Source organism: Cryptomeria japonica, chromosome 6 (genome assembly GCF_030272615.1).
Source record: "Cryptomeria japonica chromosome 6, Sugi_1.0, whole genome shotgun sequence".
NCBI lineage: Eukaryota > Viridiplantae > Streptophyta > Pinopsida > Cupressales > Cupressaceae > Cryptomeria > Cryptomeria japonica.
Genome location: NC_081410.1, coordinates 520,978,957 through 521,051,045, shown reverse-complemented (window position 1 = coordinate 521,051,045; position 72,089 = coordinate 520,978,957). Strand labels below are relative to the sequence as shown.

General features: G+C 35.6%; 1 protein-coding gene and 1 long non-coding RNA gene across 2 annotated transcripts; both read left to right on the top strand.

The window, feature by feature from the left end:
- Nucleotides 1-38,043: 38,043 nt before the first annotated feature.
- On the top strand, nt 38,044-47,305 carry LOC131856118 (uncharacterized). The gene is made up of 3 exons (XR_009358246.1): nt 38,044-38,139; nt 38,233-38,356; nt 47,185-47,305. It is a non-coding gene; the product is annotated as an uncharacterized LOC131856118 (long non-coding RNA).
- Nucleotides 47,306-52,466: 5,161 nt separating this feature from the next.
- On the top strand, nt 52,467-64,706 carry LOC131067955 (T-complex protein 1 subunit epsilon). Its single transcript, XM_058003121.2, has 10 exons — nt 52,467-52,640; nt 52,754-52,954; nt 55,222-55,540; nt 56,403-56,751; nt 60,266-60,398; nt 60,556-60,608; nt 60,787-60,889; nt 63,555-63,721; nt 63,958-64,071; nt 64,248-64,706. Exons 2-10 carry the CDS (start codon nt 52,756-52,758, stop codon nt 64,416-64,418), a joined length of 1,608 nt encoding a protein of 535 aa, XP_057859104.1. The 5' UTR covers nt 52,467-52,640; nt 52,754-52,755; the 3' UTR covers nt 64,419-64,706.
- Nucleotides 64,707-72,089: the final 7,383 nt, after the last annotated feature.

Genomic DNA, 72,089 nt, shown 5'->3' with positions numbered 1-72,089 from the left:
AGTAGCTTTTTTAGAAAAATCTCTCTAGATTGTTTTCTCCATATCAAATTATTGAAAGATTTTAAAAAGAAATTGCATATGACAAAGTAGCTTTTTTAGCAAGATCTCTCTAGATTGTTTTTGATAATAAAGCAACCAAAACAAGGGGGCTGACCCAAAAAATACAGCAAGCCTCAAAAGAGAGCAAAACCAGCACACACACAGTTGCCAAACGACAGTCAGATCTCTCTAGATTGTTCTCTCCATAAGTGTCGTTGAAATCTCATAACTATTTTTGTCTCATTCATTTCAATGCTAGTAGATTGAATAGACATATAATCTTACTTTATTGCATGTAATCTATTATTTTTGTCTTTTTTTTTTAAGAGTGTCATTTGACTATCTATTTCAAATGAAAAACTAAATAGATTTTTTTTTTTTAATTGTGGACTTCATGTATCTGTTCAATTATTCTAACCTATCCATGCAATTATTTATTTCACTCTGAAGCATTATTCTTATAGTGTTGGTTTATTTTCCCTAGGACATCTCAGAGCAGTCAAGAGTTTTTCTTATTTTGAGTACGAAGGTAAGCACGACCAATCCCTGATTATCTTCAAATTTATGTTTTGGTTTTTTTCCACTCTATTACAAGACTAGCAAAGTTTCCTTTTAAAATTAGAAGCCAACATTTTTTGTTAAACTACGTGAAATTTATGGTAATCGCTAGCTATCTTTCAATTAGATAGGCGCTTCAAACTCTCAACCTTCTTTACAGTATGTGCCAAAAACTCTCCTCAATATCAATGTCAAAGTTGAGCAAGCAGCAAGCCTGCATGATTGGTTATTCATGCATTTTAGTCATTAGACCAAGTTTACTCAGTAGTTTCTACTTAGTTAGTGAAAAATACTGGATTAGATACATTAATGGGGGTTCAGTAGTTATTAAACTAAGATAGAGCTAATATATTTCTCTAAATCTTACTATGTACAGATTTCAATTAAAGAATACTTTCTTGGGTGTTTAGGTTTTCTATGTTTGTTATGTTGGCAATATGTATTACAGAAATAATATTTTGGTATGTCCTTAATTCCTGCTCAAGATCTCTTGGATCTAGAGACACCTCATCTTGTAACATCTACCAAACTTCATTTATTTTTGGAGGCTCAATTTTTGGCACTTTAATTCAGTCAGTTTTGAAATATTTTAGGGAAACAAATAGTCATATGATGCAGCCATGATTTGACAGATTTGTCGTCAAAGCATTTATAGATGAACATGTAGTCTATAAACGAAAGAGAATAAACCCTCGTTTGGTAATATTGAAAAAGATGATTTTACTAATCTACAGATCTTTTTGTTATCTAATTTCTAATAAAAAAGTGACTTTGTAAATGCCGCTGCAACAAGATTGCATTCCAATATTGAAGTTGTCATGCTAATGCTTATTGAAAAGGTTTTAAGTTAGTCCATCGTGATTGAAACCAAAAGAGTTCATGCTTATGGTGTTTGAGCTATGTATCTAGGCTTCTAAATCTTGTAGAGACCATTAAAAACAAGGATCCCCCTAACTTATCCATCAATATTCATTGAAAGATTCATTTGTTGAGGTCTTTCAGGAAATCCATATAACAATGGTTGATCAAATTTCTAATAATTGATTCAAAGCATAACGCTATATAAAAATAAATGTCAACAAAAAAAATTGGATGCCGTAAACCACTCGCTAGGCATTCTCTTCTCAAAGGAATATCCTCACTAATGTATGTTGTCATCAGTATAAAACACTTTGACTACATATCAAAGATTTCAATATGTCTGGATTTGGACCTTGGTCTGCGTGTGGTGATCGCTATCCAGTTCCTTGTGAGAAAATCATAGGGTGTGAAGGCATCTACAAATGGTAGAGTAATGTGCTCTTGTTGAATGGATCCATGCAAAAGGTCCAATTTGTAGATTCTCCACCACCCACCTTCTTCCCTCCTGTGAAAATACCCAGTATTATCATACACCCAGTTGGGCCAGCCTCCTTGCTCTGTAACCATCTACCTACATGACCCATCTTTGGCCTTGAAAACATAGAGATCGGTGTGGAGGTCCTGAATATGGTCTCTCTCCCAATCTTTTGCCCCATAGGAAGCTACCATAACCCACTTTCTAGAAGGAGAAATTGTAGGGTTGTAGTCTACTACTCCATGAGGAGTGAGGTGAATTGTTTGTCCTGTTTTAAGGCACATTGCATAAATCGTACACCAACTCTTGGGCAATTTTTTTGGAGGTTCTTGCATAGACACAAAATAGGCCCTTCCATTTCTACTCTATTATGAAATAACTTTCCTATCTAATACACATTTTTATGCTAACTGTGATGTTTATTGATTTTTTTAATTTAACTTTGACGTTGAGCAAGTATATTTGTCATCAAATGAGAAATAGTTGTTTGGTAATTTTTTTAGGTACTAGTTTTTATCCCAAGTTTCTAGTAATAAATTTGCCAAGTATAAGTTATACTCTAATTGTAAATGTTCATATGCGTTATGTATGCTTTCACACATTGCATACATGTCTACCAAGGCATTCGCAACAACAATATTTGACAAAATCTTTCTATCCTTTAATCCTTTCCAGCATTATCATTTTGTGCATATCCTATAATTATTGCATTCCATGAGATGGTATGTTCTTGAGGCATGTTGTCAAATAATTTGTGTGCCTTCTCTATGCTTCCGTATTTTGCATACATGTCTACCAGGGCTTCCTACTTCCTTTGTACTTTGATGGGTGTTGATACCTTCTTCTACAACTCCCATTTTATTGCAGACAGGGAGAATTGTTGGAATAACTGGTGAAGATAATGATGGGGAGATTGTTGGCATATGGAGATGTTGATGAGATGAAGATGACCGGTAAAGTTGATGGAGATTGTTGGCTAGATGATGATGCTATAGTTGTAAGTTGTTTGATGACTTTATTTGTGTTGTCATTGATGGTAACCATGTTTGCTTAGTCATCTAAATCATCTAGGCCTACTGGTATAGCCTAACTGGTAGAGGAATGTGTTAGACAGTAAAACTGCTAAGTTGTTGTAAACTGGGAATCAGGAAAACATAAATGATCAATAGATTGGTACAGACGATTGGTGAAGAGTTAGACGTTGCGGTTTTACAATAATGTTGAAGATAGGAATACGCACCTATGTTCCAAACTGCATCGGTAGATTCGATGTATTGAGTGAGTTATGATTGACTGTTGTGAACTCTGTGAAGAAGAATGTATATCGATAACAAATCTTTAACCGATAATGATTTATGGTTTGGTGGTGGATCTTATCATGATCATAACTCAGTGATGATGTGTCAGAATCTATGTGTAATGATAAGATGGTGTTTGAGTGCGTACAAGGATTAGATTTTGTAGGAAACAACAAAGTGCTTAGTAGAATGTGACAAGGATTTGATTTCTTATCAAATTGATGTGCAGTGATGTGTTGTGATCATTTAATGGTGGAAATTGTCTAGAAATTTGTTGTAATGATCTGTAATGTAAATTCATTGTATTTTGAATGTAGTTAGGGTTATGTAGCTAACCTAACTGAAAAGTGTATTTAGGGCTAGTTGGAGAAGAGATTTTGTGTCAGTAGTTTGAGAAGAAGGTGTTGTCAAACCAGATTGAAGTGTCTGCATGTGTGTAGCAAGTTGAGTTGAAAAGGATCTGTACTAGCAAGCAAGGAAGTGTTGTGATCAGATTATTTGCCCTATTGTTCCCTAACAGTTACAGCAGTTTGAAATCCCTTAACCAGGTAGATCCTAACAGGTCTTACATTGTAAATCCCTTCACCAGGTGGCTCATTAACTTGGGTTTAAAATCCTCTAACAAGGTTACTCCTAACACAGTAGAGCTCCTAATAGGACTAAGGCAAATCCCTTAATCGGGTGACTCCTAAAAGGGTCTACTCTTAACTGGCCATATTGTAAGCTCTTAACCGGGCTAGGCCTTTAACTAAGCGCATTCCAAAAGAGTGCAAATATTTTATGGGTACTAATTCACACCATGGTTTTTCCCATTTGGGTTTCCACGTGAAAAAAATTTGTGTTCATGTGGTGGTTGCATTGTTGATGTGTGCATTTGATATCTTTGCATTGTTTGCATAATGATGAACACTTGAGTGAATGGTTTGGTAAATCTTCTTATGAAGATTATTTGAGTGGTTACCGGTATAGTTTTTTGAAGTATTGCAGAATTGTTTTACTATTGATTCACTCCCCCCCCACTCTCAGTAGTAACTGGATCCTCATAATAACTGATGCACACTAAAAAGGACACAAGAACATAAGACAAGTCATTAGTATTGTTAGTGACAACCAAAATGAATGACAAATGAAACTATAATCCTAAACATGCATACCAAGAGAGATATAAAACAGATAATGAAAAGCACACAAAAACAAAGGAAAGAAACAAAACCCCCAAGATGCCCTCCAACATGCTCATAGTTGCTCCTCCCTTGTCCCTCTCCTCTCCAAGTTCCACATGAGTGTAGCCCTCAACTTTTGCACTATTATGGATGTCTTATGGAGATTCAAGATTGTGAAAATGAAGATAACTAATTATGTGAATGCAAACAAGCTAATATGAGAAAGTATCTTAATTATTCTATGTTAATTTTAGCCAAAATAACAAAGAAAAATGCTTCTAAATGCTCTCTCAAAATTAGTATAAGTTTGATGCTTGATGTGCAAGATTTCTGGATGTTTTTTAAGGAATGGGCTCTATTTATAGGAAAAATGAAGAAATGGATGGTTGAGATTGAGTAATCTCAACAAGGGCCAGGATTAATGGGTTTATGATCCATGCAAGGGCTTTCAACCCAATCCCAGGATGACAAATGTCAAAATGAGATGGCTTGAGAGGAGAGGGAAGAAGCATTAAATACTTGATATGACATGAAGGTTACCTTGGGAGGTAAGGTTAGTCTTGAGTTAGATGAATAAAGCCTTTATCCAATGAATAAAGCCTCTATCCAATGGACAAACTCTTGTGCAAGAGTTAGTGGGCATAACCATGGTCAAGGCAATGAATGCTTGAAGAGACCCATGAGTTAAATGAGGTTTGAGTTAGATGGAAAGCCTCTAACCATGTGGGTGAGTTGAGTTTAACCATTAATGGTTATGTAAGAGCCTTTAATGGTTTGGAAGACTTTAGAGGTTAACCATTTGAAGACATAAAGCCTTTAATGGTTATTGAAGACTTTGGAGGTTTTTGAGAAGTGACTTCCTTTTATTTAAGAATGTGACAATAATTAGGATAGGATTAGGCTAATTAGAAGAAGTTAGAAGAATCTATAAGGGATTTAGGCATGCAAGTGGATTTTGTAGGAGAATGCAAGTGGGAGGAATTTTGGGGTTTTCAATTAAAATAAAATCATTTATTTCAATTAAATGGTGTAATTTGCATTTGGATAGATATTTAAATAAATATTAATTTATTTAAATGTGAATGTGAATTTTGGATTTTATTTAAATAAATCTTAATTTATTTAAATGATAAAAAGGGGGATAAAGCATTAAATGCTTGAAGACTTTGAGGGAAATTATTAAAGGTTTGAGAAGACTCTAGAAAGAAGCTATTAAGTTTGAAGACATCAAGGGAAACCATTAAAGGCTCGAGAAGACTCTAGAAGGAAGCCATTAAGTTTGAAGACTTTAAGGGAAACCATTAAAGGCTTGAGAAGACTCTAGAAGGAAGCCATTAAGTTTGAATACTTTAAGGGAAGCCATTAAAGGTTTCAAGTGGGTGAGGATAAATAGAATTTTAAATAAATAATTTATTTATTTAAAATAGTTGTGCAACTCGCATTTGTAGGAAAATGCAAGTGGGTGGAGGATAAAGGTGATTTAAATAAATGTTAATTTCGCCGAAGGCGATCCTTATATGAAATGAATGGACCGACTTTTGTAATTGATGGTCAATATCGCCTTAGTACCGATGCAAGACGATTGCAGCTGTTTGGACCATCAGATGAGTTTCTCGCTCCACACATTGCAATTTGATAGAATCAAGTGAAGCAGATCAATAAATGTTGATAGATGCATTGCTACACCGACTCCAGTGACTTTAAATCCCGACAACAGAAGCCAAATAAGGCAAATCATAGCCCGCAGCTACCAGAGTTGGTCGTTGTTTGCAAATTGTGATGGTATACAGCCATTTTCTGTCCATACTCATGAAGATACAGGTCACTGGAACTCCAAGTAGCCTGCAAAAATTACAAAGATCTTATCTCTAGCTGTAGAAGAGTCACCGCCCTGTATCTTTATCGAGGATAAAATCTGCTTCAAAATTGGATCGATGAAATCAAATAATAGATTTTTTCAGCATTGGCTATTAATTCGTGGAATAATCATCTAAGACTAGACATCAAATGCACAAATTTTAGCTCAAAGGAGAAGCGAGCAATCATTAAACTTAACCAAATTTTTGGCAACGGGTTTGTTCATTGTCCTTTCTTCCACCATATCCCCAAGTCCTGTTATAAGTTACTACTTATAAATTCTTGTATTTTTCTTCAATTGAATCTTCTAACAAAAATTTCCAAATGCAAGAGATAAGATTCAATGTAGAGAGCATAAAATGGCAGCACCCTGCACAATATTTCTGACGGAAATTTGCTCAACTTTATCCAATTCTAATTTTTAAGCGTCCATTATATAGGGGTCAAATGGCAGAGCGATCAAATGTGTAGATTCATTTAGAGAGCTCTTTAGGGTTTTCTTATTCTCCACAAATATAAACACCCAAATCACATGCACCATAGGCATATGTTACTTGTACTGCTAATAGATAGAATGGGTTGTCAATAACAAATATGGAAATTTGTCAAAAACAAAATTATAACTTGTTAGGAACACAATTATTTTATTATTTGTATTACATGTTATTATATTTATCTAATAAAATATTTGAATTTATTTAAATAAATATAGCAATGTTTGAGAATATATTATCACTCTTTCACAAACCCTTTTTTTTTTTAACTTTTTTTTTTAGACAAATTTTGTTGCTTTCTCATTAAGCATGTCATTTCTTGGTATTTGTATTGTAGTAGAAGGATGGGAAGTTTTTATTTATTTCATTATTTTGTCTATATTATTATAAGTTTATATAATTTTTGACAATGTATATAAAATCTTTTCAAAATTTTGATTGAATTTTACAATTAAAATCTTTATTTCATTATTTTGTCTATATTAAATTATAATTTTATATAAATTTTGACAATGTATATAAAATCTTTTCAAATTTTTGATTGAATTTTAAAATTAAAATCTCTAAATATAATCATACAACCATTAAATTCAGGCCTTACTCTCCATTAGATACTCCTATGTATCCAATTCTTTAATTAATAAAACAAAAAAAATAAAAAAACACGTTGTAAATATTTAAAAAATGAGCACATTTTTTATTCAAAATGCTAAAAAGTTTTAATGAGACATGTACTAATTACTTTGTTTGTAGTTTGGCTTTTGAAGAATATTATTATTTTTAATTAGACATCTAATACTAAGAAATAATTGTCACTAATTGAATCACTTAAAGTATATATTAGATATAGTAAAGAGAAACGAAAGTATATTCAAGAGCACGATAAGCCCAAAGACTCTTATATTGTATTTTCCCAATTTTAGACCCTCAATAACAAATAAACCAAAAGAGAAGATTTCATTGTTGGAGCAAAGATGGTGCAGGCGGTCTCATGCAAAGCTTGTATTATTTTTGCAGAACAATTAAATTAAAGGTGGTCTTTTGTTATACACATACTACAAAGTTTTTGGGGACACCAATCATTGTTATTATAAACAATCATATGCTTGAATATCGCATAGAAAGCAATTTCCATTTTCCATTGTTATTATAATTTTATTATCTTTCTCTAAACTTATATATATATATATATATATATATATATATATATATATATATATATATATATATATATATATATATATATATATATATATATATATATATATATATATATATATATATATATATATATATCTTTCCTTTCTATTTCTATCTCTCTTTGTTTTTATCCCTCTCTCTCCCTCTCACTCCTCTTTAACTCTTTTTATTCATATCTCTCCAGCTCTATCTTTGTCCTCGTTCCTTTCTATATCTTGATATATTACTCTATCTATATCACTATGTCCCTCTCTCTCATTCACTCCATCTCTCATATTCTATATTTTTTCTCTATTTTTCTCTATCTGCCTCTCACTCATAGAAGTAAGGGTTCTCTATCTCTATTTATCCATTTCTTTCTCTACCTCCATCTTCACATCTCTATATCTCTACCTATCTCTCTATATCACCCTCTATCTATATCTCTATCCCTCTCCCTGTATATATATTGAGCTATCTTCCCTTCACCCTCCCATCTATCTCTCTTCATCTCTCGCTTCATTTATACATCATTCTTCATCAATATCTCTTTATCTCTCTCTTTATATCTCCATCTATTTGTCTCTCTCTTCCTCTCTCACTTTATCTTCATATCTAAGTACTCTATTTTTCTCTCTCCTCCTCTATCTCTTAGAGACCAGTCTCCCTCTATCTAGCCATCCATCTATTTCCCTCTCTCTCCCTCTTTCTAGACAACTATATCTATGACCCTCTCTCTCTCTCTCTCTCTCTCTCTCTCTCTCTCTCTCTCTCTCTCTCTCTCTCTCTCTCTCTCTCTCTCTCTCTCTCTCATATCACTCTTCTCCTCCACTCAATCTCTACCTCCATATCTATCTCTATTTTCTTACCCCCTCTCTCTTTCTCACTCTTCTCAACTCTATTTATCCCTTGCAAAAAATCATCATTTACTAAAGGGCCTACTAATTAACCTCATATACTACACATATATGTAAAAAATAAACCCAAGTTTTCCTTAACAAACCTTCCAAACCTCTTCGGCATACCCATTGCACACCAAAAGTGCAATTGCTAGTTTATTTAAATGTGAGAGATGGGATTTTGGGGGATTTAAATAAATATTGAGAAGATTTAATTATACAAATATGATTTATTTATTTAATTAATGGTTTGAATTTGGTTAAGTGAATTAAATCAAATAAATTGAATAATTTATTTAATTAATAGGAGAAGATGGTTAAGATGAATTAATTAAATATTAATTATTTAATTATTGTTTGATGGTTAAATAATCAAATAAATACTAAGTATTCATTTAATTAAGTGGACAAATTTGGGTGTCTACATTTTCCCCTCTTTGAGATGGTGTGGTTTATCGCATCTTTTCGAAGAAAAACAAGTAAGCATAGTACGTGCTCCAGCATGCACCAAGTTGGTGGTTAGGTATGCCCCCTCGAGAGATGGGGCAAAATTTTAAAAATTTGGGCAATCTCTTGAAAATTTTAATAAAATTAGGCATGGATAGAATGGAGGATTTGGGAATGAAGGAGGAGAAGGGTAAACCAGTGAGTACCCTTAGGACATGCAGGAGATACAGTGCAAATGCAGTGTTGTTCTTTTGATTGATGTTGTACAATTGATCAAAATTGGTTGGACAGTCTACTACAATCGGTTTAATTGAGAGATTCACGTCGGGTTCACCAAATGATGCACGCTAAAAAGGACACAAGAACATAAGTTCAAACGTTAGTGTAGTTAGTGACAATAAAAAATGAATGACAAATGAAACTATAATCCTAAACATGCATACCAAGAGAGATATGAAACAGATAATTAAAAGCACACAAAAATGAAGGAAAGAAACAAAACACCCCACGATGCCCTCCAACATGTTCATAGTTGCTCCTCCCTTGTTCCTCTCCTCTCCAAGTTCCACATGAGTGTAGCCCTCAACTTTTTGCACTATTATGGATGTCTTATGGAGATTCAAGATTATGAAAATGATGCACTACTAATTATGCAAATGTAAACAAAGCTAATATGATAAAATACCTTAATTTATTCTTTGTTAATTTTAGCCAAAATAACAAAGAAAAATGCTTCTAAATGCTCTCTCAAAATTAGTATAAGTTTGATGCATACAAGATTTCTGGATGTTTTTTAAGGAATGGGCTCTATTTATAGGAAAAATGGAGAAATGGATGGTTGAGATTGAGTAATCTCAACAAGGGCCAGGATTAATGGGTTTATGATCCATGTGAGGGCTTTCAACCCAATCCCAGGATGACAAATGTCAAAATGAGATGGCTTGAGAGGAGAGGGAAGAAGCATTAAATACTTGATATGACATGAAGGTTACCTTGGGAGGTAAGGTTAGTCTTGAGTTAGATGAATAAAGCCTTTATCCAATGAATAGTGCCTCTATCCAATGGACAAACTCTTGTGCAAGAGTTAGTGGGGATAGCCATGGTCAAAGCAATGAATTCTTGAAGAGACCCATGAGTTAAATGAGGGTTGAGTTAGAGGGAAAACCTCTAACCATGTGGGTGAGTTGAGTTTAACCTTTAATGGTTATGTAAGAGCCATAAATGGTTATGTAAGAACCATTAATGGTTTGGAAGACTTTAGGGGTTAACTTGTTGAAGACATAAAGCCTTTAATGCTTTTCAAAGACTTTGAGGCTTTGAGAAGTAACTTCAAGTTGCTTAGGAATGTGACAATAATTAGGGAGGGTGATTAGGCTAATTAGGAATGGTTTAAAAGAATCTAGAATGGGTTTAGGATGCAAGTGGGTTTGGTGGGTGAGAGAAAATAGGATTTTAATTAAAATAAAATTACTTTATTTTAACCAAATAGCGCAACTTGCATTTGTAGGAGAATGCAAGTGGGATGGGTTTACAAATTTAAATAAGTATTTATTTATTTGAGGAAATGGGTTTTAATTAAATAAATAATTAAATAGATATGTTTTATTCATCTAATTGATTGTTAGAGTGTGGCTTAATGAATTAATTTAAATAAATTGAATAATTTATTTAGTTAATAGAAGAAGAGGTTGAGGATGAATTAATTAAATATCAATTTAACTAACTGATTATTCATGATTAAAATAATCAAATAAATATTAAATATTCATTTAATTAGGTGGATAGATTTATGTGTCTACAATAACAATTGCTATCAGAGCACTAGGTCCTCTTTGTGCAGAAGCTTAACCGCTTGAGGTAAAGATCCAAGATGATGAAGAAGGAGGGTCCTAAGTTCACAAAGGATAACTACAGAATCTGGAGTGACAGAATGAAGATCTACATCAAAGGTATGGGGCCACAGTTCTGGGAGCATGTGGTTAATCAGTACACACCTCCTACCGGTACTCTGACTGTAGATCAACTTAAGGAGTAACAAGAGAATATAAAAGCACTAGAAGCCATTGTAAGTACTCTTTCTAATTCTGAGTATATTGATTTTCATGGTTTAGAAACCGCTTATGAAGTTTGGGAAAAGTTGAAGTTGATTTATGGTGGAGATGAGCATGTGCAAAAAGCTAAAGAAGAAAGTCTAAGAGGCAAGTTTGATGACATGAGGATGATGGAAGGTGAGAACATCACCCAATATGGACAAAGAATAAAAGAAGTAGCTGGAGAAATCAAAAGTGTTGGTGGAACCATAACGGAAGACACAGTGGTAGGAAAAATGCTTAGAACCTTACTGCCTGCTTATGTTATTAGAGTGTCTGCTATCCAAGAATTGAGGTCAGTCAACAAAGATAAAGTTACAGTTGATTCTTTGATAGGCAACCTTACTGCTTTTGAATTGAATATTTTTGACAATAGTGTACCTAAAGTAGAATCTGCCTTCAAAGAATCAATATCTAATGCACCATTAAGAAAAGAAAAGGATGTCTATCATAACCATGAATATGGGTCAAGTCATCATGGCGGTTGTAATGAATAAGTGGATAAGGAACATAACCTGATGGAAATTGAGGCTTTATTGGTAAAGAAACTTCCTAGAGGCACCAATAAGTACAAAGACAAGCTTCCTCTTAAGTGTTTCTCATGTAACAAAATAGGACATGTTGTTGCTAATTGTCCTAACAGTGATTAGAAAGAAAAGTTCAGAAGGTTTAACAGAAAAGGTAAGAAACAATGTTATGTTGAAGTTGATGAAGGTGTTACTGATGAGGAATCAGAGGATGAAGACAATGAGGAAATTGTTTTTGTAGCAGTTAAGGAAGATCTCTCTGACAAGAAAGCTTTAGTGTCCCATATTGACAACAGTAATGAGTGGGTCATTGATAGTGGTTGCTCACATCACATGACCGGTAACAAGTACAAGTTCATCTCACTTGAGGAATTTGATGGTGGAGTAGTGAGATTTGGCAACAATACACCATGCTTGGTAAAAGGTAAAGGTTCAATTAATTTAAATGGAAAAAGTAATGTTAAGGATGTGTATTGGGTTGGAGGATTGAAGCATAACTTGTTGAGTGTTGGTCAGCTAAATGATAAAGGTTATCATCTTGAGTTCAAGAATGGAGTGTGCAGGATTTTGGGAAGCAAAGGAGAACTGATTGCTACCAATAAACAAACAAAAGGTAACTTATTTCATCTGAACACTAATGTTAATAGTTGTTTGGTTGCAAAAGTTGAGGATAGTTGGTTATGGCATAAAATATTTTGTCATGTAAATTTTGATAATTTGGTTAAGGTCAGCAAGTCAAATATGGTTAGAGGTGTCCCACAACTAGTCAAACTAGACAATGTGATTTGTAAAGAGTGTCAGTCGGGTAAGATGACTACTTCCTCTTTCAAAAGCAAATCATTTTCTTCTGAAGAAATTTTAGATTTGGTGCACACTGATTTATGTGATCATGTGAGGACTAGGAGTTTTCACAGTGATAAATATTTCATGATATTTACTGATGATCATTCAAGAATGACGTGGGTTACATTTTTGAAGGAGAAGTCTGATGCTTTGAAAAAGTTTAAGGCATTCAAAGCCTTAGTGGAGAAAGAAACCGGTAAGAACCTAAAGTGCCAAATATATGACCGGGGTTAAAAATTCACATCAGCTAAATTTTTGAAATACTGTGATGAGAATGGAATCAAGAGACAACTATCTGCACCAAGGACACCACAACAGAATGGGATTGCAGAAAGGAGGAACCAGACCATAGTTGAAGTAGCTAGAACAATGTTGATACAAGGAGATGTACCTGAAATATTTTGGAGAGAAGCAGACATCGCTACAATATACACAATGAACTGGGTATTGGTCAAGAAAGGTAGTGACAAAACTCTTTATGAATTATGGTATGGACGTACTCCTAATGTTAGTTACTTCAAAGTCTTTGGAAGCAGGTGTTACATAAAGAGAGATGAGTGTATCAAGAAGTTTGATCCTAAGAGTGATGAAGGAACTTTCCTTAGTTATTCAAATAAGAGCAAAGCATTCTTGTGCTTTAACAAAAGAACCAAGAAGATTGTGGAAAGTGTTAATGTGAAAGTTGATGAGTATTTTGATAAATCTGATGATACCAGCAAATCTGATGCAGTAGAAGAACAAAAGATAGTGATTATTGAACCGAAAGTTCAAAATGATGTTGAGCAGAACAGTGTGGAGGATACTGCTCAACCTGAAGATGAAGATGAAGAAGAATAATAAGAAGAAATGTTTATGCCGGAACTGGTTATACCTAGATATGTAAAGTTGAATCACTCTACAAATCAAATAATTGGAGACAAGAATGTTGGAGTACAAACAAGAAGAAATATCAGAGAAGGTGCTTGTCTAATTTCCACAGTTGAACTTAAGACAATGAGGAAAGCTCTTAAGGATGATGATTGGATAAAGGCTATAAATGAGGAGCTTGATCAAATAGAGAAGAACAACACTTGGTCACTTGTCCCTAGACCAACTCATAAAAATGTGATTGGTACTAAGTGGGTGTTTAGGAACAAATTAAATGAAGATGGTGAAGTGGATAGGAACAAGGCTAGACTAGTTTGCAAAGGAAATGCACAAGAATAAGGTGAATACTATGGAGAAACCTTTGCACCGGTTGCTAGACTTGAAGGAGTAAGAATGCTACTTGCATTTGCAGCATTCAAAGGATTCAAGGTTTACCAAATGGATGTTAAGTTTACATTTTTGAATGGAATTCTAGAAGAAGAGGTTTACATTGAACAACCGGATGGGTTTGCATTGACTGAAGACAAGGACATGGTGTGCAAACTTTATAAAGCTTCATATGGTTTAAAGTAAGCTCCAAGAGCTTGGTGTGAGAGACTCCATTCACACCTAATAAAGATTGAATTTCAAAGAACCAGTGAGGACAACAACATTTACTTGAAGACAAAAGGAGACAAGTTATTGGTTGCAGAAGTGTTTGTAGATGATATCATATTTGGAGGAGATGATGACATGAGTTTAACTTTTGAAAAATAAATGAAAAGGGAATTTGAAATATCTTTATAGGTGTTGAGGAAAAATCAACTCTACAGCTCCCAAGGATCACTTACATGCAAACCTGTCACGGAAGGAGAGAAGCAAAAACAAAGTTATGGAGGCCATAATTCAATGATACAAAAAAGAGGAGTCATATTGATTGTGCAAGAATAATGCAATACAATTACAAATTACAAAGAGAGAATCCTTATAAAATGTTGCAGGAGCATCCCCGGTTCATTGCAATCTTGCATCAACCAAAAAGATTTTACTTTTTGTTTTGTTTTTTGTTTGTAGTTTCAGTTTTCCTTTCTGTGTGTCCTAGTTTTGGCTCATTGGATCCTGTGGAGTTGGATTCTACTTGAAGACTTGATCATCTTTCTTTCTTCTAGATTGCATCCCATTTGGATCATTTTATCGGCAAGACATCACTACCAGTTTCCATGACAGTTTCCTATTACCGATTGATAGTCCTTTGTTATTGGTTGCCTGGACCTATTATGGTGATCTACCGGAACCCCTTCTGAAGCTTGCAAAGCCTTGGGCATTGATTCTGATGTTCCTTGGTGTGTGGCCAACCTTTTCCCATGATCTACATTTCATCCTTTGGATTTTCTGGAGGAATCTCTTGGCAGAGGCAAACCTTGTTATTTTACATGTTAGGTCTTGTTCTTCAGGTTTTGATCCCTTTTGGGCCGACTGGATCCTTTGGATCGATATATATTTGCAATAATGCATTAGAATGGAATCAATTAGAGAATCAAGTAGCTAGATTGCATGTAGAAGATAGATCATAAGATTCAAGGTCCCAGTTGTGACCTATTCTACCAGGCCTGTGAGTCGGTATGCTGTAACCTGGTTGTTACCGATTGGATGTAATCAAAATTCTTGCAATAAAACAACATGTTCTACATTACCTCCATCATATATTTGTATTTCCGTTGTGTTTACTCTTGTTGACTAGTCAAATTGATCTCTTTGAGGTCCATCCTCATGGGTGACTGCTTCAAGTGGTATCAAAGCCAAGTTTTGTTCTAGAGGTTGTGTGTCCTGAATTTTTTTTGTAGGGTGCCAGATTGCAGATCTGACTTGCAGCTACAGAGGACTAGTGTGATGATGGAGCGAAGAGGAGCTAGGAATGGTGGATCATGTGGGAATGCATACCATGTTGTGATGGAGATGTTGTGACGAATAGCAACCCGATTAGAAGCCATGGAGACACCCCAGAGAAGAGGCCGACATATTGAACATGTAAGCGAAGATGAAGGAGAAGAAGCCCCGACAAAACAAGCAAACCTACCGGCAGTTGATCCAGATGAGGAAAGGTTTTTGAGGGTTTTGAGTAGGGTGAATACTAAACCTCATTTTACCCCACCGAAATATGATGGGAAGTTAGATTTGAATCAATTGATGGATTAGATCTCAAAGATGGAGAAGTATTTCGATTTTGAAAACACTGCAGAAGAGAGGAAGGTGAAATATATTTGTACCCAGTTGAAAGGTCATGCATCTCTTTGGTGGGAGCATTTTCAAGTTGATAGACAAAGAAGAGGTAAAGAGAAGATTAAGACATGGGATCAGATGATTGCTGAGTTGAAATCAAAGTTTGTACCGGTGAATTATCAAGTGAATTTGTTCTAGAAGATTCGGAATTTGAGACAAAAGGAATCTAGTGTGAAGGAGTACACTGAAGCATTTTACAAGTTGAATATCAGATCCGGACATGTTGATGATGAAGTTGAACAAGTTGCAAGATATTTTAATGGATTGTGGATGTATATACAAGATGAATTGAGTTTGATCAAATTGGAGAGTGTTGAAGAGGCTTACCAGTATGCCCTAAAGGCAGGAGAGAAGTTAAACAAAAGACATGAGCAGAGGAAGAGAGGCAAAGGTGGAAGGTTTACCAGAGGAAGATTTCAAGGAGGAAGAGGATATACTAGAGGAAGAGGAACCAATACAAATCAAAACAAGGACAAGGAAGTGAGCAAAGAAGGTAATTCATATCGAAAGGATGATAGAAATTTCTACCAGATGGTTACCAGAATGAGAATTTTGGAAGATAAGACAAGAGGATATTTAGAGGAACTTGCTATAAGTGTGGAGGAGAAGGACATCATGCATTTGAGTGTAAGAAGACAGAAACTACCGGAAGAGCAACAGTGGTGGAAGAAAACCCCACCAGATCAGACAATAAACTAGAAGATGGAGAACTGTTGATGATGAGGAGAGCTTTGTGTCATACCGGAGGAGATGAAGAGCCCTTGTAGAGGAAGAATCTGTTCAAGACTAGATGTAAGGTATTCAGTAAGTGTTGTAAAGTTGTTATTGATAGTGGTAGTTCAGATAATCTTATTTCAGAAGAGATGGTGAATAAGTTGAAATTGGAGAGATTGAAACACCCTAAGCCTTATCAGATAGCATGGATTCAGGATGAATATAAGTTGTTAGTAAGTGAACAATGTTTGGTGAAATTGAAAATTGGGAATTATCATGATGAATTCTTGTGTGATATTATGCTTATGGATATTTGTCATCTTTTGTTGGGTAGACCTTGACAATTTGATATACATGCAGTACATGATGGGAGGAAGAATACATACACCATTGTGGCAAATGGGATGAAGCAAACCTTGTTTCCTTTGGAGGAACCTTTGAAGAATGAAGTCTGTATGAATGCTAGAATCTGTTTAGTAAATGGAAGGAAATTCATGGATGGACTAAGTGTAGCATCCTAAAATTGCGACACTTGCAATTTCGACTGCATTTCGGTCTTCACGATGGCGACGCAACACGCAACCTGAATGGAGACCCTGAAACTTGCTCACGACACTGAAAACTGCATTTTTCAAGCACCCTGGCCTGAACCTCCTTGCACCCTGCTGTCCCGGGAGGTGGGACCAGAGCGCCCAGCGCCCTGGTCCCCCAGGACCAAGGCGCCCAGCGCCCTGGTCCCTGGGCCTATTTTGGGCCCGGTCTCCTAAGGGGTCTCGGGTCTTTTTGTTTGCAATTTGGAAATTAACTTTCCTGGTCGGCCTAAGGTCGGGAAAATCAGTCTTTTAACCCTAATTGACAAGTATATAAACTACATTTTCCTCTCTCATTTGGATATAGAGACACACATGAGGGAAAAGGTGTGGAAACTATACTCAAGCATTCAAGCATTCAAGCATTCTTTCAAGCAATTGATCATTCTAGGTCTCCATTCAAGGCTAAGTGTTGCATTCAAGTCAAGGATTCAACCATTGAAGAGGAGATCACATACTACATGCTACAACATACAACATACAACATCTATACCTTCGCACATAAGGATACAAACATCCTTAGAACAAGGTATTAGTACTTGTTTTACAGTTATTTACATTTACAGCACTTGCTCATTTCTTGGTTAATTCCAAAACTGGGGTTTGACCTAAAGGCAAACCCCTAATCCCTAACCCCCCAATTGTCTTCGCTTTTCTGTGTGTAGGATGCAGGTACGCAGCTGAAATTGAAGATCTGGAATCCTTGTGTAGAGACGAACAGATCCCCCTTCGTTTCGCGGATTTTTCGGAGGACCGTGGCGCTCGGGCGCCATCGTCTCGACAACTTTTGCTCAAATTTGCAGGACAGCGCCGTATCGACATTTTACTGCTAATTCCAGGTCCGTAGATTCATACTATATCCCTAACTCAGTTTATAAACGAATCTTTATCACTTTCTATGCATTCCTAGCTTAATTCTTCTATGCACATTCTTTACAAAAGAGGGTAGCCTTGCTTTCTTAACCCTTGAAACACATTTAGCATCCAATCTTGCATTGTGTGGGATTGGATCTTGTGGGTTTCAACCCCTCTTTTGAATGTAAAGTCTCTCCCCTAAGTGAAAACCATCAACCCTAGTGAATCTCCCTTCTCTCTCCTCGGAGTTGGAAGAGGGGAGGGCAACTAGGGTTCGATCGTGATTTTCCGCTTTACATTTTTGGTGAACTCAACGTGAACATCCTTTCTGATTATTCATGATTAGAGCTAAAATTTGATTCCTTGATTACATTTCCATGTTTGATCTTTTGCAAAATTTTAGAGGTGATTGCATAAAAACCCTAAAATTTCTTTTTGAAAATTAAGCTTGCGAAATGTTTAATTATTAATGCTTGTTTCAGATCTACCCTTCTATTACAAATTATCAATTCATATCTATGCTTTAATTTTGAAAATTAAGTGGTTAAGTGTCAAAACCCTAATTTTTGAAACCCTCTTGATTCAACCTTTGTCCGACAATTTCACTGATCAAAACATCTCCAAATCAGCTGTAACTTTGGATTCCGGCATAAAATCACAATATCTTTCATCCCTGAAAATTTGGAAAAAAGTTGCGAGGACCATGTGCACTCCGAGCGCCATCGTCCCTGACATTTTTTTCGAAATTTCGGGAGCGAGATCTTACTGTATTTTCCTGCTAAAATCCAGAATTTTGGCTGATTTTATCAATTTTAACACCTTCAAAATTACAGTCAAAGTTGGTCTTGCGATTGCTTGGATTGAGGCTTCTAATCATTCAAAAATCATTGAAACTGAAATTTTGTGTCAAAATTGTGTTCTTACTGTCCTAAATCTGAAAAGTGTGTTTGCATTCATTCGAAATTTCAGTGCTTTATTCAAATTCTTGCAATTTGTGACTTTTGAAATTAAATGCTTAATTACAACAACTTTAATTTCCGCTTTCAAAATTGAATTTTGCGTGAAATTGAGTCAATTCTTAAATTTCAAAACCTGCATTGCTTTTGACATTCCCTCTAAAATCATAAAATTCAAAATTTCAGTTTCCCTCTCTTTTTCAAAATTCAAATTTTGCATTTTTCGACAATCTTGGTAGGGTTCAATTTCGAGATTGCAACTTTAATTTGGCCTATCTATAGATCGTAAAATCACTCAATTTTTTCAGATTAGCTCTAAAATCATCATACCTTTCATCCCTGCAAATTTTGAAAAAAGTTGCAAGGACCGTGTTGCACTCCGAGCGCCACGGTCCCGGACATTTTTTCCGAAATTTCGGGAGACTGTCGTGATTGCATTTAACAGCTTAAATCCAGAAGATTGGCTGATTTTACTGAAAATTGCTACCTCTAAATTCAAAATCTTCTCTCTCTTTCTAGTGCATGAGTTTTACAACAATAAGCCCTACTTCCACTATTCCCGTTAGACGAAGCTGTAGAATTAAGTCTTTCCGAGGTTTAACTACTGAGGAGATGGAACCTAATTTGAGTAGCCTTTTTAACGAGGACATGGGTAATTCCTCTAATCCTCCTAATGATGAAGAATCTCTCCATGAGGTTTCTGTAGAACAACTTTCGAAATTGGATAACCAATTTGACGATTTTCACCAATGGATGTCTCATGAGTATCCCGATAGTCAAGCTCTTCCTTTAATTGAGGGTCTAAAACGTATGCTTCAAAGTGATAAGAATGGAATTGATATTTTGCGTGGTATTGCACACATTGTGGGTTCGAAAGTGATGCCTATGAAGAGTTGTGCCGAAACCTTAGGTTATACACAACCTCCTACTCAAGTCAATCATTCTATTCCTTTGATGACTTCTATTGCTAGTATACCTACTTTTACATCAAACATAATGACTACTTCAATGCAAGACATTCCTCCTATGATCACTAGTCATGGGGGCAATCCCTCTTCTTCAATTAACCCTCTTCCTTCATTTAATCCGACTTCTTCATTCATTCCTTCAATGAGTGTCCCTATTACATCTCCACAAATGAACATGACGCAAGGGGGCAATTCATTTAACCATTCCATTCCTCCTTGTAGTGTTCCTCCTGTCCAATCATCTCCTATGACTGACTATCATAGGGTCCCACCACCTTACTCTCTACCTTCTTTCAATAACATAACACCTCCATCTCAATCTAACACATCTAATATGAACTCTTCGACTGAAGTGACCATTAACAATCTTGCACAAACTGTCTCTTCTTTACAGCAACAAATTGCCTCTATGAATCAATCTAAGTTTAGTGTGCCCACATTTGATGTTGCGAGCCCACTTTCTCTTGACATTGTTCGAGCTATCCCTCCTAAACATGTTGAAATCCCGCATTTGGAGCTTTATAATGGTAAGGGTGATCCTCTAACACATGTTAAGACCTTTCAAACAATATGTACTGATTTTGCTTATGACCAAAGGTTGCTTGCAAAACTGTTCACTAGAACATTAAGAGACAAAGCCCTACAATGGTATTGCTCGTTGCCTTCTTATTCTATTACTTCTTTCGAACAACTTGCAAATGCTTTCATTCAACAATTTCAAAACAATATAAGTCCTAAAGTTACTTTGATTGATTTAATGCATTGTAAACAAGGTGTTAAAGAAAAAGTGACTGATTTTATTGGTAGATATAAGCATTTGTATGCTCAAATTTCTTTTCCAGTACCTGACAATGATATTCAAAGAATCTTTATTTCTAATTTACAAAAAGATATCCGAGACAAACTTCTGTTTTCTGAGTTTACTTCTTTCCAACAGTTGTGTGCAACTCTTCACAATTATCAACTGACTGTGAGTCAAATGGAACAATCACATCCTATGGCTCCGAGTGATAAGGGTGATAACAGTCAACAACCATTTGGGAAGTTTAAACCGAACAGAGATTCCATCAAATTCAATGAAAACATCATCAACAACAATGTGAATGCAGCATCAGGTGTGCCTCCTATTTCTAAATTTTTCAAGAAAGAAAGAAAGTATACTCCTTTGAATGAATCATTGCATAGTATTATGAATAAGTTATTGGAACAAAATGTGCTTACTCTTCCTCCTATAAGGCAAATTGATCCTGCAAAGATTACTTCACCTTATTTTGATAACAAAGCTTTTTGTCAATTTCATCGTCAGCCTGGGCATGATACTGAAAAATGTTTTTCTTTAAAGGGTAAAATTCAAGATTTGATTGATAATAATACTATCTCTGTTTCCGGAGTGAATGATAAAGGCAACACATCTGTAGCTCCTCCTAACCAAAATCTTCAGATTTTTACTGATCCATTACCTTCTCATACCTCTAATGCGATTGAGGCTAATGATTCCTCTCTCTCATCTGTTGGTCTTGTGTCTATGGCTCCGAATGTGATTAACTTTGTAGAGCAGCAAGAAATCCCTAAAGAACCTTCCATCACATTTGATTCTAGTGAAACCATTAGGGCACTTGATGGTCCTTTATACATAGTTGCAAAAGTCAAGAATACACCTTGCCGTGGAGTGCTTATTGATCCTTCGTGCATGGTTAATGTTATTACTGAAGAATTTCTTTTTACTTTGCAATTGAATCAAGTGATTTATGACAAAACAGATGTGATTGTGAAACTATTTGATGCATTTTCTTCTCCTGCAATTGGTTCTATTACATTACCTATTGAGGTCCATAACAAATCCCTTGATGTGAACTTTGCTATTATTCCATCTTCCGAACAATTTCGTGTGAAGCTTGGCTATCCTTGGCTATCTTCCATGAAAGCTATTGCTTCTCCTATTCACAAGTGTTTGAAATTTCCCCATAATGGTGAAGTTGTTACTGTCAATCATAGTCTCTTTAAACCAGCTGAAAGAACTTCTAGTGTTCCTATTGATTACTTTTGGCCTAAACAATTCCAATCTCTTCCTCCGCGAAGTGATCATCTTTTCAAATCTTATCAAAAGTGGAAAACAGATATGATCCTATCTCTAAGTGAACCTAGAACACCTAAACTTGATATTCCTATCATTCTTGAGAAGGAAGTTCTTCCTCTGAAAGATAAAACTAATGTCTTTCCTCAAGAAGGTTCCCAACCCATCCCCATGGATGTGACTATGTCTATGCCTAATAAACCTTCTAAGAGTAGACCTATACCTCCTCGTCATGATGGACTTGGTCTTCTCCCTAAACCAAATATTCCTCCTTTGTATGGAGCAGTCCCTCCTCCTTCCTTTTATAGAGAGAAGAGACCTTCTTCTTCTCCTATTATTCAGCCTAAGAGACCACAACCTAAACACCCAAGTGATAATGATGAGAACATTCCTCCTCCTCAATCTTCGCAACTTCCTACTAAGACTAGACGAAATCGTTCTGCACGTGAACGCCGACGAAAGCGTCATCTTAGAGCTCAAGCAGCTGCTTCTCAAACTTTGCAATCTCCAAAAACACCTTCAACAAGCATTATTCCATTTTCTCCTCAGCCGGACATTGAGCCTAAATTTCCAAAACATAAGATGCATGATGGTCTTGATCTTGTGCAAATTAAAGACCCTATTTTTATAAATCTTGATGATGCTATAGATGAAAATGTTATTCATGATGAAAATGTTACTTCTCTTGCTTCTGATAGTGAATATGAACTTGTTGATATTGATAACCATTTATCTAACGAATTTTCTAAAGCACTTATCCTAGCTCCTAGACAAGAACAATGTGGCTCGGAACATGAACATAGCCCTTGTTTGGATCTTGTGATAGCTCCATCTGCTGTGTTGGATGTTCCTCCTCTAGCGTGTTCCCTACCTTCCCGAAACATTGATCAGCAAGATCGGGGGGTAGATGACGTGCTAGACTAGTTACATTAGCATAGCAGATTCTCTCCCCCTCTCTTTTGTTACTTCTTCTATATGTTATTCTCATTCTTCTATTTGTTGTCCTTAGTGTTGTCTACTTGAGGACGATGCAAAGCATTGAGATCTCTTTTGGTCTCTCTCATGTTGACTCAAAAGACACATGTGTTCCCTTCTTCTAGGTGACCTTCCTTGATTGGGGAATGAAGAACAATTATGCATACATACATATGATATACATGAATTATCATACAGCATACTGACCCCGAGGAAAGCGAAGTCACCTTGTGCTTTGTGTTTTGTGTCTATTATCCTTGGGCTTACCTCACACTTGGGGGCTAAATCCTTGCGATAACGTGCTCCTTTCTCATTTCTTATGTGTATCACTACGTTAAAACAATCACCCCTGTTGAGGCGTGTGCGATCGCTTTAACGTAGGGGGGCATACACCCTGTCTATCTCTTCAGGATACTTGAAAATTTCTTGGCGAACTTAGCTTTGCCTTGAAAATTTTTGGTATTTCTTTTACATGACTCATAGTGAGGGAACCTTACTACTGACAGTCATGGTTCTCCCTCGTGATCTTCCCTTTTACTTTGTCAATCGAAGTCGTAAGATCCTTAGTCCACTGGGGGCTTGGTGTATCTTGCCTCCTTGACGTGGTGAAAGTCTTTCAATATTGTTTCCTTGTACTTTACCGGAAGTATGAGCATACATACTCCCGCTAAAGTGGGGGCTAAATGTAGCGTCCTAAAATTGCGACACTTGCAATTTCGACTGCATTTCGGTCTTCACGATGGCGACGCAACACGCAACCTGAATGGAGACCCTGAAACTTGCTCACGACATTGAAAACTGCATTTTTCAAGCACCCTGGCCTGAACCTCCTTGCACCCTGCTGTCCCGGGAGGTGGGACCAGAGCGCCCAGCGCCCTGGTCCCTGGGCCTATTTTGGGCCCGGTCTCCTAAGGGGTCTCGGGTCTTTTTGTTTGCAATTTGGAAATTAACTTTCCTGGTCGGCCTAAGGTCGGGAAAATCAGTCTTTTAACCCTAATTGACAAGTATATAAACTACATTTTCCTCTCTCATTTGGATATAGAGACACACATGAGGGAAAAGGCGTGGAAACTATACTCAAGCATTCAAGCATTCAAGCATTCTTTCAAGCAATTGATCATTCTAGGTCTCCATTCAAGGCTAAGTGTTGCATTCAAGTCAAGGATTCAACCATTGAAGAGGAGATCACATACTACTGTGTAGGAGAAAAAGTGACACTAAGCAAACATGCCCTAATCTCACTTTCAATCACACATTTGTGGAATACGAAAGAGCCTAGAGGTATCACACAATTGGCTACTTCTTTTTGTGGAAGAGAGAGCCACGGGCTACCTATTAGGATTTCTATTCCTTTGTTGTAATTGAAAGATAAAATGATGCAAGTTCAATTCCTAACCCAAAGTGCAAGTATGAACTAATAACAAGATTGTAGAATTGAACTTAAACAATGGAAAGCTGTAAACACAAGGACAAGACAAGAATGTAAATGCATACCCGAAGTTAAAATTTGACTGAAAATGTTCGGGACGGGGGCGCGGGCGCCACTGTCCTGATTCTGCCCCTGAAACTGCTCCGGAAACTGCTGTTTTGCAACCTGGAAAAGCTGTCAAAAATGCTGAAAATGCTATCTGTTAGGAGGACCAGGGCGCCCAGCGCCCCTGTCCCAGGGACCAGGGCGCCTAGCGCCCCTGTCCTGGCAGGACCAGGGCGCTCCACGCCCCTATCCTAGTCTTCTGGGCTGAAACTTGGTGTGTTATTCTGTCTCTGTCTACTTCTCCCGGATCCGTCACTTGCGGCGTCGTCTGAGTCCCGAAACCTGCACTTATATCTGAAAAGGTGTTTGGGTGGCTATATAGGGTTTTGCCTTAGTCAAACCCCCGCTTCGGTGATTTCCACCTCCACGAATAGCCAAGTTGTATTGTAAAATGTATTGTGTGTGCAAACCTAGTGTGTGTGCAAGGTCCTAAAATGCAAGAAAGCAAACTAGAGCAACCTAGAAAGTAAACCCTAATTGCTTGTAAATGATAATGTAAATGCTCCAAATCAAGATGCACAATGATCTAAAGCATGAATAAGTGATATATTGAAGCTTATGCAAAGACATGAAAACAACATGAAATCATACCCAACCCTCAAGGGAGGAGTACAAGCCAATCTTCAGTCGGTAATCTCCTATTGTTCTTCAATGTCTTCCAAGCCCTAAATGAATGAATGAAATTGATGAATGCTTGATGGATGGATGTTGAATGTTGTTGAAGTTTTCAAAGATCTGCTCTTTCGCTGCATAGAAGGTCCCTGAAAACAAAATTCTGGATCCTTTCAAATGAAGAAAGAGAGCTCTTATGTATGAAACCCTATGTCTTAATTTCAACTTTAGGCCGACTTAGAGATTGAATCTCCCACCAATTTCTTGGGGTTAAGCTTTATTTTATGATTGGATCGTGCTCCTAAAATTTCGAGAAAAATGTCCGGGACCATGTTGCACTCCGGGCGCCATGGTCCCGACAACTTTTCACCAAATTTTCAGGACTATCGGATATGATGATTTTAGAGAGAATCCTGAAGTTACAGGTGATTTCGAGATGTTTTGACCCTCGAAATCAAGCCCCCAAGTTCAAAATAGGACCTAATTAGGGTTTTTGATTAAATGATGTATTGGAAGAATAAAATGAAAGGGGCACACTTTCATGAAAAGGGCCCAACTTTATGATATAGGAGATGATAAAATATAACCTTAGACCTAATTAATTTAATTAATTAAGTGCTAAAGGGGAAATGCAATGCAAAATGCAAAATGCGCCAAGGTGGGTGCTAAACTAGGTGTGAAATTGTACCACCCTAGCAAGTGCGTACAATTTACGACGCTACAACTACATGCTACAACATACAACATACAACATCTATACCTTCGCACATAAGGATACAAACATCCTTAGAACAAGGTATTAGTACTTGTTTTACAGTTATTTACATTTATAGCACTTGCTCATTTCTTGGTTAATTCCAAAACCGGGGTTTGACCTAAAGGCAAACCCCTGATCCCTAACCCCCCAATCATCTTCGCTTTTCTGTGTGTAGGATGCAGGTACGCGGCTGAAATTGAAGATCTTGAATCCTTGTGCAGAGACGAACAGATCCCCCTTCGTTTTGCGGATTTTTCAGAGGACCGTGGCGCTCGGGCGCCATCGTCTTGACAACTTTTGCTCAAATTTGCAGGACAGCGTCGTATCGACATTTTACTGCTAATTCCAGGTCCGCAGATTCATACTATATCCCTAGCTCAGTTTATAAGCGAATCTTTATCACTTTCTATGCATTCCTAGCTTAATTCTTCTATGCACATTCTTTACAAAAGAGGGTAGCCTTGCTTTCTTAACCCTTGAAACACATTTAGCATCCAATCTTGCATTGTGTGGGATTGGATCTTGTGGGTTTCAACCCCTCTTTTGAATGTAAAGTCTCTCCCCTAAGTGAAAACCATCAACCCTAGCGAAACTCCCTTCTCTCTCCTCGGAGTTGGAAGAGGGGAGGGCAACTAGGGTTCGATCCCGATTTTCCGCTTTACACTAAGACATGAGAATGTGTGTTTTGACTTAATTCCTAAGAAGACTGAGAGACCGGAAGGAGAACACCAGGAAGAGATAAGAGATTTGCTGACAAAATATGAGGACATCATTTCAGATAATGTACCTGATGGATTGCCACCTATGCGAAGTATTAGTCATTGAATGGACTTGGTTCCTTGAGCTAGTTTGCCTAACAAAGTTGCACACCAGTTGACACCAACAGAAAATGAAGAACTGAATAGACAAGTGTAGGAGTTGTTGAAGAAAGGTTTGATCAGGGAGAGTCTGAGCCCTTGTGCAGTACCAACAATATTAACACCTAAGCAGAATGGAGAATGGAGGATGTGTACCGATTCCAGAGTAATAAACAAGATCACTATGAAATACCGGTTTCCTTTGCTTAGGATGGATGACATAATGGACTGTTTGAGTGGAGAAAAATACTTTACAGAGATAGACTTGAAGAGTGGATATCATCAGATCAGGATTAGAAAAGGTGATGAGTGGAAGACAACATTTAAGATAAATGAAGGACCGTATGAATGGTTGGTGATGCCTTTTGGATTGACTAATGCACCGAGTACTTTCATGAGGTTGATGAATAAGGTATTGAAGAAATTATTGGGTAAGTTTGTTATTGTGTATTTGGATGACATTATGATTTCTAGTAAGACAAAAGAGGAGCATTTGTTGCAGTTAAGACAAGTTTTGCAGAGGTTGAGAGAAGAGAAGTTGAAGATCAATATTGAGAAGGGTACTTTCATGAAGGATGAGTTAGTCTATTTGGGAGTTGTGATATCTGAGGATGGTTTGAAGATGGACCCTAAGAAAGTAAAAGCAATTGTTGAGTGGCCTACACCGAAAAGCATTGGAGAGGTAAGATCATTTCATGGATTGGCTAGTTTTTATCAAAATTTTATCAGAAATTTCAGTTTAGTTTGAAACCTTATGACTGAGACCATGAGAGGAGATCGAAAGGAATTCAAGTGGACCACCGAAGCAAACAAAGTTTTGAATTGTTGAAGTAGAAAGTGACTAAGTAGTCTGTGTTAGCTTTACCAGATTTCAATAAAGTATTTCAAGTGGATTGTGATGCAAGTGGAACAACAATAGGAGCAGTCTTGAGTCAGGAAGGGAGAGTAGTAGCCTATTTTAGTGAGAAATTGAATAATGCTCAGAAGAGATATTCAATGTATGATCAAGAGTTTTATGCCATAGTCCAAGTCTTGAAGAAGTGGAGACATTACTAGTTGCCTAAGGAGTTTGTGTTGTGTACATATCATTAATCTTTGCAGTATTTGAATAGTCAGAGTAAGTTGAATTAGAGACATATGAGATGGGTAGAATTCTTGTAGAGTTACACCTTTGTGTTAATGCATAGAAGTGGGAAATCTAACAAAGTTTTTGATGCATTGAGTAGGAGAATGAATTTGCTGACAAAGATGAGAGTGATAGTTTTAGGATTTGAAGATTTGAAGACCTTGTATATTGATGACCCAGATTTTGCAGAACCTTGGAAAGCATGTAGAGAACTGGTTATGGTAGATAGAAGCAAATGGTTGGATTACTTCATTCAGGATGGGATGTTATTCAGAGGAGTTCAATTGTGCATACCTAAGAGTTCTATGAGAAAGAATATGATAAAGGAGAAACACAGTGGAGGTTTAGCTGGACATTTTGGCATTGACAAAATAGTAGCATTAGTGAGTGAGTAGTACTTTTGGCCCCAGATTCATAAGGATGTTAAGAGATATGTGCAAAATTGTAGAGTTTGTCAAGTTGCAAAAGGTAGTAGTCAGATTGTGGGATTGTATAGATTGTGGGATTGTATAAACCTTTGACTGTACCAGTAAGACCTTGGGAGGATATAACCATGGATTTTGTACTTGGATTGCCTAAAACGTCAAGAGGGAATGATTATATATTTGTGATAGTGGATAGATTCTCGAAGATGGCTCATTTCATACCTTGTAAGAAGACATCAGATGCATTACATGTAGCAGACCTATTTTTCAAGGAAGTGGTGAGATTGCATGGATTACCTAAGAGCATAGTTTCAAACAAAGACACTAAGTTTGTTGGCTATTTTTGGAGAACACTTTGGAAGAAGATGATGACGGATTTGAAGTTTCGTTCTACTTTTCATCCACAGACTGATGGACAGACATAAGTTGTTAACTGGAGTTTGGGAAACTTGTTGAGATGTTTAGTGGGAGATAAAATCAGAAGTTGGGATTTGATTCTTGCACAAGCAGAGTTTGCCTACAACAATTCAGTGAATAGAAGTATCAGAAGAACACCTTTTGAGATTGTTACTAGAGTGCATCCTAGAGGTATATCAAAGTTGAGAGACATTAGCAGTGAAGACCAGAGAAGTTCAGAAGCAGAAGACTTTGCAGATCACATGGCAACATTGCATATTCAAGTTAAACAACATTTGGAAGGCATGAACAACAAGTATAAGGAGAAGGAAGATGAGAAGAGGAGACATAAGGAATTTGAAGTTGGTGATGAAGTGATGGTATATTTGAGAAAAGAGAGATTCCCAGTTGGAACTTATAACAAGTTGCAGATGAAGAAGTTTGGACCTTGCAGGATTTTGAGGAATTCAGTTCTAGAAATGCATATGAAGTGGAGTTACCGGATAATCTAAGTATTTTACCTATATTCAACATTGTAGATCTTCATGAGTACCATGAACCAAAACAATGTTGTAGACTTGGAGAAACGGTTGCCCCGGAAGGAACCAGATCAGATTGAAGAGATTTTGAATAGTAGGGTTGGACGTAGTACTTGAAGCAGTCAGTATAAGGAATATCTTGTGAAGTGGAAGGACATACCAATTGAAGATTCATTTTGGATTTCTTAGGTAGAGGTAGACTGCCTTGGTTTTTCTCTGACCCTGGCAAAGTGAGAGGCTCATTTTTTTAATAACCCCGGATGTCTGATGCAGGAGCATCCCCGGTTCATTGCAATCTTGCATCAACCAAAAACATTTTCCTTTCTGTTTTGTTTTTTGTTTGCAGTTTCAGTTTTCCTTTCTATGTGTCTTAGTTTTGGCTCACTAGATCCTATGGAGTTGGATTCTACTTGAAGACTTGATCACCTTTCTCGCTTCTAGACCGTATCGCATTTGGATCATTTTTCCGGCAAGATATCACTATCGGTTTCCATGACAGTTTCCTGTTACCGGTTGACAGTCATTTGTTAGCGATTGCCTGGACCTATTCTGGTGATCCACCGAAACCCCTTCCAAAGCTTGCAGAGCCTTGGGCATTGATTTTGATGTTCCTTGGCGTGTGGCCGACCTTTTTTCATGATCTATGTTTCATCCTTTTGATTTTCCGGAGGAATCTCTTGGTAGAGGTCGACCTTGTTATTTTACATGTTAGGTCTTATTCTTCAGGTTTTGATCCCTTTTGGGCCAACTGGATCCTTTGGATCAATATATATTTGTAATTATGCATTAGAATGGAATTAATTAGAGAATAAAGTAGCTATACTATGCATAGAAGATAGATCATAAGATTCAAGGTCCCGATTGTGACCTATTCTACCAAGCATGTGAGCCGGTATGTTGTAACTCGGTTGTTACCGGTTGGATATAATCAAATTTCATGCAATAAAACAATTTGTTCTGCATTGGCTCCATCATATTTTTGTGTTTCCGTTATGTTTACTCTTTCTGACCGGTCTGGATTGATCTCTTTGAGGTCCCTCCTCATCGGTGATTGCTTCATAAAAGGATACTATAAACCCTAAAGGAGAAAACCCTAAAGAATTATAAGATGCCTAAGTTTAGCTCAAGCATAGAGTATAATAGACTAATAATTAAATAAATAATTATTAGCCACAACATGATAACTCTAACACCCCCACTTAAGATGAACTTAGGGTGTAGCTAAAAACAACTAAGGACACAAAAATGCATGAAAGTAACAATGGATCCTGGCAACTAGGTCTGATGAGGTACCCAAGTATAAAAGATCTCTCACAACTAGAGAAAAGGAGAAAACCTCATGGGAAAAACTCCTCTCCTAAAGAGAGAAATACAAGTGAAGGACTAAAGAAGCCTCCAAACAAGAGAATGTCCCAGAAAAAATGAACAAACATGAAGAACACCACTGAATCATGAAGCTACAAACATTGTCGAAGAATAACTGTCGATATGAAGAACCTCCACTAAAATAGAAGATGATCGGGTAGAGAAGACTCTAATCTGCATGAGTGCCCTCAAATAACACTACTCGAATCAGATGGTAAACAAAGGCAAACAATTGAACTCAAAGATACAGATGGCAAAAACACCAAAGTCTAAAGAGTTGATCAATCGAAGATGGAAGGTTGCCTCAAAAAATAGGAATGAAAGAGTGTCCATATGGTAAATGATCCATCTCATCGAAATGCATAGGTAACCAGCCATTGCATCCGCCTGGTACATAGGAACAAATACTAAATACATAGATCACTTCGACGAACCAAGGAAGAATTAGAACCAACAACCAACAAGAGAACCCCCCCATAATGTTGACAAGGGATAGGTGACAGGTACACTGAAATTGAATGCCAATAAAAACTACATGACGAAGAACCAGGAACATCGAGAGTGCAACGGAAAGTACAAACACATATAAAGACTAGTGTCATGGAAGGAACACTCACTAGACACACATCATGAGGCTAATGTTGTGGAAGGAACACTCATGTGATAAATGTAGATGGTAAACAAAGGCAAACATCAAACCCCTCCATGACACTTTATAATGGAGTGCGAGTACAATAAGGCACAAAATGTGCAAGATCCCAAGCATGCAAAGCATAGTGACACTTTATCTTAGTGCGTTTGCAAAAAGGAAAATGCTTACAAAATGATGTATACAATGCTCAAAGAAGACAAAAGGTTAGAAATACATAAATAATAGCCACAGATGAGTCATCCCACATAAAGAAAAAGATCCCAGGAGCTGAAACATCCAAGATATTCACCAAAGTGCATAAATGAAAAACACTAAATAAAATGTACCTCCAACAAAATCTGGAGAGAAGACCCATACCACTCGAAAGTGCACAGAACCATCTTTCCAATGATATCTCATGTGCCAAAAATGGAGTCCGGATGCTCAAGATATGCCTCCCGGAGTGCAAAAAAGAACTTTTAGCTTTGACATAAAAAAAAAAAGACATCAAAACAGAAAAACAAAAGATCAAACCTCCATATCTAAAGAGAGCTTGGAAAGAGCTTTCTGACGCCTATTTGTTTACCAAAATCCGACTCTGTTTGCCCAAGTTATGGCAAAAAAATGACCCCTCTATCAAAAAGCATGTAAAACAGGGTCTGGTGGAGCTCTGGTGGCCAATGGGCGACGCAACTGGCAGTGGTGGTGCTTGGGATGAGCGGAGGTGACAAATTGGGGTAGTGCATTGGCAGCAATGGTGGTGGTCGGCTGGCGGGCGGCGGTGGCGATTACTGTTGGCCATAGCAGTTAATAGACCGCCAGAGGGCTGCTAACGGCGATGACTATTAAACCGTCGGTGGCAACAAGTTCGGCGGTGGCCAGTGTTCACCACAGTAGTTGTTGTAATTGCTTCGACCTAGGCACACTGTTAAACTGCCCAAAAAATAGTTTAATTTTATTTAATGAATTTTTTGGAATTCGTGCCAAAAAATGGGCAAAAACCAAAAAAAATCCAGAGGCCAAAGTCCAAATTGGACAAATTTTATATGAAAATGGGGGTTTTTGGGTGTTTTGAGCTCAACGGTGAGGTCTGTTTGAGCCCAAAATTCCCCAAAATAAAGAAGCACCCCAAATCCAAATAAAAAGCTCTGAAAAAAATTGAAACCCTCAAAGCTCCAAAAAATCTTCAAAAAACAAGAACAAGCGGCAACAAATCTGAGCTCTGATACCATATAGGTGCTGAGGAAAAATCAACTCTACAGCTCCCAAGGATCACCTACATGCAAACATGTCATAGAAGGAGAGAAGCAAAAATAGAGCTATGGAGGCTAGAATTCAATGATCTAGAAAAGATGAGTCATATTGATTGTGCAAGAATAATGCAATACAATTACAAATTACAAAGATAGAATCCTTATAAAAGGATTCTAGAAACCTTAAAGGAGAAAAACCTAAAGAATTATAAGATGCCTAAGTTTAGCTTAAGCATGGAGTATGATAGACTAATAATTAAATAAATAATTATTAGCCACGACATGATAACTCTAACAGTCTTTGATAGGAGAAATCAAAATTTTCATTGGTTTGCAAGTCCAACAGATGAAAGGAGGAATCTTTATCAGCCAGTCCAAGTATGTGAAGGACGTATTGAAAAACTTTGGAATGGAAGATTGTAAACTGGTTGGAACCCCTATGGTTACTGGTTGCGGATTATCCAAGGAAGACGATTCAGATCTAGTGGATAAAACTGAGTATAGATCAGTGATTGGAAAACTACACTATGTTGTTCATAGCAGACCAGACATTTCTCATGCAGTTGGTATAGTGGCTAGATTTCAGAAAAGTCCTAAAGAGACTCATATGGTGGCAGTGAAGAGAATTTTCAGGTATCTTAGAGGAACTATTGATTATGGATTATGGTATCCATACAAAGGAAACTTCTCTTTGAAGGTGTTAAGAGATGCTGATTAGGCAGGTAATGTAGATGACCGAAAGAGTACAACCAGTAGAGCATTCTTTCTAGGAGGAAGACTGGTATCCTAGACTAGTAAGAAACAAAGTTGTATTTCTCAGTCTACAACAGAAGCAAAGTATGTGGCTACATCTATGAACTGTACTCAAGCAATATGGATAAGACATGTATTAGAAGGATTCAAGGAGACTATGACAAAACCGATGGTCATATATTGTGATAATACAAGTGCAATAAGCATTTCAAAGAACCCGGTATTGCATGCTAGAACAAATCATATTTAACTGAAGTATCATTTTCCAAGAGAAAGAGTGCAGGAAAAGCAAGTTAGGATGGATCATGTGTCAAGTAAGGAGCAGTTGGTTGATATCTTCACTGAGCCATTGCCTAAGGCAACCTTTGAGTATCTCAGAGGCAAGCTAGGGGTCATACCCCTACTGAAGGTCAACTAAGATGTTGTTACAACATCAATCTAGTGGACTAATTGAAGATATTTCATTGTGGATTGATGGGACAAGGGCTACTCCTCAAGGGGAGCAGCATAGATGAAGAAATATATAACAACAGAAGATGAATATGACACTTTGCACCTTTGGCATTATTGTCAAAGGGGGAGAAGTAAAGTAAAGGAGGAGAAGAACAATGAAGAGCGGAAAGAGAAGAATTGATGAATGGAGAAGAATAAGTACAATGGTCATAACAATTAGTGTTCCAGTTTTGCATGATGAGCTTTTGGTATTGCTATTTTGGTGTTGCCATCAATGCCAAAGGGGGAGATTGTTGGCATATGGAGATGTTGATGAGATGAAGATGATTGGTAAAGTTGATGGAGATTGTTGGCTAGATGATGATGATATAGTTGAAAGTTGTTTGATGAATTTATTTGTGTTGTCATTGATGGCAACCATGTTTTCTTAGTAATCTAAGTCATCTAGGCCTACCGGTAGAGGAATGTGTTAGACAACAAAATTGCTAAGTTGTTGTAAATCGGTAATCAGGAATATAGCGATAATTAAGAGACTGGTATAGATGATTGGTGAAGAGTTAGACGTTGCGGTTTTATAGGAGAGTTGAAGATAAGAATATGCACCTTTGTTCCAAACCGCATCAGTAGATTCAGTGTATTGACCGAGTTATGATTGATTGTTGTGAAATCTGTGAAGAAGAATGTATATAGGTAACAGATCTTTCACCGGTAATGATTTATGGTTTGCCAGTGGATCTTATCATGATCATAACTTAGTGACGACGTGTCAAAATCCATATGTAATGATAAGATGGTGTTTGAGCATGTACAAGGATTGGATTTCTTGGGAAACAACAAAGTGCTTAGTAGAATGTGACAAGGGTTTGATTGCTTATCAAATCGATGTGCGGTGATGTGTTGTAATCATTCAACGGTGGAAATTTTCTAGAAGTTTGTTGTAATGATATATAATGATCTGTAATGTAAATTCATTGTATTTTGAATTTAGTTAGGGTTATGTAGCTGACCTAACTGAAAAGTGTATTTAGGGCTAGCTGGAGAAGAGATTTTGTGTCGGTAGTTTGAGAAGAAGATGTTGTCGAACCAGATTGAAGTGTTTGCATGTGTGTAGCAGAGTTGAGCTGAAAAGGATATGTACTAGAAAGCAAGGGAAGTGTTGTGATCAGATCATTTTCCCTATTGTTCCCTAACAGTTTCAATAGTTTGAAATCCCTTAACCGGATAAATCCTAACAGGTCTTACATTGTAAATCCTTTCACCGGGTGGCTCATTGACTTGGGTTTAAAATCCTCTAACAATGTTACTCCTAACAAGGTAGAGCTCCTAACAGGGCTGAGGCAAATCCCTTAACCGAGTGACTCCTAACAGGGTCTGCTCTTAACCGAGTTAGGCCTTTAACCGGGCGCATTCCAAAAGACTGCAAATATTTTATGGGTGCTAATTCCCACTGTGGTTTTTCCCATTCGGGTTTCCACGTGAAAAATGTTTGTGTTCATGTGGTGGTTACATTTTTGATGTGTGCATTTGATATCTTTACATTGTTTTCATAATGATGAACACTTGAGTGAATGGTTTGGTAAATCTTCTTATGAAGATTGTTTGAGTAGTTACTGGTACAGTTTTTTGAAGTATTGCAAAATTATTTTACTATTGATTCACCCCCCCCTCTCAGTAGTAACTGGATCCTCATAATAACAAGGATGTGGGAAAAGGTTGTGGAATTTGGCTTTACGCCTACCAAATGCATTTGCTTGAAAGTTGCCTATGCTTTCACATTTTTCATACATGTCTACCAATGCATTTGGTAAAGTGTTATATAAATATAAAGTTGTCATGTAAACTAATTAAGCCCCATTTAGAGGGGTTTTTAATGGAATGTTATTCTTTATATATGAAATGAGCATAGGCCATGTGTAATTCATAATTTATTGGCGATAACACCCCCCCATCGAAACCACCTTCTGCTTCCTCACCCGCCCGTTTGGCTAATTCTGAAGATAATCTTCGTGTGATCCGCCTCCCAGGACTTACCCTCTCCACCACTCTCTCATTGCCCACTTGTCTGATCACATCTTCTATCTCCGTGATCTGGACGAAAATTGAGAGTCCTTTCCAGCCTCTTTGTGTATCCTCTTTGAATCTCATTTTGACTTCCTCACGGCATCGAAGAAACTGAATTCATGAATGATGCGTCCTCATATCTGCATTTTCCTCTAGGATACCTTCGGTAAGGTTAAATCCACAACTTGACACCGCCCACTCCAATAGAGATTCCATATCGAGCAGATAATCTCTTGGAATTAACCTCTACAAAACTTTCCTCACTTCTTCTGTTGTGCATCCCAATTCTAAGCCCCATGCCATAATCAATGAGTATAAATCTACTCTGCACCTATAATGGTGGCCAATGACAACCACTTCCTCTCCCAAAACTAGTTGAATCGCTTTAAGAAGCATCGGGTCCTTGACGAGGAACATTTTTTCCAGTTTCTTTGGTGGTACTGAACCACAAAATGCCGACATCAATTTGGAGACTTCCAGAGTAAAGTTGGCTTCCATTTTTGAGCCTCTGGAGAATTTTGAATGTTCCTAATAAAACCAGAGACAACACTAGTTTTACCAACTCACCCAGTTTATTCAATAGTAATGTGAGTATTTCGAAATTGGCATTTAATGCCCGTCCCTTTTCCATCGCCACCATTTTAGAGAATGTCGCCATAACTGCACATTAACTCGCACATGCAAAGGAAAAAACCAGCTTATGACAAGATATTTGAATTAAAATCGTACTAGCTTGGCCTTGCCTCTTAACTCCATTTAAAGGTTTCATTTCTGGCATTCCACCATCTCACCTCTCTTGGCTCGAGTCCAGATGCTTCGTTTGACAATTCATCTACAAGAACATTTCCTTCTCTTTTCACGTGTGAGATGCAGAAATTATTGAACCTTTTCAATTTTTCAGTTATTATATTAACATACTTATTTAATTTCCAGCATGGAGTTTGTCCTTTGACCAACGCCTAGACAACAATTTGGGAATCACCCTCTAAATGTAAATTCAACACCTTTAGGTTAGAAGCTAACTCAACTGCCAGAAGAGCCGCTTGAGCTTCCACCTCATTATTAGTGTCGTGCAAGGATCTTTTCTTCGTCATCACACGCCACACAACCCGCTCCTGAAATCCCTGGGTTACCTTTTGAAGCTCCATCAAAATTCACTTTCACCCACCCTTTCTCTGGTTTTAACCATTTAACCTTCTCGCTACTCAAAGAATCACTAGCAGGATTAACCCTGGGAAACCCATGAACGAGTCTCTTTCTCATCATTATTAATATGATCTAAAAAATAAAATAAAAACTATAAAAATAAATTCTAAATATAAAAAAATAAATCTCTAATAAACTATTTTTAAATACGATTTTATATATAAAAATTGATAAAATAACATTTTTTTTCTTATGTACAAATTGAATTGTATTCTATATCAACTTAGATAATTTTTTTAATAAAAGTTATAAATACTAATAATTGAAACATATAATAGAAAAAAATAAATATTTCATTTCTAATATAAAATTAATTTAATTTGACTACTATATTAAGTTTTTATTCTCATTATCATTAGACCAAACTAAATACCCATATGGCCCTTAAATTTAATTTCCTAAATCCTTTATTATGTCAAAGGCGTCTCTTATTTGAGAGGGACGAGCTGATTTTTAAAACCAATGGTTGGACGTTTGCGAAAACCTATGCAAGACCATTGAAACCATTTCGTTCGTTGATCTTTTTGCCGGTCTTTGTCCGCAGCGTTTTATCATGTACTAGGGGAAAGGACCCAGTAGTCGTGCACCCTAACTTCGCGCTTTTCAAAAGTCGACATAACAATGTCGAAAACGTCTAAATTTTTTATAGCACCTTCTATGACGAGTTAACTACTTATAACTAAGGTTTCGGGTCGTCATCATCATTTTTGATATGTTTTTTAAACGCATTTATAAAAAGTGTTCAAAATGACCATTTTTGAACCCCCTACCAATCATAGTGAATTAGCACACCCAGTCTTTAGTTACCTTTAGCCTAATAGTTGAACATATTGTCACCTAAAAAATTCACCCCCTAACACATATGAAAACAATTAACATTATATAATTGTACATCATGTTATTAATAATTAAATAAAATTAAATCATATCTATTTTTTACTCATCGAATAGGCAAACATTTTCTATTAAATAAGTGAATGAATAAAAACTAAAACCTAAATAAAACTAACCTAATACCTACTCAACCCTAATCTTTTCTATCCTCCACAGCCTTCCCCAAACGTTGCATCTTCTGCTGCCACAGGAGCTACCATGAACAGAGACGTGGCAACCAGAACGACCACGCCAGGGCATCCATAGACGTGGCAACCAGAGCGACCAGGGCACGGCATTCAGAGACGTGGTATGTCATTTTACAACCGTATGTCATTTTGACCATTTTTTACATGATATCCTTCTCTGCTTTTTAATTTTGACTGTATTTTATGTTTTGCAGCTTTCTCCTCGGCGTTCCACATACAATGTCAGCGGCATGGCTCGTATGGTGGTATGGATCCCTACAGTTTGCAACTGTGTCTGTTGACACAAGAAATGAAATGGTTTGCAACCCTTTCGAGCAGGTAAGGTCTTTATAGATCTTACGGGGCAACGACCCATGTTTGAATTCGAACATTTGTGCAATCTTTTTCATCTTTACCTGTCATTTTCCTCTGCATAAGGCTATTTACCTGGCAAAAAGCTTTGGCTAGGGTTACAAATTTCTTGATGTTTATGTTTGTCTCATTTTATGCATTCTTCTTGCTATTTACTTGCCAAAAATCTTTGGCTAGGGTTACAAATTTGCTATTTACCCTGGTCTTGGGTAAGAACTAAGAACAGCTCTGGTCATTAAAAATGAGAAAATTCCGGTCCCTGATTTCTGTTCCCCGTTTTGTATTTTGGGTAGAAAAGTTCTATTCATTAAGGATACCCAAATCCCGTTTCCCGATTTGTATCCTCCGTTGGGCATCATCAAATTCTTTTTAGTGCCCTGTATATTAAATCTCTTTGTGGATGTTTTCTTCACTTTTAAAGCAAATGGACACTTTTGTATTGTTTTAGTGGTTGCGTGACGTTATCAGGGCTTTCTGTCATGACTTGCAAGACTTTGTAAAACTCCATGAAAGTTTCTACAGCAGGAAATAGAGGTAGCTAAAATTATAAACAGATGTAAGCTAGAGTTCTCTATGTCTGTTGTTGATTTTTCCTATTTTCTATTTTCTCTTATTGTTTGTGTTAGGGTTTGCTGCATACAAATGTTTTGATGTAGTTACACTGTTGTTTTGATGATCTTTAGCTGTTTGTAAAGGTTTTGAGGTCCCTTCAAAACCCATTCTAAATATCTAATAAAAAACTTTGATGTGAAAAAGTTCAAGCAGATGAATTGTAATTGTAGTTTTGTGAGATGCAAAAGATTGTGAATAATGCCCTCATCATACCATTGCAAATGGATCAGTTCGGATATCATAGCAACCTATCCAAATTGATGTAAACTTAGCCAACTTAGCATAATAGACATTACACTAAGTAGGACAGTTGGGTGGTAGTCTTATAACTATATTGTGACCTTTAACTCCTTCCTTGGAAACCCACTCTCCTAGCTCCATTCACATCAGCTGTCCATGGCAACCCAGATTGGTCTAGGCAGACCCCCATGATGCATTTCCTCCTTGAAGATTTCTACATTGTCTAGAATTTGAATTGATGTGAATGATTGCTTTACAACACAATTTTGTATTAGATGCCTAGTTGAACTAGCATGTGAAGAAGTCTACTTTGTTTGTAAAGAGAAGAAAGAGAAAGAAAGAGCTTTTCTTAATATAGTATATTGTTTGCAAACTTTACAACTCTCCAATTTTTTGTGTTCTCTTATTTGTGCCTCCAAGATGTTCCCTCTTTGGAATCCAATAATTTATTGTGCTTTTTCTTTAGAAAATTTATCGGCCACTTACTGCTTCAAGAGTTCATACTTATTATGTTGGAGGTGAGAAATAATCACACAACTTTCAAGCTTTTGGACATGTGAATAACTGTGTCTCCTCAACTAAGCTGCCAGGGTCTGGCGGTAACTTTTCTGCCCAAATCCCCCTAGGAGTTGCATCCATCCTCATCCCTCATTTCCTTAGGGAAATTCTTGTCGGGGCCTTAATGAGTTTACAAATATGCAACCCTAGAAAACTCTATAATTGGCAAGCACCTTCTCGAGTGAACCATGGTCCACTTGACAAGAGCTCGTATTTTGAATGTTAGGATTCATATCTACGCTGAATTTCTATGGCTCATATTTTGGATGTTGGGACTGATGTCTACACCGAATTTCCATGGTTATATGAAATCTGATCAATTGTCTCTATACCGTAGATTATGTGTTCAAAAAAAGACTGAAGCATTATGAATTGCAGGTGTATCGAACATCTAATAGTATACTTATAAAATAATATATTTCTTAAATGTAGATTGCATCCATTTTATATGCATTTGCCAAAGGAATTATTTCTATGGTTATACTTGGGTGTATCAAACGTCTAATGGGATCCTCAAAAAATGATATATTTCTGAAATGTGTATTGCATCCACTTTATGTGCATTTGCTAAAAGACAAATAAGAACATCTTACACAGCAGGACTTATTTAATTTCTAACCGATTCAATTCTTTAAACTGTTCTCCAATATATCATTGTACAAAACTAAACAAACTCTTGGTATATTTGGTTTTTCTTTTGTATTTTGAAGGAATGCACCTTCTTTCAAGTGTGGAGAACATCCATCTGGAAGTAAAGTAGATTCTGCAATCTACTACTTTTCGACCAAAATGATTGGCAGTGGGTTGTTCAGATTTGTAGCAACTTGCTGATATGATGTTATATATATATATATATATATATATATATATATATATACACATGTACATATATATATAGAAGTACGTATATATATACATGTACGTATATATATATATATACGTACTTCTATATATATATGTACATGTATATATATATATATATATATATATATATATATATATTTATGTACGCATTTGTATGTATATATCTTCTGAATGCCCTACCCTGGTTGCTCTGGTTGCCACGTCTCTGTTCATGGTGACAAAGGTGACAAAGTAGCTCCTGTGGCGGCAGAGGATGCATGCTCTTAAAATGCAAACAATGGCAACAGCGTTTAGGGAAGGCTGTGGAGGATAGAAAAGATAAGGGTTGAGTAGGTATTCGGTTAGTTTTATTTAGTTTTTAGTTTTTATTCATTCACTTATTTAATAGAAATTGTTTGACTATTCGATGAGTAAAAAATGGATATGATTTAATTTTATTTAATTATTAATAACATAATGTACAATCATATAATGTTAATGGTTTTCATGTGTTAGGGGGTGAATTTTTTAGGTGACAATATGTTCAACTAGGTCAAAGGTAACAAAAGATTGGGTGTGCTAATTCACTATGATTGGTAGGGGGTATGTGCATGTGCATGCGTATGTGTATGTATACACATCCATACATATGTACATACATACACTCATACATACGTAATGCAAATGCTTTCCATAATATTTGTTGCATTGTTAGTATCCATAAACATACACATACACATACATATATACATACATACACTCATACATACGTAATGCAAATATTTGACATAACATTAGTTGTAGTTTTAGTATCCATAATAGCAATGCACTCATTGCACTGATATGCAGATATTACAAGATGGTGTTGGACCAATTCATTGTATTGATATATAGGTAGATAGATATTACAAAATGGACCCATATCAATTGATATTACAGAATGGCACCAGATATTGCAAAATGTCCCCAGCTTATATGCACTGCAAAATGGCCAGCCTACACACTACACAACGTCTACTTTGACTCCTACACATATTCATTCTATTGATATATAGATATAAATTACAAAATTACTCCACATCAATAGATATTATAAAGTAGCACCACATTCGCTATATTGACATAAAGATATTGCAGAATCTCCCCAGCTTATATGCACCGCAAAATGGCCAACCTACAAAACAAGACTTGCAAAGCAATCCAAAATTCTGAATTCAAGCATGCAGCATTGATTAGTTTCATCAGTTCACCATAAAGCCAGGGAAGGGTTCTGGCTCCTCCACAGGCCTTCTTGTTATCATTTTTTCTACAACAGCTGCATCTGGCTCCTCCATAGGACTCCTTGTCATTGTTTTTTCTGCAATAGCTGCATCAACCTGTGGTGTAATAGGAGTTATACTACCAAATATATTTTCATCTAGCACTCCACCAAATTGGAATTGTTTGATAGGAGAGTGAGGGGGGCTATGACTAGTTGGAACATGGATGTTGTTAAGGGCGGCATATGCTGGGGTTAGAATATTGTACATATCTCTCAAAATCTAATGATGGCCAAGTAGGGGAGTTGATGGAGTACTATTGTGCCCTACCCTGATTGCAGTATGTTCTAAATTGTTATGGTAACCAGCTTGGAGGTTACTAAGAGCAACATATGCAGGTGTTAAGATATTGTACATGTCTTGTAAAATTTGATGATGCTGAGGCAATGGTGTTGATGGAGTACTCCTCTCCCTCACAATAATTGCAACATCCTCGTTCACTTGCTCTTTTGCTGGTTTCTTTTGCTTGCTCATTTGCTTTTGTTTCTTTTTCAACTCCCTCTCCTTTTGTTGTTGTGCCCTTTCTTCTTCCTTCCTCTGCTTTATTATTTGTCTTTCAAGCTTTTCCTCATCTTTCCTCTTTCTCCTTGCAATTTGTTCAAGTTTCCTTGCCTCTTTTTGTTTTTTCTTCCTTACTTTCAACTCTTCAATTTCAGCTTTTCTTGCTTCTTTTTTCTGTTCCCGAATTATGTATTCATCGGAAGTAAGGATTTGAGATTTACTGCCCAATTTAAGTGCATTATTGTTAGAAAGAAGACTAGACCTATTTCTCACCCTTTCAATGGGTAGCTTCAAAATTTTTTTTAAAGAGCCTTGACTGCATAAGATTTCTTCAGCTTCATCTTCTATCTCAAATGTTGCAGTTGTCTTCAAAGAACCTTGATCGTGTCCATCTTGCTCATCTGCTGCAACTTCATTAGTTTCTAAATTTGAATTCTCCCAATCCATTGTATCAGCATAATAATGAATGATCTCAGAGCTAAGCATTGGAGGTGAAGGCATGGATAAAGAAACTTCTTCATTTTCCATGTCAATCTATATTCCTAAATGTTCTGCTCCTTCTTTAATCCAATTAGGTTGTTCAAACTATGATGGTAAACTGAAGTCTTCATCTATGCCATTTTCATATTGTGTTTGGCTGATATGACTTGGTGAGCATGTGCTTTCAGTTGGTTCTTCTGTTTGTTGTGCTTCCAATTCTTTCATTTGTTTCACACATTGTTCCAAACACTCTTCCACTTGTACCTCTCCATAGCCAGCTAATCTTAAGATGCTAGCTATGCCTGCAGCATCACTACCATCTTGTAAATTGAATGCATCACTTGGTCTCATGTCATTACAAAGAGCATCTTTATTTAAAGGCCATATTCCGGTCCTTCGGAAACCAACTATGATGTTTTCAGATGTCAGGGCAAGTTTGAATGCTTTACTTGCAAGTTCTGCCAATTCAGTTCTCCTTATTTCTATGTGTGGATGTTTGGCCATCCATTTTGACCTTTCAGATTTGAAATGTGCCTTGAATGGAGAGAACACACTCACATCTAGAGGCTGCAATTTGTGGCTGGTGTGGGCAGGCAATGTTAGAAGATCAATACCAAGAGATCTTGCTTCATGGATTGTGGTCAAAGCAACATGGCTTCGATGACCGTCAAATATAAGGAGATGTCTGTTTGTGGGTGAAACTCCACCCAGAACAGATCTGGCAAAGTGATATAGCCAATTTAAAAATAATTCTTTTGTCATCCAAGCATGTGGTTGTGCAGCCATACATGCTCCCGGTTCACAGTTGGCAATGTAGTTTTTAAGCTGTCTTTTGGCCTTGAAAAGATAAAATCCTGGAATGCTATGACCTGCTGCATTAACACAACATAAAATTGTTATCCACTCTCTGCTCTTTGATAAAATTTGTGGGACACTTCTACTACCCAACTTTGCAATTACTCGCATCCCGTAGTTCCTGCCTGCTTGCACACCTGTTTCATCACAATTCCATATTTTTGTTGGTCCGTATTCAGAAGCATTGTACAATTTGTCCAGGTTGTCATAAAAATCTGTCACAATACTTGGTCGTAGCATTACTGCTCTATCTCTGTCCAGACACTCTGCAGTCCTTATTGTCAAATCTGGATGGCGTTTGCGGAAACCTGTCCACCATGATCTGCCTGGGAAACCATTCTTGAATGGATTTGGCCTTGTTTCACATATATGAGCTACATGTGACTTTAGTTGAATGATCTATAATCCGTGACCAAGTTGCGCCATATCTTTGCACCAGTCAACAATTTCTAGCTCTTCTTCCAACGAAAGGACCGTTGGTGGACCTCTTCTTTTTGTTGTTGTCAGCCCTGAAAGCCAAAATGTTAAAGTGCTCGCAGGAATTCCCCACTTTTTTCCAGCTGCTCTGATGGAATATGAATTGTCTTCAACATCTTTCATAGCACATTCCATGTCTTCTTCTGTCCACTGACCGTTATAACTGGATTTTTTATCTCCATGATGTTGAGAAGACTGTAAAGGAGTGTTTGTTCTTTCTACATTTTCATTTGCAGTATTACAAGTTATGTCATCCTGAGGTGGATTAATTGCAGTGTCGCCATCTTTATCCTTCACCAAATGGAATTTAACACCATGTGGGTAACGGTTCCTCAACATTTGGGTTGTTCTTTTGCTTCGTCTCTTTCCTGTTGTCTTTCCTTTTGCCTTTCCTGTTGTTGTTGCCTTACCTGTTGTCATAGTGCCTGAACAACAATAACATCAACTATTAAGTATATACACATCTATCTATATGTATGCAGATATATATATCTGTGTGTGTGTGTGTGTGTGTGTGTGTGTGTGTGTGTGTGTGTGTGTGTGTGTGTGTGTGTGTGCAGATATATGTATGTATGTATGGAGATATATATATTTTGTAACTAAAAATAATGTGTATATATATATGTACAACAGGTGAACTATGGAATATAAGCTTCTGGAGCAATATTGTCTTTGGCAGCAATTTGAACTTTTACTGGAATGGATTGTTTTGGGAGTAAATAACATCAAACATTAAGTATATACACATCTGTATGTATGTATGCAGATATATACACATCTATATATATATATATATATATATATATATATGCAATATATATATATTCTTAAGTATATATATATATATATATGTATAGGTGAACTATGGAATATATGCAGATATATGTATGTATGCAGATATATATATGTTGTAACTAAGAATAATGTGTATATATATATGTATACTGTGAAACTAAACAGTAGTAAGAACAAGTCAACTGAACAGTAATGAAATAGATTATGTATGCAGATATATACACATTTGTATGTATGTGTGCAGATATATATATATATATATATATATATAATCAATCCTCATATATTTATTTCATTACTGTTCAGTTGACTTGTTCTTACTACTGTTTAGTTTCACAGTATACATATATATTATTATATATATATCTGCATATATTCCATATATATATATATATATATATATATAATCAATCCTCATATATCTATTTCATTACTATTCAGTTGACTTGTTCTTACTACTGTTTAGTTTCACAGTATACATATATATTATTATATATATATCTGCATATATTCCATATATATATATATATATATATAATCAATCCTCATATATCTATTTCATTACTGTTCAGTTGACTTGTTCTTACTATTGTTTAGTTTCACAGTATACATATATATTATTATATATATATCTGCATATATTCCATATATATATATATATATATATATATATATAATCAATCCTCATATATCTATTTCATTACTGTTTAGTTGACTTGTTCTTACTACTGTTTAGTTTCACAGTATACATATATATTATTATATATATATCTGCATATATTCCATAGTTCACTTATAATAATATATATGTATACTGTGAAACTAAACAATAGTAAGAACAAGTCAACTGAACAGTAATGAAATAGATATATGAGGATTGATTATATATATATATATAAACTAAACAGTAGTAAAAACAAGTCAACTGAATAGTAATGAACACAAATTACGTAGAATTTATGCTAGCACAGTGCCAGCCAAACAGTAGTGAAAACAAAATACCTGAAATTTACACAGTCAAAAATTATATAAACAAACAAAATACCTTCAATTTATGACAACATAGACTAAACAGTAGTGAAAATGAAAACAAAATACAGTAGTGAAAACAAAGTACCTGGATTTTATGACAACACAAAGTCAAAAATTACATAAACAAACAAAATACCTTCAATTTATGACAACACAGAGAACTAAACTAAGCTAAACAGTAGTGAAAACAAAATACATAAATGATAGACAACTAAACTACATAAAATGTTAGACAACTAAACTACATAAAATGATAGACAACTAAGCTAAAATCATATATTATGTGCATAGAGTCAGTCTGCAACAAGAAGTAATGTATGCAAGAATGTGAGTGTACCTGGAATTTATGCTAGCACAGTGCCAACCAAACAGTAGTGAAAACAAAATACCTGTATTTTATGACAACACACAGTCAGAGATTATATAAACAAACAAAAACAAAATATCTGTATTTTATGATAACACACAGTTAGAAATTATATAAACAAACAAAAAACCTGCAATTTATGACAACACAGTCAACTAAACTAAACAATAATGAAAACAAAATACCTGAAATCTATGACAACACACGATCAGATATTATGTGCACAGAGTCAGTCTGCAGCAAGAAGTAATGTATGCAAGAAATCTTGATTATTTACTGAACGAAGGAGGAATGTGAATTAGTCTACAGCAAGAAGCAATGTATGTATGCACTGAACAAAGGTCTGCAGCAAGAAGTCAGCAAGAGTAATGTATGTATGCACTGAACAAAGGTCTGCAACAAGAAGTAATGTATGTATGCACTGAACAAAGGAGGAATGTAAAAACTCTCCTTCATCGTAAGCTACATTAATATGACATTTTCCCTCCTTTTTTTAAATCTTATTTGATTTGTTTGATCTGTGGCTATTTTTTGATCTTGCTTGATCTATGGCCATTTTATGATCTTGCTTGATCCGTGGGTATGGATTTCTGCATTTCTATTGGATAAGAGTACATGAGGTGGATTTATGGGAGGTAAATTTAAATTTTTTTTGCATTAATTGTTTGTTTTCAATCAAATGGAGAGCCTCACAATTGCTCTATTTAATGTTTCAGGTCCCAGATTTGGTGGTTGCAAACTAGAATCTGAACATTTATATTCAGAAGCTGGCTATTAGAGGATGACAAGTTGAACAATTGTGAATGAGTGATGGGACTGTTTTGCCTCACAAGTTGGTCAACCATATATCAGTGATTTGACATTTTATCATGTAAAATTGTACAAATTGTAATATAATGTTTTATATTTGTTTTATAAAATTATACAAATATTAATATAATCATTTTACAACTGTATTTTATATCACATCAAAAGTGTGCTGAGTTGTAGGAATGTTGTTTTAATTTATTTAATATGAAACATGTATTGAATGTTTTTTGTTTAATAGTTGCATGAAATTTAGTAAATCAATGATACATGCCATAATAATTCAAACTGATTTGATGTATTGCAATTATTGATATATAAAGACACAAAAAATGATATATTTTTTTTCAAAGAATAGTTTTTATTTGTACAATTATTGGAACAAAAGGTATCAACAACCCTCACAATAATTGGTACATGCTCAACTACTGGGTCCTTTCCCCTACTTTTATTCGCTAACAACTTGGCACCAATATTATCTCTTCCACATCACACATTTGACGTTTCACCACCAACGTAAAAATATGCTTTTGCATGGTTTTTAAATAGTTTTCTTGCAAACTTTGTCCAATTATGGACAACATGGCACAATATACAATGATAAGTGCACTACCAAATTAGTACGAAGGATGTATGATTGTGTATCATAAATGCATATCTATCGAGGCCCAACAGTTTTAAATTTAAAGTAATTAACATAGGTTGCTCCCATTAATACATAACAAATGTGGTAAAATACAAATACGGTAATAATATTAAGTATATTTTATTTTAAAAGTATATGTAAGAAATTAATCATAAAAAATATTATAATTATATTAAATTGTATAATTATGTTTATTATTTTATATGTTCATTTAATATAAATTATATTATTATTATGTATTATATAATATATTTTATATAGTACAAATTAAATTGTATTATTATATATTATATTATATAAATTATTAATTTATTTATAATATATTATAAGTTTTATATTTCTATTGATTAAAAATAACTTCTCTTGAGACTATTGGATTTTGCATAACAATATTTGATTCAAGTTTTATCATTGGTGACCTTTAGACATAATAACCCTGTATTAATATTAGTTATATTTATTAATATACATTATTTTCTATAATTTAGCAATTATTATATAAAAATATAATATAATCTATAATATATTTTTAATATAGTTCAAATTATATTGTCTCTAGGACCTCCTTCATCTTTGACTCTTACCATATCTATCTATATATTCATCTCTCACTCTCTCAAAATTTATTTGCCCATCTCTACTTCTCTTTGTCTATCTTTCTACCAATCTATCTCATCATCTATATCTCGCTTTATCTCTCCCTCTCCCTCTTCCCCTATGTATTTTCCTCTCCATCTCTCCCTATCTCTCTTTGTCTTTATCTCTCCTCCCACCTCTCTTTATAACTCTCTATTTCTATCTCTATTCTTCTTGCCTTTATCTTCCTCTCCCCCCCTTTATCTCTAGACATGTCTCTTTGTCCCTATAAATCAAACATTATCTATAAGATCAAGTTGATAATGGAGTCTAATTATCTTTCTAATTCAAACATTTTATTTAATGTATGTTTGGATTTATATAGGTGGATGCATAGCTTATTTGGGTCTATTAATATATATAACTATGAAGAAATATGAATAGTACAATGATATTGACATTAAACACAATTACATGTATCAATAAAATAAAATACGCATATATAAACTTAAAATTACATTTAATAAATATAATTAATAAAATATATAATTTATATATATAATAAATTTTTTTAAAACACTTTTCAAAATAAATGATTGAGTTTCTAAATAAATGTATTTAATTCCACATCAATTACGTTAAAGTCATTTTATTATTTGAGATGGACAACCTATTCTTTAAAATCAATGGTTGAGAGTTAATAAATATGGTTGCAAGATGATTGAAGCAATATAGACCATTCGATTATAGTTGTACTAAATCATAGGTTTAATCTCCCTTACGTGCAAGGGATAGGACACGGTCTCCCTTGCTCTGATGCCAACACCAAGCAGTCAAATCACTAGACCTCTACCCATTGTTCCTTGTGATTTGATAGAGAAAAATGAATGCATCTCCACATACATCAAAAAAATATACGGTGTAATTAATGGTAGCCACAAGATAAATTCACATTCTTCAATTTTCCTCCATTTTGAACAGATTGAGTAAGGCATCACCACATTAATGGAAATGGAATTGTTAGCAACATCCATGGTTCCATGTGGGATTATCTTAGGTATAGGTTTTCCTAGCCTTTTGACAATGTTTTGCGAAATTTTCATCTAACCTACAAGTTTAGATAATGAAGGAAGCATGCAATGTGTTTTAGAGTCTTGAAAGCCATGAAGGTGACAACAAAGTCTTAAGGAATGTTGTCTCTTATTTTAATGATTGTAGTAGTTCAAATTAATAAATGTCACAATGGTTGCTATATAGACTGCCTTCTTTACAAGCTATATTAGCATACACATTGCCAGTAAATCACTAGGAAAATTGTCTCCTAATCTCATACATTCTTTAAAAAATTGACGTAGTAATATGTATTTCTTCATAATCATATTGGCTCCTCTTCTTGTGTTATTACAAATATCAATAGAACCCTTTCAACATGACCATTCTACCTTTCACACATCTTTGATCATACCACACCATAGTGAATTGTCAAAACAAAAAAGCTCTCCAATGCAAATTATAATGTGTTTGGGCGTGACTTCTTTACATTGCTATTTTCATGCCACAACAAGTCTTTATTCTTCACATTTGTATTCTATACACTTAACCTCCCTTTCAATCATCTATGCTTATCAGTGTTCTGCACGCCACTCAAACTTAGAAAATGCCTTCCATCGTAGAGGCACATAAGTTTTACAACACCCTCGGATACCAAATGTGAACAAATGGTAAAATCTTATTATTTCATTACATGGTGAGGGAATTGTTTTACAAAAAAAAAAGACAGTTGAACTAAACCAATAAATAGTTACATAGTAACTGCAACAATGGAAGTTACATTATCAAAGATATTACGGCAACAAAACTTTCTTTTCATTTATAAAATATTAAGGCCTTTGTTCGCATTATTTCCATGTGTAAAGACCAATTTGGAATGATATTACGAAATAAGATAAAGAGAGGATGTAAGAATTAGAGTTAAAGTTATTTCTATGGATAGATTTCTTGGACACATTTTTATGTAGATCAAATTTGCATAGACTACAACAAAGGGGGAAAACAAATATATGGCAACAAAAAATGCTTATAGGAGATAATGATCCACCATATTTGAAATGTGTGGCTACCAAGTTCCAGTTATATCCTAATCCTTTAAATCCGGAGAGTTGGAAATGGAGTAGAAGATTGGAAAATAAATTAAATTATATTGTAAAGGCAATGATCATATGGGGGTTTGATACTCTCAAAATTAATGAACGTTTTTTAGATGACAAGAATTTCAGCTACACAGAATAGCAAGTAATGGACGAGCGCAAAACATTCTTTTTATGAGGAAGAGAAGCCACTAATGTTATCATGTCATGGGCAATACTTCTATTGGTACTCAACAAATATTGTCAAGAAAAAGCCTTATGGCCCGAAGAAAGTTTGGAACATTGGATTTTAACTTCTATTATCAAACACATCTCTCCTGATTCACAAGTTGATTAGTTAGTCACAATATTTGCAAGATAAGATGACAACTATAGAGAGTGCAACTTGGCTAGCTATTGTTAATTAAGAACTAGCATTGGCTTGCCAACGAAACCTAAACATTTGTCCAGCTACGAGCATTTCACCGAGTACAAATGTCGGAGCACTGACATTATGCAATAATAGTGAGTATGATGTTGAACTCTGCCATTCCACAATTTTCTGCTAGAGATCAGTCAAAGTTTGCAAGAACAATATAAGAGTCAAGTCATTTAAATGAAGACAAATGTGTTGCCTAAAGGGCTTATCGCCACAAAAAGCATCTTCAACACTGATCATTATCTCATACGTGAAAAATGAACATGACCATCAAAGAGGTGAATCATGAAGAAGTAACCATTACAAAGGACAAGGTTTTGAAAGTGGGAAAGGTATGTAGCCAGCCTAAAAATAAAAAGGCTCTTCTCCTTTTGCAAGCCAATATTTAAACACAATTACAGCCATGTGATAGGCTCTCCTCCTTTTTCTCAAATATAATTATATCAAACTTACATCTATCCACTATCATGACCGTAGATTAAATTTGATATTTAATGTTGTTATTATAATTTTTATATGGTGATTATATAGAAAAACTCTTACGATATGTCTTGCATGGTTTAACTTTCCTCTTTTTTTATATGTAAGTATGTGATATTACATAAGTTTTTCCATGTATTAAAAAATATATTTTATTTATCTTCTTAATTATTAGTTTATTTACAATAAAATATACAAGTTAATGTATAATAGAATTTACAATTAAATATTAATATATTTTTTATTATAATATAATATATAAAATATTTATTATATTTTAAATACCTCTATCTCTCCCTCCCCCATTCTATCTATTTTTTATTACCTCTACCTCTCATGTCCTCTATCCTTCTCTATCTCTTCATTTCTCCCTCTTTCTCCCCCTCCCCCTCTCTCTTCTTAGATCTCTATATCTATATCTATTTGACTCTTTATCTCTATCTTTTTTACATTTCTTCTTCCATCTCATTATATATCTATCTACTCATACATTTATCCTTTTGTCTACCTCTTTATGTGTATCACTTCCTATCTCTCTATCTTTGTATCTATCCAACTCTATCTCTACCTTCATCTCTATATCTCCTAGAACATAATTCCTTACCCCTCTCTTTCTCACTTTTATCCCCTTTGTCTAGTGGTTTTATTTCAATTGTGTTTGGATCTTTCTAATTTGATGCACGTTTGATTTGAAGTTCTTAGCTATCTATTGAAACCTATACTTCATAAGTATCATTTGATAAATGACCTAATAATTGACCTCACTATTGCACAAATGTATGCCAAAATAAATTCAAATTTACACACTAATTTAATTTCTACACCTCTTTGCGTACCTATTGCACACCAAGGTGCAATTGCTAGTATTATTTTCCTTTACCCAAATAAAACACGACAGAAAACAATAAAAAAGAAAAGTGTTAAATATTTGTTTTCAAAAGCCCTTGCAAACCCCATTTCTAGTCTTTACTCGAAAGCGAGCGAGAGCAGAGAGCTATAAAGCCTCACTCGCAGCACAGAGACATCTAGGGTTTCGTCTTTGCGTATATACAGTTCAAATCTCATTCCGGATACCATCTCTTTAATATCCACGCCAAGGTATGTTTTGTTTTATCTTCAACTCCACTTCCACTTTTGCAGATGTGTTTTCTTCATCCGCAGGGTTTAGAATACATTCCAGCGAAGCTAGGGTTAAGTGTTTGTATTTTCAGATATGGCGTTGGCATTTGACGAATTTGGAAGACCTTTTATAATATTGAGGGAGCAGGAGCAGAAGACCCGAGTGAAGGGGCTCGATGCGCAGAAGGCTAACATTGCGGCCGCGAGGGCTGTTGCGAGGATCCTTCGCACCTCCCTCGGTCCCAAGGGCATGGATAAGATGCTTACCAGCCCCGATGGCGATGTCACCATCTGTAACTTTTTAACCCTATTTTGTTTATTTTTAAAAAATTGTTTTATCAAATTGATTAGCTTTAAAAGCCCTCTTCTGTGCATCATTTAGAAAAAAGATATTTGATAGAAGCAAAACCCTGGCTAGAGTAAAATCCTATAAAATAGAGCAAAATATGCCAGCTTGACTTGAATATGGAACGATATGTAGTACTATAGAAATAAAAACTTGCATTGTTAAACAAATATGCAAGCATTACAGAAATGTGAAATGAAAATCTCGAAAATAGTTAAAAATTTGCAGGTTTCACTTAGATAGAACAAAATACAACACGATGAAAATAAAATCTTCCAAAATAAGAGTAAACCATGCAAGCTTAGCTTAACCAAATGTGGGCTTGAATTAGAGTTGTTCTGTAATGCACCAAACTCTGAACATCTTCAATAGAGAAATGTTACTTAAAATGCCAGACTATAAATCTGAAATGTGCCGCTGAATCGGTAGATTGTTGTTGCAGAAATATGGTAGAAGAGGACACAGATCAGAGAGATTGATCGGATTTTAATTTAGATTATGTTTTTTAGTTAGTTCGTTACTAGTGAATTTGGCTATTGGATTTTTGTAACAAGGGAGCACTGCTACATTAGCAAAAATTCCCGTAGTGCTTTCATTGTAAAAGAAGATGAAAGTGAAACCCAACATATCAGTAGAAAATAAAGAATGTAAGAAGAAAAGTGGGAAAACTGTATATGCTTTTATATTGGTTCTTGGTTTAGATGAATATATGGTGCTTAGGTTATAGGAAACCCTCTTCACTGTACCAGTGTGGTGCCTAATATTGTCAAAGTTTGTCTTGGACTTTCTCTGATTCTGTCCTGGTATGAACTGTTTAATCGCCTGTGTCTAATTTTATGTGCTGCAAACTTGGTGGAATTCTAGTTGCCTGATCACTGCAACAGTTTATGCCATCTAGTTACTAAATAATTGTCCGTTGAACTAGATACAGGAACAATATGCAGGCATGGGTTGAATGTTTGTTGTATTGATTGATGTTTTCCTTCCCAATGAGGGAATTTGACTCCTTCCTTTTTGGTTGAATGATGACTTACCATTCGGCAATGCTGATGCATTGGCCTTTTTTTGTAGCAGTGAGTGTAGTCTTTTACAATCATACACCTCAAGAGCAGTTTCCTGTTCAATTATTCATCAAGATAGAGAATCACTGACAGAGATTCTGGACGGTAGATATTATTTTTAATAGGAATTAAAAGGTATGGCATATTAATAGATTCCATTTTGACGTTTGTTGATGTCTACTTATTGGGTTAAGTGTTGGCCAATGGACTTTACAAGGGCATTAATCATGGAGCTTTTATGTGTATATGTAATATGGGATGCCAAAGTAGTCTCTTCCTCAGATTAAGGGCTATTTCAACACCTGGATTTATACAAGGCCTTTGGTGAAGAGGGGCATTTCTGTTGTTTATATACTTATGCTTGGTTCTTTCATTCAACTTAGAAGAAATTTAGTGTTGTATTGACTAATTGTAAAGTTGTACACATGCGGGCAGTGGTAGTGTGCAGTGTGGGCATGGTTGAAGGTCCAAGGTGGTCCTTCCGTTTCCTGGTCCCAGATACTTTGAATATTCATTGTGCCAGTGGTCTCATTGCATGTGCCAGAGCTGAGCATCTTTATATGTTAGTAATTGGATTTGAAATATCTTGGATATTAGCATCTGATGCTTCTCCTTTAATGGAATTTATTGCAGTTAGAAATAGTCATAAGCCATATCATTGATTCTTACTCTGGTGGAACCATTATGATCTCTCTGTTGCATTTGATGAGGATAATACTCCAACATAACTGCAATAATTGATAGGTTCATTATCCACTTGCATTAAAATATTATATCAACAGCAACATGTAAATATACACAACTGTTTTTATTTGCCACATGTAGGAAAAAATACTTAGATTTTATTTTTGATGACATTTTAAACACGTTTTCATGAATTATCATTAGTATTTTTGTTGCTATCGAGTTAAGGGGTAAATGTATACTGTAATGCATCATCTTTTTCTTCCTTCTAATGTTTTCTTTGTTTTATCATATTTTTTCTATTATTTATTTGTTAATATGAAACTTATACCCAGCTTTAAATTGTATTAAGTTGAATTTTAGGGTGGTGTTCCTTTGATTTAGAGAGAGGAGGCTTTTCATTTATTAGATGAATGTGTGATGGTGTTCTTGGTGCTCTATGTAACTTATGTGTATATCTGTATAACAGCAAATGATGGTGCAACAATTTTGGAGCAGATGGATGTAGAGAATCAAATTGGCAAACTGATGGTAGAATTATCTCGGAGTCAGGATTATGAAATTGGTGATGGAACAACTGGTGTGGTTGTCACGGCAGGTGCACTATTGGAGCAGGCAGAACAACTTTTAGAACGGGGTGTTCATCCCATAAGAATTGCGGAGGGTTATGAAATGGCCTCAAAGATTTCAGTGGAACATTTAGATCGTATCGCTCAAAAGTTTGAGTTTAGTTTGAACAATGTGGAACCTCTTGTGCAGACATGCATGACCACACTCTCTTCGAAGATGTAAGTTTGTTTTAATTGTATGCATATGGGTCCCTCAGAACTTGTCTATTTGCATTCTGGGTGCTATTATTGCCATTTTTATTTCCATTTAGTTCGTGAAAACGATATGAGTCAAATGTGACTCAAATGCTGGCCACAGGTCATTTAAGAATTCCAGTTGCCATTTATGACATCTGGTTGAGCTGCATTGAGCTTTTGTTGATTCTTCTATTTCACCTTCTTGACTCTTACTGCCCCTTTCTGGATTTCCATGTTAGGCCTCTTCACACTCATGTAATTAAGGAAGTTAAATGAAAACCCTGAAGACAATAATAGGATGATCCACCTCTTTTCTACATTAGTTTTAAATGATTCATAGCTGATGCCCAGAGGAACATCAAAGGAAAACCTAATTCTTTACACAGACTATACACTTAATATTCAGGACTAGCAACTACAGTCTAGCTCTGTCAATAATAGAGTGCATACTCCTCCTTAAGTAGAACACCCTATCTCCTGTTTTCCACAGCAGTGTGCAATAGCTTAGTGAAGTGCTCCATGAAGGAAAAAAAATGGTACAAAATCAATTGTAAATATTTTAATTGCACACATGTTATTTGCAAATTTGGTTTTATTAAACTCTGGAGTACATTTAATTATATTTGCAAATTTGGTTTTATTAAACTCTGGAGTACATTTAATTAAATTTGAATGTGATTCTGATTTTGAATTGGCTTGATTTAAGATTTGGAGATACAGACATCTTATCAATTTGTATGCCCATTTAACAAGGAATAAGTTCCATCCTACCTACAACTATGATAACACTTGATTATTCTGAATGATATGGTTTCTGTATTGAAGTTCCTTTTATTTGATGCAGTGTTAATAGATGCAAACGCATGTTAGCTGAGATTGCTGTCAAAGCAGTACTCGCTGTTGCAGATTTGGAAAGAAAGGATGTTAACTTGGATTTGATTAAAGTTGAAGGAAAAGTTGGTGGAAGGTTGGAAGATACAGAGCTGGTTGAAGGCATTGTTATTGACAAAGATATGAGTCATCCACAGATGCCTAAAAGAATTGAGGATGCTAAAATAGCTATCTTGACATGTCCTTTTGAACCACCAAAGCCCAAGACAAAGCATAAGGTTGACATTGATACGGTTGAGAAGTTTGAAGCTTTACGTGGGCAGGAAAGACAATACTTTGATGAAATGGTTCAGAGGTGTAAGGTAATTGAGATGTGTCTTCTTAGTTCAGAATCTTATCTATTAGTTTTTTAGTGTTAAATTTCCTTTGTAATTTAATGAATGTGTATGCGCCATGCTATTCCTAGTTTGGTAATATCATTTTCTATAGTTGAATAGTTTTTTGGAGTTCTTTTCTACTACAGTTTTGTCAGTTTGTGAGCTGGGATTGCTAGCTGATATCAATGTGATGTCACTTCTGACAAATCTTTAGAAAAAATACACTTGACAAGTAGCTTAAGCCTCAAGACAATTTCTTGCATTTTGAATAATAAATGATCCCTGTTTAGTTACATGTCTTGTTTTCAATCTGTATGATGAATACATTTTAATTTTAGTTTTAAATAATGTGTTGTCCTCAAAATAGGTGGTAAGAATCACTCCCATCTGTTTTACAGTTATCTCTGAGATGAGGCATATCTAGATTTTCATACTTTAATGCAGATGCAACTTTTCACACCAATGCTTGCAGTGCCAATGGTTTGTAGTTTCTATTCAGTTGATAAAGGACCTTGCAGAGGCCCAGTTAGAGGTTATTGGTTTTAGATTACTCGTTACTGCAATGCATTTGGATGGCACTATATGTTATTAGTGTAGACCTATCATTTACAACTGTTTTGTTTATGGGAACTACATAGGTGTTGGAATCAAAAGTATTTCAAAAGTGTAGGAGCAGAGATCTTTTGGGGAAAAAATCGGCAAACCGAAAGTACAAGGTTTTAAAAAAAAAATTGGATTATCAAAGAAAAATTGGATTATCTTATTACTTTTTTAATTTATAGGAATTTAAATAACATAGATATAGAGAGAAAATAAAATGGGAGTATGGATCTAGGGTGGCAGAACCTAGCATGGTCGTGGGGCAATGCTGTTCATAGGGTCTAGGGGGCATTGCTTATAGCAGAGTCAAGGGGCAATACCCCTTTTAGAGGTTTGAGGGCAACATCCTTAGCGGGGTCAAGGAGCAGTGCGCCTCGTTTGGGTTTGTGGGCAACACCCCTAGTGGAGCAAGGAATTCACGTCCCTTGCAAGGTCTAGTGGTGGAGTTCTAGGTGCACTCTCTGTCATGATACAAGGTGGGGTTGAGGGGTAGAGTCTAAATTAAAGCCTTTGAAACCATACAAACCTTCATGGGGCATTGCCATTTTTCACTTGATTGCTTTTAATTAAGCTTCAAGACTCTCCAACCCTATTAAAGAATGCTTGACTTTCACACTTTTACATTTGATTGTTGGCAAATTTATTCATCTTTAAGTTATAATTATATAATATTATTATATTAATATAATGAGATCATTATGACTTTCAAATATAATATTAGAACTGATGACATTCTAAAATCCTAACACTTAATCTACAAACAAAACTCTAGCAGCAACTGCATGCTTATAAACCATAATATATGAAAACACCATCTCATACAATTTATAGGCATGGAGAGAAGCCAAAACCACAAATGATTTTACCAAAACGATGGATACCAAAAATATGCCACATGAAAAAATCCCACACCCACCTTGGAGAGAATTTCTCAAATAAGTGCATGGAATGACTTCACATGGGGTGTCATGTGGGTTCAATCAACAAGTCTCCAAATAGGAATCGTAATTGCAAAGGCATCTTTGACTAATAAGTCTTTGACAGCTCACATACTCAAGTCAAGCTCTCCATTTTGGAGTCCACTAAGTCATGCGGGCTCCATCTGTTATAATAAGATTCTCCACTTCTTCCTCCTGTTCTTTGGAATGAGCAAGTGCCTTGAATGACTTGAAAGTGAACCATAACTATCTATGTCGTGTTTCATCTCCTTCACGAATGCATATGACAACAAATCCCATCAATCTGAGGGAATAAGTATTACAAATTTTTTCTCCAATGACATCATAGGCATCCAAGTGCACCTTACAAGAGTGTTGGAGACACATAAAATATACATAAGTTCCTGAGGTAAATGTCACCTTAATCCTAATAGTAAATTCATTTTCTTAGTTCTACCAATAATGGTTTTCATTTATGTAATAATGTTGGGAAGAGTAACACAATGAAGTTGACAATGACATGGTGATATGGTTGAGCCCTTGAGTCAGTAATTTCTCAATGGTGTGATAAGATTGAAGAGCACTTTTTCTACTTTTCCTTCTGTTGTTTCATGAGCTGGGTAATTTCACATTTGATTGTTGTTGTGTATGATGCATTTCTATTTCATGCAGACCTAGAACTTTTGATCCAATGTTGGATTATTGTGACTTATACAGATGTAACAATGTGCTTGCCCTAATATTAACTTATCACAAATCAAAGTGGGTTGCACTCATTTAGCAGCTGGTTGAAATTTAATTTGAACATTGTGCTTCTTGATGTTCGCCTCGATGTCGTGTTGATGTAGTCTTTTTAAATCTTTCACTATTTAATTTGTGCAGTTCATTTATCTTGAAGTTTTAATCTTTATTATTCCTTCCCCCTACCGTATTATTTGAATTGGAGACATCTTTGATAGGGAGAGATTGAGATTTTATCAGATGTTATTTATTTATTTATGCTGCATGCTACTTCTAGTTACCTATGCTAGTTCATTTATATTCTCAAGTCCGTCTTTATGAACTTCCTTGATACACATTCATTAGCAATCACCTCTTGCATCCAGACTTTGGGTGGCCTGTGTTACAATGGACCTTGTGTGTGTGAAATTGGTTCAACATTACTGGTCAGTAGATTTGGCCAGACATCCATGCTAACAATGATTGGCTGATAGAGATTACAATTTTTTATAGGCAAATCACCGCTTCCTACTTTTTTGAAGGGCTTGTGTTGTAAGAGGCTTTCTGACCAGGTTATATTTATACAATTGTTGGTTCAGTAATGCTCTTAGGATTTGGATTGACATGAGTTAATGTCAAATTTTGGATTCATTGGGTCTTAATATCAAGGAACGTTCCTGTCTACCAAAGCTTTTGCTTATATGCATTGTTTATGATGCTTTTTGGTATCCTTATTGGTGCCCTAGCTTCTCATAGTTTCCTTAGCTTTGTTGTGTCCTATCATCTTTGCTGTACTGTTTTGCTGTTTCCAAATTCAAATATATATTACACTCCTGTTAAATTACTTTAGTCACAATAAATTTTTCAACCCCCAGAATTGGTGAGATATATTCCTTAGAATGATCATTGGCTTGTATATCTATTTGATGTGAATACCTTGCAAAATATTTTGTGGCCGACTCTCTGTTACCAGTGGGCATGCTGTTCCTTGTATGTTTACATCCATAGTTGTGGTTTACAGTCATGGTTATGATAAGATCATACGAAGATTATGGTCTATTGTTGGTGCTCAAATTTCTCATCATGGGTTTCTAAAGAATAGATGCTGACACATCTTGTGGATGTAGAATATGTGCTAGCATGCTTTGTAAAAGTCAAATCAATTCCAATGTAACTAGGATTCCAGATGCATTTTAGTCTAATTGAAATAAGCTTACTGGTGTGTATGCAATTTGTGGCAGGATGTAGGCGCAACTCTTGTCATCTGTCAATGGGGTTTTGATGACGAGGCAAACCATTTGCTGATGCACCGGGGCTTGCCAGCAGTGCGATGGGTTGGTGGAGTGGAACTGGAGTTGATTGCAATTGCAACAGGTCTGACTATAAATGTTTGAAAATCGTTTTTGTTTCTCATGATATATAATGCTGATTGCATTATTTTACATAGCCATATATAATTCAGGAATGTATATGCTGGGTTTGTGTCATATTTATGCTCTTTGAAAGGTAAATAATTCTTACGCATTTACAGGTGGACGAATAGTTCCAAGGTTTCAGGAATTGACATCAGAAAAGTTAGGCAAGGTAATGGTTACTATTAATGTTGCAATGAGTCGTGTGATACTTGTAGGTTTTGCTGTTTAGTGTAATAGTGTAATGTTGTGGTATATTTGCTTTGGCTATATTCAAGTTGAACAGTTCAAAACAGTTCTTTTAAGTTCAATTCCTAACGAGGGCTTCTTTTGGTAATTTTTCCATTTAGGCTGGTCTTGTGAGGGAGAAAGCATTTGGAACAACTAAGGATCGAATGCTATACATAGAACATTGTGCAAATTCGAAAGCTGTTACTGTTTTTATTCGTGGCGGTAGGTTGTTTTGGATTGTTATTAATCAGTTTCCTTTAATTTTCAAAATATTTTATCAAAGAAAAAACAACTCCTTTACAATTTTTAAACAGGTGAATGCAATCAGATAAACTTTTTTTTTTCATTGTGTGCTTAATTTGTAATATGATAGTACAAGAATGCTGCTTCTTTCATGCCATTCCTGGACAATAAAAAACTATTATTGATTACTTGTTTTCAGCGGGGTTTGATGCTAGGTTTCATATGTATGCAGATAAATTAATATATTGTTCTCAGTTGTGTACTTCATTCTAAAACTTCTTGATTATCAGTTTAGGGACAGAATGGTGCAAAACATTTTTGTTTGTGAACTGTGCATTCAGACGTGATATAGATATGAAGTATTAATAAGTAGATTCAATTTATCAATTATAGTAATTGAATAAGATATACTTTAACATGAATTCAATTTATCAAGTAGCATATGAGTGTGCTGACGTGGATGATTCTGCCGCATGGCTTGTGATAGTTTCTTTAGAGGATGAGTAGGCTCCCATCAATGATGCAGCTAGTGGGAGTGGCTGCTTGTCGTTCAAATGAACGAATTGATGGCATTGATGCTCCTGAAGATTTGTGATTGTATGTATATATATATGGTGTCATGCCCCCACCCACATTTAAACATTCCCAACTAAACCAAATACACATCAATCCCAGCATCTCTTAAAAAGACAGCTAATCTATAGTTAGAATTTATAATAAATCAATTAATTGAACAGTTGCAATCTCCTTCAAACAAAGAATAAATAAATATTAATTAAAAAGTCGAGGCATTCCAAGGGTTATGACCATTAAAGAATAGGGGTATATAAGAAGACAAGTCTAGGGGAAGGAAGGGCAATCCAGCAGATATAATTATTTTATGTTTTCTACATGGAATATGAATTGAAGATTCAGCAATGTTGAGAATGAAACCCCTTATAGATCAGAAATTCAAGAGCGAAAACCCTTATTTTTTTCAAGTTAGTGGACGGAAATCTCTAACTTCAGCAGAAATATTTCGAGACATTTATACATAGAAATATCTGCAAATTGTAAAAAGATTATAAATTCCAAGAAAGTAAGTTTTATGTTTTCAAAGTAATATTATAAATTGTAAATGTGAGATATATGTCAAAATTATTGTACAAGGATTAATTAATATTTTTAATTAATTGTGAGCATGGGATATTTATTTTAATAAAAAATAAGGAATTCTAGACAGGACATCACATACAGCCAAACCCAGATGTAATGAACATGGGAATTTTTATGTCATAATAGTAAACTTGAACCCTAAACCTCAACACCCCCTCCCTGCCAACACACCTATATTAGCATGGGCAAACCCAATTGTACCAAACCTGAGCATTTATTTTCACCAGACTTGCACCTCCGAACCCTGAACCACTACTTAAACTGGCATCATTTGTAGAAAGTACAACTCATTCTCATGCTGTGTAGAGTGATCTGGAGTAGTGCAGTGATGTTTTCCATACTATTTATTTAACATGAGTGGGCATTGATGGAGTTGGTAATCCTATCCCATTTGTATTTACGTGCAAGTCTGGGCTTATAGTTATTCGGATGGATGGTACTGATGCCAAAGGACCTACCCTATTGTCTAACGAATATTCTAATAGATCAAATGTTTGAAAAGTGGGGTTCACAGCATGATCTTCATTATTCATATCCTTATTATTGTGCCTCCTAATGAGTACTCATCATATGAGAAAATAAGCAAAAAGTCAACAAATACTAGATGATTCTGCCATAAGATGGCTAAGTAAATCAGAACATAAACAGTTCAGTTACTTTCCGCTACTGAATTACATGAATGTCAAGCATTGGCAACTCTGATACATGTGCCAACCAAGGTATACTGTGATTTCAGATCCTCTACTCTTCTATCTTCAACTGTGCACAGGTGTAACTTCCTCCACTGTCCAGAAGCAAATTGCGGTTGTGTAAGTGCAACTCTAGTAAATTTTTGAGACAATGATTTTTTTGCACCTTTACATCCACAGAAAAGTTCCTCATCCTAGCTGTGACCTTTGTTTTGCTATCAAATTAATATTATAGCTTTGGATTTAAGGTACACGCTAAGGTCTGCATTTGCATTTTTATGATCTTCCATCTGGCAGACTAAGTGGTTTGGACATCATCTGCAAAATCTTTATCCTTATTGAGACCATTGATGATGTGTTCCATTTCCTTCAGCCAAAGTGTACCAGAATGTCCTTTCTGGAGGGGGTCAACTGCTTTTCTATTCAGAATCATTCAATCAATTGTTAAACTCCCAGAGCTACCATTCAATTGAAATTTCTTCTTTAATAATTCTATTTTTCATTTGTACTTGTCTTCTTGAAAACAGTTATGTTAAGTGATGCCATATGCAACAGCCAAAGGTTGACGGAACATGTATGTACACATAATAAGTGCTTTCTGATAGTCATCAACAGATAATATCTTTTCTTCCTTTTCTAGGATTAATCTTTGTTAATCTGTTTTGTTGTGTTCTCCATTGCTCTGATAATTTAAAAAGCATTTTCTAAATAAACTAGAATTTTTAAAGTATATAATTTGATGTAGTACCTTTTATGATTTAGGGCGTTTGGAATTAATTTCTTTTATTTTATGGCTTCAGGAAACAAGATGATGATTGAAGAAACAAAACGAAGTCTTCATGATGCACTTTGCGTAGCCCGCAACTTGATTCGTAACAACTCAATTGTGTATGGTGGTGGATCAGCTGAAATTTCATGTTCCCTTGCTGTAGAAGCTGCTGCTGATAAGATTCCAGGAGTTGAACAAGTAGGATTATTATATTTTGTTTTGTATTGGTATTAACTATTGAAGTTGAATTATCCCTATTCTTTTAGGTAGCCTGGAACTTTGTATATAGTCTGACACCATGTTGCATTGGTGTCATACTCCACTGCCACTACAACGTTTTAGTGCAAGAACTTACAATTTGTCTCATTTAGCATGCTTTTGACTGTTTGGGTTTTGAGTGGAGTCTAATATTAATGGCCTTTTACCCAATGCAGTATGCAGTTAGGGCATTTGCAGATGCCCTTGATGCTGTACCAATGGCTCTTGCAGAAAATAGTGGACTTCAACCCATTGATACTTTGACAGCAGTTAAAGCTCAACAGATCAAGGTAATGGCTATATTTCCTTTTGTGATTTGAATCATCTGGTTATAGAGGTGCAATTAATTGGCTTGGAGGCATGGAAATGCAACAATCCAAACTTGGAAATTTGTAAATGAATTGGAAAGATTGACCCGAAGGAAAGGTTGAGTTGTCTAATTCTGTGAATGATTATTTGCCTGCAGGAAAATAACCCTCACTTGGGAATAGATTGTAATGATGTTGGTACAAACGACATGATGGAGCAGAACGTATTTGAAACTCTAATTGGCAAGAAACAACAGATTTTGCTTGCAACACAAGTGGTCAAGATGATCTTAAAAATTGATGATGTGATCTCACCATCAGCATATTAGATTATTTTCCTCTGAGCATGTGTGGTTGTGAAAACACCTATATTGGTGAATTTCAGCGGAAACTAGGCATTTCTGGATACTGAAGCTTATTCATAATGAACTGCACACACCTGTGCTGAATGCTTGTATTGTGTGAGTGCATGTAAATTTGAGGTTTTTTTACAGCGCAAGATTGGCAATGATATGCCCTGAATTGCACAAGGATTTTTTAGATTTTATTTTGAAATGGTATAATCACAAGCTGTTACAATTAATAGCAAATTGCATGGTTCTACATGTTACAATTAATATTTTTGAGTTTTGAACCTTACAGGGCATTGTTGACGTGCTTGTTACAAAAATATGAATCCCACACATGGTTGTGCGCTATGACAAAAGTGCAGCTTGTGTTGAATTCCAAAATGATCTTTTCTGGGTTAGTTACAAAGTATTTCTTGCTCGTTTTTTCCAAACTGAGGAATCCATGATTTAATTTTGGGTTGATGAGAGTATACAGGAGGCTGCAGCTTGTGTCTTCTCCTTTTGTTGGGTTTATTTTGAAGTGTATTGTGGGAGTGATACTCTTTTCATTCTATTGTTTTAAAATGAGGACAAGCTTATTTAAGCCACCTATTAATTACAATTGATGTTGGTTAAGATTCATATGAAACTATATTCTAGTGAAAGCATGATCAGGGTGGTTATGTTGAATAGCAAGAAGATAAATCCATTTGCTCCAGAACAAATCCAACTTGGCAAACTGCTTCATTGATTGTTTTCTTCTTGCTTTTAAGATATTAATTTCCTTGTGATTGAATTTTGGGAGACGGGCAGTTTGCTATAATCTGAAAAGTGAGGCTTTTCCAACTATTATTAAATTTGACATGTTAACACTCTTCATATGCTAGTATACATCAACAAAGTGGCACCTATGATTTGACAGTTTGCTATAATCTGAAAAGTGAGGCTTTTCCAACTATTATTAAATTTGACATGTTAACACTCTTCATATGCTAGTATACATCAACAAAGTGGCACCTATGATCTTTGTTGGGATTATTATTTTATGCTCGTCAACAGTTAAATTGTAATCAATGACATAGTTTACAATCAATAGCTAATTCATCATTTTGGATACTTACAAGAATCAATGACACTGTTTACAAGAATCAGGTTCTGATCACAATTAAAGAAACAAGTTCTTATCACAATAATGGTGACCCTAATCGGTTGTCATCAGTTGTTAGAATTTGTACTGTTTTGTAAAATGCAATTCAGATTGTGCCTGGTATCTGCAGACCATGCTATACTCTTAAATGCTCTTGCTCTTTGTTTTTCTTCTGACACCTGGCCTTAATTCCAACATAGTTTTTATAATCAATAAGCTGATTCATCATTTTGCAGAACTTATAATATCATATTTGACAAGAATTCAGTTAATTTTATCAAATTTCCACAATCGATAATTGAATAATTGAATCATTAAGCTGCTTCTGGGTTTGACTGTCTATCTTTTTTGCATCAATAAAACGTTTCGGATCACACTCTGATCCATCATCAGGATGAGAGAGAGTGTCAAGAGATGGAAATATAACAAATTGCAGATAGAGACTCACTTAAAGGGGTTATATGAATGGTAAGGTTATGGGGTTATGGAGAGACGCACAAGGAAAGAGGAGGAGTGATAAAAACAAGGCTAAAGAAAAAGAAAAAGGATAAAACCAAGACATAAAAGGGATAAAAAGAGGGGTTATATGAATGGTAAGGTTATGGGGTTATGGGGTTATGGAGAGACGCACAAGGAAAGAGGAGGAGAGATAAAAACAAGGCTAAAGAAAAAGAAAAAGGATAAAACCAAGACATAAAAGGGATAAAAAGGGGAGTAATAAAGCAAAAGGAAATAAAAAGGCTAACAACATACAAAGATTAAAAGACCAAAGAGGAGTAATAAGAATTCAGTTCTAAACACAGTAATAGTGATGCCAATCAGTTGATTCATTATTGTCAGAATTTAAAATGTTTTGGAAATTAGAATACAGGTGGTATCTGCATAACTATGCTGTACTCTTAAATGCTCATGCCCTTTGTTCACTGTCAGACCCTTGGCCTCGATTTAATTTTTCTTGGAAGTATTCAAGTGTTGATTATGTGACTTGACTTGTGGTTCTCTGTTGACTGCAAGTGCATTAGTGCTTATCCCATTTGATATGATTAATTGTATTTGTTAAGAATTCCCTCAAGCCTAGAGCAGTGTGGAAAGCAAAGACCTGAATAATCAAGGTAGGATTTCTTTTAGAAGGTTTGTGTTCTTTGTTTTCAAAACATAATGTTTGTGAAATTAGTCAAAATGTTGTTAATAGAGCGAGTAGCTTGTCAATGCCCGATAGGGGAGCAGTGCTCGGAGTGCTTATGGACTTGGTATGTTGGTATATATGTCATGTCCCATGTTCATAGAGTCTTAAGTTATATATATATATATATATATTCTTCCGTATGTTTTGCCTGATGTATGTTTTCCCTTCCTTTTTTGATTAATTTTTCTTCCAGCTCTGTTCTTCCTATTTTCTATCGGAGTTTTGGGCTTCTATATCTTGCCATACCTTCCATGTGCTCTCAACTTCTTGTATTTATTGGACTTATGGACTTGTTTTCACCAATATGTTCATTACTCAGCCCATGACACTTCGATTTGTGGGAGCTGTGGTATGGCCGATCTTCGATCCTCGATATTTTCTTGTGTTTTCTTTTTCTTCCTAACATTCCAACATGTGTTGCAATGTTAGTAGTTTATCTTTGTCGTCAAAACTCTTTAAATGGATTTTTTTTTGCCCTTGATGATTGTTCAAATTTGAAGTTGTAGCTGTACTAGGTGGCCAACTTGTTTTGTTCGAGGATATAAATTATGAATGTCTTCATTTAGGGTCATTCTACTTAGCCTAATTCGTTTAGAATTTGTAATGAGCATTTGTGTAAGTGTGGAAGTAATTTCATATATTGTGCATACTTGAGTTTCGTTTGGATGTGGACTCTAGATGCATTGTATCGATTCATTTGTCATTGCAATTGATATGAATTGTTGTTGCATTTTTTTTTAATGTAATTAGTCTCATTGTAAAAAGAAAGAGATCAGGAATCATATCTATATTTGTGTTTATTATAATAAGATTGTGTGTTATGCTGTCATTGTTGATTGAATATATAATATATTAATATTATAGCTAATATGCAATACAGTGACAAATCAACTAGACATCATTTGAGGGAGTGATCGAGAGTTCAAAGACTAAACTATCCCTCGTAGATTCTGTTCAAGAGTATAATAATATGGCAGAAAGAAAATGGACACAAATCACAACCTTGAGGGTTGAGTCAAAAGGAAGTTTGATTTGATGATTGATATGATGACACAATTATTTTATAAGATGGATAGTTACATGAATGCTCTTAGACAATTGATGAGTGAAACAAATGCTTTTAGAGTGTAATATTTGGATGCCCCTTAGAGCCACGTACAAAGCATTGCCCTTGTTTCAATGGCCAAACCCACTTGACCCACGTTTTTGAACATGGTGGATGCTCCATAGCTCAAAGCTCAAGACTTATTGATTGATGATATTAGGGTTTATCATGTAGGATATATAGCTCTTCTTGAAGAGATTTAATGTGAGATATCTCTCACAAATTACATGAACATGAAGAATTCTTGGAATGGTTACAAACTCCTAGGCTACAAGCCTTTCATAGAGGAGCAACAAGTTTTGGGAGGATTGTTCTCTTTATGATGGATCTAATAGATGCAAGACATGCACATTGTTTCTTAGATTGATGATAGAAGAATCGATCATGTTTGCCTCTTTGCATTTGAAGGGTACTATGCATGAGTGGTGGTACCATGATATGATCACTAAAGGTCATGGATCCATTGCTTCATATGATGAATTTTGCAAAATTTTGATCAAGAGGTTTTATTGAAAGGACTTTGAAGTTTATTTCAAAGATTTTACATAGCTCAAAAAGTAGAGAAGATTAACTATGTTTTCTACTGAAAGATTAATTGAATCTCTCAAAGGATTGGTCAATTTTTTTGAACCACCTACCCTACAAGAGGTCATCAAGTGGGCTTTGGCATTGGGATCTTTCATGTCAAAGAAGTTCCAAGTTGAAAACTTCATTCCAAAGAAGCCCTTGCACAAAAATGTACAACAAACCAAGAGTATGCCACCAAGACTAGACATTGAGATGAATTAATCAAGAAGCTATCCTTCAAGTATAAAGAAACATGAACACCTAGACATATGTCTTGGGAATGGACAAATGCTTTAATTGGGTTAATGTTTGATGATGAATCAAGATTTGAGGAACTTGAACCATAGAGTGAAGAATCACCCAAATAGGAGATTGAAGATCAATCAAAAGAGTAAGAGGTCATATTGGGAGGCACTCTTGCTACCCTCTATGGTACTCTAAGGTATAATCCCTTTCACATATGTGGGGTCTTGCAAGGTCAAATAGTGACCATGCTTATTGACACTTATACCACTCATCCCTTCATTGACAAGAGATTGGTGGCCAAGTGAGGCCTCAAGATGGAGGACTTTGAAGGGTTTAATGTTATGGTGGTTGATGATTTCACTGCCTAATGCAATATAAAGATCTCCCAACTAAATCTTAATATGAAAGGATATGCTATGAAGGATGACTTCTATGTTGTTAGCATAGGAAACATATATGGTTATAGATATTCATTGGTTGTACTCAATAGAAGAGATCACACAAAACGTTGAGATCATTGAATTGAAGTTTAAGTTAGAAAGAAAGGAAGTGGTACTATAGAGAATAATAAATAAAGTGCCAATGATTTTATAGGCTACGAGAATGGATAGAATTTTTAGTCATGGGTAATCCGTATCAGTATCTTAGTGTTTGGTGGTTATAAAAAATCCATCTAAGAGAAGAAGGCATATCATGTAAATGCACATAGAATCTTGCACAACATCAATAAAGTATTCAACAACATTCCTCGATGGATATTGTTAGATAAAGACTTTAAGCATATCATTAAGTTTGAGGACGAAATTAAGCCCATCATCACTACTCTCTACTACCACCCTAGGAGACATGAGAAGGAAATCAAAAGAGCCATTAAGTAACAATTATAAATGGGACATGCCAAACCTAACTCAAGTCCTTTTCCTTTGTGGTTTTGATGAAGAAAAAGGATAACATGATGATATGTGCATTGATTACAAAACATTAAACAAGAAGACTCTTAAGAAGCCATACCCCATTCCTAAGATTGATGAATTGATAGACGAGTTTAATGGAGCAATGAATTTCTCAAAAATAGATCTCAAATAGAGGTACCATCGAATTAAAGTAAGAGGACGACTCTCACAAGAATTTTTTTTAGTGTTGCTACAAGCACTATGAGTTTTTGGTTATGTTGTCTGGTTTGAAAATTACTCTAGTGCCCTTTAGTCATGCATGAATCAAATTTTCTAAAAGCAATTGAGAAAGTTTGTTCTATCTTTCATGACATCTTGATCTACAATAAGACATACAAAGAACAATCACAATGCATTGATGAAGTGTTACATAGTTTAGAAACACAAATGTTGTTTGCCAAGGAGTCAAATTATGAGTTCACCATTATAGAGATCTTGTCTCTATGACACATTATCAACGTAAAGGGAGTGTAGATGGATAAATAGAAGATTAAAGCCATTCAAGGCCAATCTCTCTCATGTCTTTGAAACATCTGCAAGGATTCTTCAACCTTTGTAGCCACTTTAGATGTTTTGTTAAACGTTTCTCTCAACTAACTATGACATTAAATAACTTAACCAAGTAGATTTTGCATGGATTGATGATCCACAATTCATATTTGATAGACTAAAAAGAGGTAATGAGGTCATGTCCTATCTTACCAATTTTGAACTTCATCCTTCCTTTCACTCTAGAATGCGATGAATCAAGAGACAATATTAGATTTATGCTTATGCAAGGCAAACTTGAGTTCTTTTGAGAGTCAAAAACTCCCAAAGGTGAAAAGACAATTCTCCATATATGATAAGGAAATGCTGGCAATCTTGCATTCATTAGTCAGATTTATGCAATATTTGGTGGGTGGCCATAATAGCTTGAGACATTTTCTCAATTAAAAGGATCTAAATGAGTAACAACAAAAATGGGTGAGCAAATTCTAAGCATATGATTTTGATATTGAGTGTGTCAAACGAAAGAAGAATATTATTGTTGATTCATTATCCAAAAGGTTGAATTTGTGTTAAATGCATAATATCTTTGTAGATTGAAAGAATGAAATCATAATAGAGTATACCAATAATGCATTTACAATTGGTGTGTTCAAAGAGAAGTAGTTGGATGAAAGGTAAATTATTTTTGATAAAAAAAACAACGTTAACAAGGGCGCTAACCCATAACAAAGAGACCTCAATCCCTCTACAATTAGCATTAACTATTGCTAATTGTTTTTGAAACAAAGCAGCGTTAAGAAGGGCACTGACCCTTTACAAAGCCAAATGCTATAAAAAATTAAAGACCAAGCAGGGATGCAAACCCCAAAAGGACAAAGTCGGACCGGCCAAACCAACAAATCAAACCAACAACACCCAAACCAAATCAAGAGGGGGGAGAAAACCTCGACTCTTGAGAAAGGAGGGCTTGGGAAAGGTGGTTAGAATTTCCTTTCCGCCTACAACAAACCACCGTCCAGGCAACACTATCAGTAGGAACTTTCGCAGAAGAAACAAGCGAGGAATACCCTGCAGAGTCACTGCCAGACTGCTGTTGCAGAGCGGCAACAGGCTGTTGCAGTGGAGCAACAACAAGAGAAGGAGCGCCAGGAGCAGAGTGAAAGTGAGAAGCAGGAGCAACGAGAGGAGGATCTAAGGGGGCGGAAGGGGCCGCAACAACAGTAACATCAACCAGGGCTTCATCAGCAGTAAGGGGCACCTCATCTTGGGATGAATCAACCGAAACAGAATCTGAAGCATTAATTGTCAAGTGGTCCTCCGTAGCATCCTTCCACCAAGTAGCAGCACCTTTGTGGCGAGAGAGAGAATAGTCAGAAGCAAGGTGACCCGTTGAGAAACACCTTCGACAACGAAACGGGAGGCCCTCATAATCTAGCGGTTGAGTCCAAGGCCTGTCCCCAACCATAAGAACCACATCCCTAGGGAGGGCCAACGATAAGTCAACATCAATTAATAGGTGAGAAAAGGTAGAATGACCCATGGAGAACGTGGCGTCATCAACCTTCAAGAAGCTGCCAATGGAGTTACCGATGGCCTCAAAACAAGAAGGTAAAGATGAATCATTGAATCATTCTAGTCAATAAGAAGAAATCTGGCAATACATGTATTCATGTGTATGCTTTGTGTTTGCAATTATCCATGTGTATGCTTAGTGTTTTTCAAGTGTATGCTCTTTGTTTTTTTTATTCATATTTGTAGATGACTTAGTTTGAGAAAGTTAAAATCTGCATTGCTTGAGGACAAGCAAATTTGGGAGGGGTGGTCTGTAATATCCCCACTTTGAAATAGAATTTAATAATAAATGATAATAATATTCCCACTTTGAAATAGAATTTAATAATAAATGATAATAATATCCCCACTTTGAAATAGAATTTAATAATAAATTATAATAATATCCCCACTTTGAAATAGA

Excerpts from the sequence above, each read along its gene's own strand:
- LOC131067955 (XM_058003121.2), top strand. The coding sequence starts at position 52,756 with ATGGCGTTGGCATTTGACGAATTTGGAAGACCTTTTATAATATTGAGG. Across the intron at positions 60,609-60,786 it reads CATCAGAAAAGTTAGGCAAG|GCTGGTCTTGTGAGGGAGAA; the intron begins GTAATGGTTACT and ends TTTTCCATTTAG. Across the intron at positions 60,890-63,554 it reads TACTGTTTTTATTCGTGGCG|GAAACAAGATGATGATTGAA; the intron begins GTAGGTTGTTTT and ends TTATGGCTTCAG.